The 67111-nt window shown below is 43.0% G+C and overlaps 3 protein-coding genes across 5 annotated transcripts; 1 reads left to right on the top strand and 2 right to left on the bottom strand.

Moving 5' to 3' along the window:
* The first annotated feature begins 13067 nt into the window (after window positions 1-13067).
* Window positions 13068-43252, top strand: Traf3ip3 (TRAF3 interacting protein 3). 2 transcript variants are annotated; one of them, XM_090341271.1, is made up of 16 exons: window positions 13068-13285; window positions 17561-17975; window positions 20545-20692; window positions 20807-20870; window positions 21453-21477; window positions 21749-21778; window positions 21876-21971; window positions 30476-30547; window positions 34856-34996; window positions 35105-35242; window positions 36525-36660; window positions 37213-37275; window positions 40258-40314; window positions 41303-41439; window positions 42158-42271; window positions 43160-43252. In XM_090341271.1, the coding sequence occupies exons 2-16, from the start codon at window positions 17616-17618 to the stop codon at window positions 43250-43252; spliced, it is 1674 nt and encodes a 557-aa protein (XP_090197397.1). In that variant the 5' UTR covers window positions 13068-13285; window positions 17561-17615. The 2 variants fall into 2 exon arrangements, with proteins under 2 accessions (XP_090197397.1, XP_090197398.1); XM_090341272.1 differs by lacking the exon at window positions 13068-13285 and having other exon boundaries at window positions 17822-17975; window positions 20523-20692.
* A 249-nt stretch (window positions 43253-43501) lies between these two features.
* C10H1orf74 (chromosome 10 C1orf74 homolog) lies at window positions 43502-45727 on the bottom strand. 2 transcript variants are annotated; one of them, XM_090341274.1, is made up of 2 exons: window positions 45418-45727; window positions 43502-44936 (listed from the first exon to the last, which is right to left on the bottom strand). In XM_090341274.1, the coding sequence occupies exon 2, from the start codon at window positions 44870-44872 to the stop codon at window positions 44063-44065; it is 810 nt and encodes a 269-aa protein (XP_090197400.1). In that variant the 5' UTR covers window positions 44873-44936; window positions 45418-45727; the 3' UTR covers window positions 43502-44062. The 2 variants fall into 2 exon arrangements, with proteins under 2 accessions (XP_090197400.1, XP_090197401.1); XM_090341275.1 differs by lacking the exon at window positions 45418-45727 and adding an exon at window positions 45081-45262.
* A 3102-nt stretch (window positions 45728-48829) lies between these two features.
* Irf6 (interferon regulatory factor 6) lies at window positions 48830-66811 on the bottom strand. Its single transcript, XM_090341270.1, has 8 exons — window positions 66743-66811; window positions 62468-62652; window positions 57576-57780; window positions 56423-56551; window positions 53334-53507; window positions 51502-51894; window positions 50511-50629; window positions 48830-49424 (listed from the first exon to the last, which is right to left on the bottom strand). The coding sequence occupies exons 2-8, from the start codon at window positions 62639-62641 to the stop codon at window positions 49200-49202; spliced, it is 1419 nt and encodes a 472-aa protein (XP_090197396.1). The 5' UTR covers window positions 62642-62652; window positions 66743-66811; the 3' UTR covers window positions 48830-49199.
* Between the last annotated feature and the right edge of the window lie 300 nt (window positions 66812-67111).

Genomic DNA, 67111 nt, shown 5'->3' with positions numbered 1-67111 from the left:
TGCCCTATGCTCTTGGCCAGTGTTTCCTATTCGCTTAGAAGGAGGATACAAAAGAGCAGACCATATAGGTCAGTGTCTCCCAAGACTAAGCATGATAGCAAAGGGTAGAAAGTATACTGGAAGGATCCATGGAGCATGTGTATATTTACATATCCAGCATGAACTCAACACTCCCAAACATAAGGCATGAATGATGCTAGAAAGTGGAAGCCTGGGGAAATCTTTTACTACCTCGAATGCTTGGGCAGCAGATTACATCAGAGATGGTTGAGCTGCTGGAGAAATGTACAAGGAACTCAATCTCAGAATATGACTATGGATGGAATTTTCTTAGAAAGAAGTTCCTCAGCCAAGTGTGGTGGTACCAGCATTTAGGAGACTGAGGTTTGCCACCAGCTTTGGCTATATAACCAGACCTAGTCTCAAAGCAAACAAAGAAATAAGAAGGAACGAAAGAAAGCGAGTATGGGAAGGGGGCTCCTAGCTCATGGTTCATAGGTATATATGCAAGTAAAACTTGGTCTGACAGGTGCCTCCATTTCTAATCAGTGAGATTAGCATTTGCAATCTTTAGAAGAAAGGAAGTTCCCCCTTCACCTGGGGAGAGGAAACACAGGGACTGATTTTCTAAAGGGAGGAGACAAGATTAAAGTGAACTTAAAATTTGTTTGGAAACAGGTGAAACTTCTAACTGAAGCCTGTCCCCAGGATCTGAAGAGATGAAGATTTCCAAAAGTAGGTCTGAGAATTGAAACCATCTACACCCACACAGCTTATTATCTTCATTAACATCACATTGAAATTCCATTGTCTTTCATCTGTCTGGCTTTACTATTCCAAGAAAGTCTGGCCCAGGAAGATAAATGCTGCAAGTCTGGTTTAAAATGCTCCAAATTTTGCCGGGCACGGTGGCTTACGCCTATAATCCTAGCTACTCAGGAGGCTGAGATCTGAGGATCAAAGGTTGAAAACCAGCCTGAGCACAAAAGGAACTGAGACTGTTTTTTCCAATTAATTTCTAGAAATTGGGAAGTGGAGCTTGGCTCAAGGGTAGGGCAGTAGCCTTGCGCTGAAGAGCTCAGGGACAGCGTCCAGGCCCAGAATTCAAGTCCCATGATCCACCAAAAACTAAATGCTCCAAGTTTTCAAAAGATAGCATCTAATGACTGCTACTCAGAAGGCTCTTCGGAACCCTCACTTCCTGTCTGCATTGTCCTGGCCAATCCCAATCTGCTGTATCACAATCCTTCCCCTGTCCTCATGGAACACATCACTGGAGCCCATCTTAGTCTAGACTCCCTGCTCTGAGAGGCTAAGGGGCTCTGTCAAGGTCCCCTCAGCTGAGCATGTGATACACTCAGCGTGAACTTATCAACAATTTTATTGGAATATGCACTTACTTAAAAATTGATTTGATCTGGCAAATATCATGTAACCCTTCTATTAATTACAATAAAAAATATATTTTAAAAAAATTGATTTGAGCCGGGAGCTGGTGGCTCAGGCCTGTTATCCTATCTCAGGAGGCTGAGATCTGAGGATTGCAGTTTGAAGCCAGCCAGGACATGAAAGTCCCCCGCAAGACTCTTCTCTCTAATTAACTACTCAGAAAAAAGCTGGTAGTACTACTGTGGCTCAAGTGGTAGAGAACTAGCAATGAGCACAGAGGAACAGCACCCAGGCCCTGAGTTCAAGCCCCAGGATCAGCAAAATAAACAAGTAAACAAATAAATAAACAACTGATTTGTTGCACGGTATCTCCTTTGTACAACTACTTAAAGATTTTTTTTATAAACTTTTTTTTTTTTGCTAGTCCTGGGTTGAGGCTTAGGGATTGAGCACTGTCCTTGGGTTTTCTCAAGGCTAGAGCTCTACCACTTGAGCCACAGCACCACTTCTATGCATGTGGTACTGAGGAATCGAACCTAGGTCTTCATGCATGCTAAGCAAGCACTCTACCACGAGGCCAAACTCTCAGCCCTGACTTAAAGATTTTTTTTAAAAGTTCTTTGACAGTTTTTTTAGGGAGGTACTCTTCAGGGCCCTCATTCAGTTCCTAACCTGCTCCCCAGCCCCTTTGGTATCTGCTGCCTTCCCTCCCCAAGTGTCAGTGGTTACCACACCTGGAACTGTTAAGTCTGCCCTTTCCTCCTTCCTCTTCACTGGCCTGGAACCAGTCATCACCTGACTGTTAATCACCTGTGAGTCAGCAAAGGCTCCCAGGCTTTGAGGTCACTTCCTCATCCTCGAAGGTCATTCCCTGAACTGCCCTGGTCCCCAAGCTCTGAGATCACTTCCTCATCTGTTGTGATCCTGCCTCCCGCCCTTCTCTATATAATGCATCCCCCTCTTTTCTTTTCTTTTTTCTCTTTCTCCTTCCCCTCTGTCTCCGCATGTCTCCATCTTGTCCGGATCCACAGTCTGCTCTTCCCCAGCAAACTTTCCTAACCTTACATGAACCAAATTCTAATGTCAGCATTCTTACTATTGGGCCAGAACCACTGAAAAGCAACCATCTTAGAAGTGGTGCTATGGCTCAAACGGTAGAATGCTAGCCTTGAGAAAGCCCAAGGACAGTGCCCAGGCCCTGAGTTCAAACCCCAGGACTGGTAAAAAAAAAAAAAAAAAAAAAAGCAACCATCTTTCCTAAGTCACTTTATCAAGAGTTCAAAGATATGTGCCCACACCACATGTGGAATCTCGAGAATAAATTACTTAGCACTCTGGATCCCTGAACAGCACCTTGGCCTACAAGCCAAAAACAGATGCAAAAAAAAGACAACTATTTCAAGACATCTTGCCTCAGCCCCTCCTCAGGCCCTTCTAGTTTCTATAACCTTCTTGTGACCTTTGGGAGATAGTAACCAAGAGGAATCTGATTAGGAATTAACAACCAATCAGAATGATGTGGGGCCCAATTATTAAAGTGTACTTTTCAAAATATCTAATTACTATAGGGGCTGCCACTCAGTATAGGAGTCTAAATAGGCCTGAGTAGGCCAGGTACTGATGGCTCAGGCCTGTAATCCTAGCTATTCAGAAGGCTGGGATCTGAGGATTGAGGTTCAAAGCCAACCTGGGCACGAAAGTCTGTGAGACTCTATCTCTAATTAACCACCAGAAAACTGGAAGTGGTGCTGCGGCTCAAGTGACAGAATAATAGCTTTGAGCCGAAGAGCTCAGGGACAGTGCCCAGAGTTAGAGCCCCATGACAGACAAAAAAAAAAAAAAAAAACCTCAGCCAACTGGAGAAGATGAGAGGATACGTGATGGAGGAGACAGCAGCCAATATTTCATCGAATTCCTGAGACAAGAACCTAAGAACACTACAGTGCCCCACAGTGAAGCTGCACCTCTGGCAGGCACTGTCTGCCACTAGACTGCGGCAATAAACAGGTTTTTCCTGCAACACTAGTGGTCTGTACTGGCCGCTGAGCCAGGAGGGCTATGTGGGCCATGCCCCACAAGCAAACAGCAATAAGTAAATAAATAAATAAATAATCTGTGTCATCCTAAACTTCTGCTGTAATTGGAAGTATTTGTGACCAGTGAAGCATTTCCCCAGTATATCAGAGGGAAGTTAGAGTCAGATAAGAGGAATAGCTGGGAGGAAGCATTTTGAGAAAAATTTGGCCCCTGAGAAATTTCAGGTGATGTGAACACACTGACTTAAATGCAAACCACTCCCCCTCCTCCTCCTCCTCCTCCTCCTCCTTCTCTTCCTCTTCTTCCTCCTCCTCCTTCTCTTCCCCCCTTCCCCCTCCCACTTTTTTTCCCCTGGTTATTTGGAGTCTAGCAAACTTGTTATTTAGACTAGCTGAAATCCTCCAGATCTCAGCATCCTGAGTAGATAGTATTACAGGGAAGATCCAGCAATGCCCTCCTTTACTGGTTATTTTTGAAATAGGGTCATACTTTATAATAATTATGACCTGAACTGAGATCCTGCGCCTTCCCTGCCTTGCATCTCTGGGATGAGAAGTGCACGCATCCCCACCCAGTCACTGTGTTTCCACGGTAGCTGGGATGCTATGCCATTGATTGAGATGAAGTCTGCCCAAAGCTTTTGGCCCAGACTGCCTCAAACCACAATCTCCTGATCTCTGCCTCACAAGAGCTCAACAACCTATGCCAGCTACAACTATTCTTACATATAGTTTTCTGGTAAAAGCTAAAATTGTTTGACAAAGATGATGATTTAACTTTGACTAACTTTGCTAAAACTTGATACTAACTACCAAGAAAAAAAATAAGCCTAATCCAGGATATTATTAAGTCTAAGTAAGACTATTATACAAACTGGGTTCATTTTGCTCTTACTGGTTTTGTTTTTATATTTGCCTTTTTAACCTTTGTACCTGTTGACTGACAAAACTCTGTAGCTGACGTACTCAAAACAAAATAAAGCTTGCCTGACTTTGAGGACAACTACAGAACAGAGAGAACCAAAGTAACAAGGGACTTCAGGTGTGGTAAGCTTGGGAGCCAGGTGTAGTGGTTTCCATCTATAATCCCAGAAGCCAGGAGGCTGAAGCAGGACATACACATACATGTGTACATCCATCTGCTTGCATGAAAGTTACCACAGCCTTATTGAAAAAAAGGGTCACTCTCCCTAGCAACTGTCTCTTCAAACTTCCACTGAGACTTGCTGTTCATCTTTGTAGCTAAGGAGTAATGTCTGAAAATATCTGATGTAATCCTTATTCGTTTTTACCTTAAGTAAGTTGCCATTGCTTTAATCTTATTGAATTCAGCCACAGTTTACTACAATGTGCCGTCATCCCATTGCAGTGCCCTACACTTCCCAAATAGAGGTTACATTATTCTTTGGAGAAACACTGTATTCCATTTTGCTAGTTTGCTTTTCAAGACTGACATGTTTTATCTCAGCAATCCTCATACCAGGTCTATTATGTCAGATAAATAAGTCTAGAGATCTAACACCCTCTTAGTTAGCATCCCTACTAGGGCCAAGAATTAAACTGACATAGAGAGATGGAAGGAGAAAAGCATGTTTAATATAAATTTTGGAACTAGTTTTAAGCTTCAGACCTCAAATCCAGGCTTCTCCATGTGAGCTCCAGCCACTTGCCCCAACACATTAAGAATCAATTAGTAAAGAGCAGAGAAGATTTATTAAGCATTGTGAACACATCTAGAAGACAGGATTTCAACTCCTTTTCAACCATTACAGGGTAAAGACATCAGCTTTAGGGGTTTTTGTTTGATTTTTTTTTTTTGCTTTGTTGTCAACCATGGGGTTTGAACTCAGGGCCTGGGCACTGTCCCAAAGCTCTCTTGCCCAAGGCTAGTGTAGAGCACTGGCCACTTTGAGCTATAGTTCCATATCTTCTTTTCTCATGATTAATTGGAGATAAGAATCTCACTGACTGTATTGCCTAGGCTGGCTTTGAGCCACCATCCTCAGATCTTAGCTTCCTGAATAGCTAGGATTACAGGCATGAACCACCGGTGCCCTAGCAAGGTTTGGGTTGAGATAGAGGATGAGGACAGGGAGGGAGAGGTATGTATAGCTTGATGAGTCCCAAGTCGCTGGTAAGGTTGAGTGGAGCATCATCTCAGTCCTGGTTCTAGAAAGGGTTCTGGAGAACTCCTCTCTGCTCTTACCCGAGAGGAGCACTCCGGTCAAGAATAACCAGTCTTGATTGCTCGGTAGGTAGACTGTGCGGAGGACACTCTGCCGCTCCTTTCCTTGGGGGTAGCTTTCTCCATCCTTCCTGGTAGAGATGTTGTCAGTTCCACCCTTTCCTTGATTCCAAGGTGGCTTAGAACATGTAACACACGTATGAAAATACAGGCAGGATTCTAGGTGTTTCTCTTGCTTTGAAGTTAATCCACGGGCCCAAGTAAGCAGTCAGTACTTTTCAACCAAAAAAAGTTTAAGTACCTGATATCATTTTACATGGCACGAGAGCCCTCATAAGAAAATGATGCTTGGAAAAGCAGCTAGAGTAAGTTACTTAAATGCTGAATTAAGACAAAGAAGAATAAAATGAAAGAAGTGATGAAAGGAGGGATTGGGCCTAGGTATTTAACTGAACAGAGAAGTGACTAGAAGAAGGAGGGTTAGTAAGGTTGTTTTGTGCAGCTTTCTCTTGTCATCAATTTTCTGTTCCTAAAGAAAAGAATGTTGGTTTAAATGTTAGTGCAGGAAGGATGGCTTTCAAATGGAAAGTGAAGCTTTTGCTTTTAAAAAAAAGCTCTGGGATCAGAGTGATGTCTCTGCTATTTGTGAAGTGCCTTGAACTATTAGTCATTATGCCAAAATAGCATTACTTTAATGCCTTCAACAACAGGAAGACATTAGTTAATAATTGTATACTGGAAGTTTTGCTAAGGGAGATTTCAGGTCCTTTAAACACACACACACACACACACACACACACACACACACACACACACACACGCACGTACACACCAAAACTATGTGGAATAATGGATGTGTTACTTTGCTTAACTGTAGTAATCCTATATATAAACATTATAGCTTATACTATAATTGAACTATATTATGTGTATTTTACAATATGCATCATATTGTAAAGTATACATAATAGTTATATAGTACACTACACATTATAAAGTACAACCCATTATGGCTTACAAATGGTGAAATAATAGTATTTGTACCATTCATTATACATGGTCTGTAACACTCATATATCAATATCAAATATGAATAAATTCTAAAAAAAATATGCTGATCATGTAGGAGAACCGACATAACCTGGAAGCAGAAGATAGAAACCAGGGACAGGTCCAAAAGCCCCACAACCATCAGAGCTGAAGCCCCAAAGCCAATAGAAATAACAGTGCTCATGTGTCTTTTGTGCCAAGTCACTGATTGGCTAATGAGTGACCTTTGGAGTGGTGTGTTTCAGGGCTCCTGTACTATGTCTTTGGTCTGTTCTGATGTATCCTGAACTCCAGGTAACAGAATGAACCCATGACCAAAGAGCAAGAACACTTAGCCAGGCTTCCTTTCACCACCTCCTTATTTACTCTCAGGGATGGCAGCACCTGACACTGGCTGAATGGTGGGGGAGGAGCATTGCATTACACAATTTCTTTCCCAATTTCTGCCAATTCAATTCCAAAGTTACCAGCACCCCAACACCTGTGAGCCTTCAAGTCAGTCATTCATACTGTTGTCCTAGAACCAGACGAGGAAGCATGGCATCTGGAACTCGGTCCTGACCCATTAGTCTATCATTGGCCTTAAACTGGGGCAAGCTAGACATGTCACTCTCAAAAACAAGGGAAAGAAATGTCAAGACAGCAGGAAGTCGGGGCAGATTCTTGGCTCTGAACAGAGGTTAACTTACATCCAAAGCTTTTCTTGACTGAAGATAGTTCACAGAGACCCAAAACTCTTTCATGTAAAAGAACCTTGGCTGGGAAGTGGGGCTGTGGTTCCAGGGGTAGGGTGGTAGCCTTGAGCTGAAGAGCTCAGAGACAACGTCCAGGCCCTGAGTTCAAGCCTCATGACCAACAAAAAGAAAGAAAGAGAGAGAGAGAAAGGAAGAAAAGAAGAAAGAAAGAAAGAAAGAAAGAAAGAAAGAGAGAGAGAGAGAGAGAAAGAAAGAAAGAAAGAAAGAAAGAAAGAAAGAAAGAAAGAAAGAAAGAAAGAAAGAAAAAGAGAGAGAAAGAATGAAAGAAAGAACGAAAGAACCCTGGCCACCTCTCCAGGGTTAGGCCACCTAACCGGAGAACACCAAACTGCTGGCCCTTGGCTCCTGCCATCTCCAGTACCCAGAAAGCTCTTCCCTTGCTTGCTGCCTACTCAGTATTTACTTCCCTACTCATGCACTCCTTTTTTGAGACAGTCTCCCTATATAGTCCAGGATAGCCTTCAACTTGCAATCCTCCTATCTCAGGCTTTCAAGTACTAGAATGACAGGCATGTGCCACCATTCCCCAGCTCCTACAAGACTTTGAAACAGCCCAACTATTACCTCCTGCAAGAAAATATTATTCTCTTTCCCCTATCCAGAGCTCTTAAGGTTAGGATTGATGATACATGTGTACCCTTCTATCTCTTGCATCTATAACTTTATATCTGGCTATTACTAGAATTTATCATATTTTAAGTTTGGCTTTAATATCACCACTTGTGTCTATATATAATTAGGTGAAGATCCTACTGTCTATTACTTAAGATTGCATCCTTGTACTAAATGTAGTTCTTGGCATGTATGAAACGTATGAAGTATTTAACATTTGTGAAATTAAAGATTTATAGGTCCTCTTACAGAGAATCTCTCTCTCTCTCTCTCCCTCTCTCTCTCTGCATCTACATAAAAGTTGTCCTTTGCTTAACACCAAAACCACAAGAATTGATCCAAAGATTATTGGATAATAGTAATATAATACTCTTATAGAGAGGATACTTTTGATTAAAATATGACATATACAAATCAAAATTTTAAAAATTGTGCCTTTCAAGTATCAGTGAGACTTAAGAATAGCACTATACTGGGAGAAAGGGAAGGGATGACATAGTTAAATATACCTGACCTAGTTAATTCCAATCACCTTCTCATATCATCTTTATAGTAACACTAAAAAAATTTACAAAAGAATAGCACTACAATAGGACTAGTAAAATGGGAGCATATTAAAGGAGGTAGAGGCAAGGAAAAAAATTATTTTTTTATGAGGACTTACTTTTTTTTGCCATCATGGGCTTGAGCTCAGGGCCTGAACACTGTCCTTGGCCTTTCTCAAGGCTAGAGCTCTACCACTTGAGCCTCAGCACCACTTCTATGTATGTGGTAAGGAAGAATGGAACCCAGGTCTTCATACAGGCTAGGCAAACACTCTACTACTCCCTGCTCAAGGTTAGTGCTCTACCACTTTGAGCCACAATGCCATTTCTGGTTTTCTGGTGGTTAATTAGAGATAAGAGACTCATGGACTTTTGTGCCTGGGCTGGCTTTGAACCACCATCCTCGAATCTCAGCCTCCTAAGTAACTAAGATTACAGGCGTGAGCCACCAGCACGTGGCAATATAACATTTTTTTTAAACAGTAATGTTTAGCTCCCGAGATCAGTAACAAGGGTGATATCTGTCTAAGAGCAAATAAATTTCTATCTTTGCAGAAATGTGTGTGTATGTGTGTGAAAGTTTCCCTGGGTTTTATGCAAGACTATGGTTCTGCTGGGGTCTTTGTGAATAGTTCTTCTTAGGCACATCTTTACTGTCACTATTTTTATTATTGGATCCTGACAAAAGTAAGATTTTAATTAAGACAAATTTAACGGTATCTATGTAAAGTTCTTGCTAATATTGAACATCTCTTACAGTACAACTTTGAAGTTGCAAAATACTAAAATGACCTCTACCAACAATAACAATACAACATGAAGACATGGAGCAGACTGACTGCACCAGCCTGCCATGTAAACAAAGGAGTTATGAAAATGGTCATCTTCCTTCTGATAACTTTGGACTATATCAGGTCTGAGAATAAGTATTTGTTCCTAAATTGTTTGTGTGGACATTTGATTAAACGGTTCTTCTGATGATTTTGGACTACAGCATTGGTTATTTGTCCTTGAATTGTTTGTGTGGACCTTTGATTAAACAGTTACCAGCTGGCTGCTTATAAGACAGAGTTCATAAGAACTCAAATGGGAACAGATTTAGGTATGCCTATACTGGGCCATTTTGTAAAATTTAAGTTGTAGCTGTGCTAGTCAGATTTCTTTCCCTATAATAACTACCTGAGATAATCAACTTAGAAAAGTTTTATTTTTTTCCCTCACAGCTTTATCCTTTGGCCACCTTGCTTTTGAACCTGTGGCAAAGCACAGAATAGCAGAGCAAAACCACTCCCTTCATAATCAGGAAGTGAAAACAAGAAAACAAGGAAGAGGATGGGTACACACTGGGGATATACCTTTCAAGTGCACATCTCCACTGACCTAACTTCCTCCCACTAGGCTCCATCTCTCAAAGGTTCCATTACTTCCCAATAGCATCAATCTGGGGAACAAGGCTAGAGGATATTCCAGACCCAAACAATAGCAGGGTTCCAAGGCCACCACAATATTAAGTGTGTCTGTGATATTATTCTAGAAAATACAGCTTAGAGTTGAAGATTGTTGGGAGTGTTGAGCAGGAAGAAGCCCTTTACTAGGATTGACATTTTCTAAAAGAGAAGCAGAGAGTCACCCAATAGAGTAAAAAAGAAGCAAGGTTATAAGTCCCAAGGTATAAAGGCCCCCACAACAGAGGACTTTTATTAGTGTTGTATCTTGGAAAAAGTCAAGTCCCATGCAGTTTAAATGTTTTCCTGTCATACTTGAGATTCCTTTTAGTTACTCCATTATATGGGTTACTGTAAAGAAACAAAGCTATAAACAAAAGTATTGCTTATTTTGTATTAATACTTTCATAGGAGCCATACAAGGGCTAGCATCCATCCAAGTGACTATTTCTTGAAGTTCTAGGATATGGTCATCAACAAGGAATGTTTCCAATGGGAAATGTTTCCCAATGGGAAGGGCAAGGCAAAACACAGATTGCTAGCCAGTTCATGCTTGGCGCTTCACTCAAAAGCAGCTTAAGACTGACACACGTAACTTACACCTATACTCTTAGCTACTCAGGAGGCTGAGATCTAATGACTATGGTTTAAACTCAACCATGGAAGTCAAATCCAAGAAACTCATGTCCAATTAACTATCACAAATACATAAGTGAGGTATTGCTTAAGGGATCAGCCTTAAGCAAAACTAAGCTAAGCAAAACCTAGAGGTCTTGCCAATGGCCAAGGACTTGTGCCTATAATCCTAGCTACTTAAAAAGCTGAGATCCGAGGCTCAAGGTTCAAAGCCAATCCATAAGACTTCTATTCCAGTTGTCTACTAAGAATCAAAACAAAACCCAGAAGTGGAGAATGCTAGTCTTGAGAATAAAAAATAGAAAATAGTTAAAAAGAAAAAAAGCTAGAGGCCTTGAGTTCAAGATCCAGCATGGGGATATAAGTAGCCTGATTAGAATCTCCCCTTGCATTCCATTTAGAGATGTAGATGCCAGGGACCTTCAGACAGAGGCCAGCTGGTGGTGAGACTGTAGAGCTCTCCTTGAGTTTAATTTGTTAAGTTAGAGTTTTCTTAATCTACTTTGCATTTTCAAGATCATTGCATAGTTATATGAATGACTCCAGTCACTTTAATTTTCATTCTACAGTGGCTACTTACCATGTAATATTTCTAAATTTTTATAGATTCTCTTTTTCATTATTTTATTGGTATTTATACTTATCTCCAAGTAAATCACAGAAAATGCCAGAAGTGGCACTGTGGCTCAAGTGGTAAAGTGCTAGCCTTGAGCAAAAGGAGCTCAGAAACAGCACCCAGACTGAGTTCAAGCCTCTTGGCTTGAGTTCAGTCTTGACAAAATAAATAAATAAATTATGTTATTAGTCCACATTAGACACACTAACCCTTCTGTTCTCTACTCATGCTTACTCTCCTGTGCCAAGTTCCACATTCAGGGTTGTGGAATACCCTGAAGGAATGTCCCATCTCAGATTCCAGTGCTTAACTGTACCTATTTTTCTTTCTTTCCTTCTTTCTTTTTTTTATTGTCCATTGTGGGACTTGAACCCTGGGCCTGGGCACTGTCCCTGAGCTCTTCAGCTCAAGGCTACCACCCTACCCCTTTAGCCACAGCACCACTTCCAGTTTTCTGGCGATTGATTGGAGATGAGTCTCACATACTTTTTAGTGTCGGGGCTAGCTTTGAACAGAAATCCTCAGATCTTAGCCTACTGAGTAGCTAGGATTATAGGCGTGAGCCTATGCGCCGGGCTCAACTGTACTTATTCCTTGCTTTTTTTTTCCCCCTTAGGGAACAGGGGAAGTAGTTGCAGTGAACAGGGCTGTGGCACTCCCCACATGCTCACAAACATTACAAAAACTACTTGAAAGTCTCATTACCTGCCTCAAATGTGTCAAACCTATCTGACCACCATGCTGAAGAATTCATTCTGACAAGGCCAAAGCTACTCTCAGGATTGGATTATTGGGACAATAATCTCTACTCTTACCTTGAATTTGGGGGGAATTTCTCAACTAGAACACTGGTAATCATTTATTTTTAAATAAATTCCCTTTAATTTCCCCCCAAATTTCCTAACTGAATGGACTAGAAAAGTTTTTGGCAAGATTCTGTCTGCTCTGTCTACCTCCCGACCAGAGCTGCTTCATAAAAGAACAACTCTAGAACTGTCCTTCATGCTGAAGTCCACAAAAGACACAAAGTACTTCAGAAGAGCAGAAACTCTTCCAAACATCAGAATCTGGAAGACGTGACTAAAGGAGAGGGGAAATCCTTACAAAGAAAACTACCTGGTACGTGCGAAAAAGCTACACTGAGGGGCCGGGAGTTTCGCCTAGTGGTTAAAGTGCTCGCCTAGCATGCACGAAGGCCTGCGTTTGATTCCTTGGTACCACATACATAGAAAAAAGCCAGAAGTGGTGCTGAGGCTCAGGTGGTAGAGCCCTAACCTTGAGAAAGTCCAAGGACAGTGCTCAGGCCCTGAGCTCAAGCCCAGGACTGGCAAAAAAAAAAAAAGCTACACTGAGAATGTCTATTGTGTTTTACTATCAAAAATGCATTTTGGGGGTGCCAGCCATGGGGCCTGAACTCAAGGCCTGAGTACTGTCCCTGAGCTTCTTTTGCTCAAGGATAGCACTCTACCACTTCTGGCTTTTTCTGTTTAGATGGTACTGAGGAACCCAGGGCTTCATGCATGTTAGACAAGCACTCTACCACTAAGCCACATTCCCAGCCCTGCATTTTTTTCCTACCCATAAAAACTGCAAGGATTGAGCCTGACCCGGAGGCCTATCCTTGTCTAAATCTAGAAATGGATCACAACTTGATCCATTTCACAGGGCCCAGACCAATTGGTAAGCAGAAAAAAGGGTGACTGTGGTGCCCTCTGATGGGAGGAGCTCCTCAGCCCAGTGCTGGGAGGCCCCACTGTTCAGGGGCCCACTCAGATCTGCAGAGAGCAAGAGAGAGGAACTGGGGTTTGTGAGCACTGTGGCTTTGTCTGCTTCCTGTTTCAGCAAGGCTGCTTTGCAAGAAGAAAGACAGAACCAGAAGGGAAATTTTAAGGGGGCCCAGAGCCTTGGATTGACTGCTTCGCACAGCCGCATCTTGTGTTCCATGTGAGATCACAGACAAGAGCTTCCCAGGAATGCTTTCCTGAGCTGCAGAGAAAAGAACCTGCAGACCTGGAGGTAATTGGCAGAAGGATGTCTTGTGTTCAGGTTTGGCGCCTTTGACTTTGGGGTGGGTCAGAAGGAGCTGCACTACCCAAGTTCTCTTGGTGTAAAGGAGGCACAGAAATAGATGTCAGAATATAGTAAAAGTGCTGATGTTTGGGTAACCAAGAAATCATCCTGCATTGGATTCCAGAGCCCTAGCCAGGCATGGAGAAATAGCTCCCATTGCTCCTCTACTCCATCCAGATCAGGTTTGGGGTGAGTCAAACGACTTTCTGTTTGAGCTATTTGGTGGCACTGATGTACATTAAATGCCCTTTCATGGTTCTCTTCAAGGTAGAAATCCCCTTCGCTTCATGTATACCTTCCTTTCCCAAGCTTAGGGGCAGATCTCTCTCCTTCAGCTAACACTGAGAGCTTGAACTAGGAAGGACAGACACCTGCAGGAAGACATCAGTCTCTGTTGCACTACCAGGAAGTGGAAGTCTAGAGACTTACACCAACAGTGAGTGACAAGCCACGTAAGGTGAGAAGCAGCAACCTGGCCTCTCCCTGTGGCAGTTAGGAAAGCCTCCGTCCCCATGTACCAACTCTTCCTCTGAGCTCCCATTGGCCCTAGCATCTTGCCCAGGAGTACCACATAGATGCCCCAAAGCCTGGCTAGTATCTACATGACCGTTCTCTGAACCCCACAAGGATCAGTTCCTTTTTTCAATAGCCTATTCCTGTCCATCAGACATCTCACAGGGCTTCTTGATTCCAAACAAGTAAGTATGGTCAAGACAACTCAGAAGGCTGGTACGGTTCTGTTCAGTGGAGCCACGTCACATTAAATCCCACCTGGTATAGGAAGCAGAAGATCTGGGGCATGCCCTTCTCCCAGGGGCCACATCTACAGAAACTCCTCCTCTGAGTAATAAGATTTGATGTCTGGCCCTAGAGCAGCCACATTTAGTGGCTGTGTAGGTGGAGAGCTTAAAGATACATCATCTCAGGCCTGTCTTCCTCTCCACAGCCCTTTCCTCTTCACTGCCAGAAGGTTGGCAGACTCAACATTGGGGAAGGGGATTTATCTCCACTATGAAACGCTAGACAACCACGCTGAACAGAGAGGGACATCATACCACCCATTTCAGTAGTGTGATGTTAACACTCTGAATGCTAATTGTTCACTCTCACCTCTTCCCTGCCTTTCTGCTTGGCCACTTTAACATGACTGTGTCAAGACTACAGAGAAGTCTTTTCTACTTGCAGCCCAAACTCAGAGGTCAGAGAAACAAGAGCAGTAAAAGTGATTTCAAACTGGAGCTACATTGCCTCCAGCTGGAAAACAAGGTTCCACTTCAATGAGGAAGAGGTTAGGGGAATCAAAAGAAGAAATCAGGGCTGGGAATTTAGCCTAGTGGCAGAGTGCTTGCCTAGCATGCACAAAAACCTGGAGTCGATTAATTGGTACTACATACATAGAAAAAGCCAGAAACAGTGCTGGGGCTCAAGTGGTAGAGTTCTAGCCCTGAGAAAGCCCAAGGACAGTGCTCAGGCCCAAAGTCCAGGAAGAAAAGGAAGAAGAAAGAGGAGCAGGAGGAGGAGGAGGCGGAGGAGGAAGAGGAGGAGGAAGAGAAGTCATGCATTCTTGTTCCTAGGAGTACCCATTTAGCTTGGAGATTTTATTTTATAATACCATCTTAGGCATCTAATACCACCATAATGCTAGTCATGATAATACCTTATATTTATTATAAAATGCACATGTGTGCCATGTACTAGATATATGGTATATATTTTCAAGGTAGGTTTAGCCCCATTTTATAAATGAGAATACTGAGGCTTAAAGGTGTTCAATAACTTGTCCAAATAATATCCACTTATAGGCAGTTACAGAGCCAGAATGTGATTCCATACAGTCTGTCCCCAGAGCCAGGTTTTCCTCCTTTATCATTAGAAGACTAGCCAAGTGTTATGGCCTAGAAATGCCATAAGTGTCGGTTCTAGAACTCCTTGTCCAGAGGAAGTAGGGCACAGGTATGCACCATAATCCTGAATCATCTATAACTCCATAGGGTCTCTCTGATCCTTTTCTAAGTTTTGTTTGTTTGCTTGTTTGTTTTGTCAATTGTGGGGCTGGGACTCTGGGCCTGGGCACTGTCCCGAGCTCTTCAGCTCAAGGCTACTGCCCTAATCCTTGAGCTACAGCGCCACTTCTAGTTTTCTAGTGATTAATTGGAGATAAGAGTCTCAAGGTCTTTAGTGCTGGGGCTGACTTTGAACAGCTATCCTCAGATCTCAGCCCTCTGAGTAGCTAGGATTATAGGCATGAGCCACCGTGCCCAGCTCTTTCCTAAGTTTTTAAATAAAGTGACAGGTGGGAAGTCTAGGCATGTCCCAGGGAGTGGAAGTGAGGTGAAAAGTCTACAAAAAGGCAAGAGCCATTCAGAGATGGGATGCAGAGGACAACACTGACAATCTCACCATTCTTCTGAGATCAGCACTAACCAATACACAGTGAGCCTCACCAAGCTTCAACTGTCAGACATCAGAGTGTTCACACAAGGCTCCTCCAGAGTGTGAGATTGCCACACCCACATCCCCTACAATTATATCCCTTACAGAATTATACTGAGCCTCGAAGGGCAGAAAGGTCATTACCTGTGGAATCTGTTTAACCTATGAATATACCTGAGGGGCCAGAGAAACCAAATGCCTGCTGATTGATAAGATTGAAATGTCCTCCTTTGACCTAGCCAGGAACCAAGTTGTGTGGATAGTGAGGTCATGGGTCAGAGAGAAGAGGCAGCAGCTGTGAGGGGGAGTACCTCTTCCTTCATCAGTCCCTGGTCTGACTCCAGTGTGCAGAGGAGGCAGGGCACAGAATTTCCGATGCCTAGAATCCTGTTCATCCAACTCCACACCCAACTCAGTAAAACTAGCAGTCACTTGTGGGAGAAAGTAGGTGTAAAGAGTAGGAAATAGAAAGGCACAGAAGGTGGGGGGAAGAGAATTAGGATTGGAGTGCAATGTGGACATCTGGTAAGGCAATATAGTGGGGCTTGGAGGATGGCCTCATCATGGAGCCTTGTTTCCTGGGGACTTTAGGTTACTGTCCTTGCTTGTTGGGTATGTTTCTTTGTGATTGCAGGGGCCTTACTGAATACAAACCAAGCACTCACTGGTCTAGGTGACACAATCTGTGTCTGGACTAAGAAAAGCAGATATGGCACCAGACTTAGTCCTGATAGGGAGATGATTTAAAAAAAAATAGAATCCTCTTCTCTGAAAGCTATTGATTTAGATACTCTGCATGTGGCAGATAGTCAGTACAGGTTTGTCTCCATCAGTAGCTAAGAGAGTCTAGTCAGAGTATGAAGTAAGAATGTGCCATTGCAGGTACCAATGTCCTGACATTATGGCAGGTTTTTCTCCAAATCATGTCACTCTAGACCCATAAACTGGTTGCTATGGAAGGAGCAAGAAGGTAGCACTGGGTGTTGGCCACAAGACCAGTCATTTTGTGAAAGGGGTACAGTCTTCCTGAATGACCCTCTCCAGGCCTTAAAGAAATGTCACACAATTACTGCATTAACAACCTGGGCTAAAAGAGAAGTAGAGATGTAACTTTCCCTCTTCTGTTGGGGCAGGAGAGGGTTGGCCATAAAGATGTGATGGCAATTTAATTATTTCTCTATAAATCTTGAAATGGAACAAATACATGTCATTCAAAGAGCTACATGCTCATTATGAGTCATGTGTGTGGACATGCATGCACAAGATGCACACAAATACCAGAGACTGAACTCAGGGCCTCAAGCTCTTGCTCACAACTGATGCTTTTCTACTTGAGCCATACCTCTAGCCCAGGAATTTCCTGATTAGTGTCCTAATCTTTTCTTCCTGGGCTGGATTCAAATGGTGAGTCTCAAATCTCAGTCTCCTGAGTAGCTAGAATTACAGGGTAAGCCACCAGCACTCAACTTCATTATAGGTTTTATCAATCATTTCTCATGTCTCCCTTACTTAGAAACATGGTTGGTTGTGAAGACATGGAACAAATGGCAGCCAGAGAGACCCTGCTTCTTTAGACAGGAGGGACAGAGACGAAAGCAGAAATTTGTTTTTATTGGGTTTTGTTAGTGAAATAAGGATTGAGCTCAGGAGTCCTGGCTCCTAGTCTGATGCCGTGGCATCATGGGTTTTCAACCCATCTCAATGGATCATGTTATTTCTGCCCCGTGCTCTGGGGAGATGGTCATTTTTCTGCTCCTCTTACGACTCCTCCCTCTTGACATCTGGCAGATCCGGGCAGCTATTCGAGGAACTGGAAGCAAGCACAACAGGTGCTAGGGAGGTCATGATGATCAGCCCAGACTCCAGGCCGTGCCCTGGCTTGGCCCGGTGGGTTGAGAGCTATGAAGCTAAGTGTGAGCGCCGTCAAGAGACCCGAGAGAGTCGGCGCTGCCGCCCCAACGTGACCACTTGCCGCCAGCTGGGGAAGGCGCTGCGGACTCAGCACAGAGAGCAGCTCCAGAGAGCCCGACAACAGCAGTTCTTCAGGAGAAGGAACTTGGAAGTGGAGGAGAAAAGTCAGGCCCGGCATCCCCAGGCTAAGGAGCAAGGTCCCTCCAGGAGGCCAGGCAGAGGGACAAGCCAGACAAATGCCCTCAAGGAGCTACTCTTCTGTGTCAACAGAATCCCATCTTCTGTACAGCAGGTGGGTCATACCCAGACACATACTATGTTGTGGGGGTAGAGGGAACACCATGGGAATGGATGGGTTCAAGGCCACTATCAAGGGATTAAAAGTCCCCTCTTGTACAGCCATATAATAATATACTATTAGTACATTTGCATGCATTAACACGCAAATGTTATGCACATTAGCTTATATGACATATCAGCATATAATACGTACATGTGGACGTATACATATATAACATATTAGCATATGCTACTATATTAGCATACCTATATCATAGCATGTATTACTATGCTATGGTAATCTGCCATAGTGCCCAGAAGTTAATAACAAGCCACAGAAATATACCTTTAAAGCCATCTGTGAAGCTGGGCATGGTGGCTCACACCTATAGTCCTAGCTACTCAGGAGGCTGAAATCTGAGGATTAAGATTCAAAGCCAGCCAGGGCACAAAAGGACCTGAGACTCTTTTTTTTTTTTTTTAAATTGTAATTAATAGAAGGATTACATTACATTCACCAGATAGAAGGTGCATTACTTCACAAACATTGATAACCCTTCTCATATTTTTTGTCCTGATTTCCCTCCCCCCACCTCCTCCCCTCATCTTGTTTTCTCCCCTACCCTATCCTATTTCAAATAAACATATATATAATATACCAGATAACAAGGTAAGATACTGTAACAAGATGAGATAACCAAGGGACAGCAAAAGAGATGAGAAATAACATAGTACATTAACAACAACAATCACACATTATATGGCTCTTGTTTCCATATAAGGACCTAAGACTCTTATCTCCAGTTAACCTCTGGAGAACGGGAAGTGGGGCTTGGCTCAAGGGTAGGGTGGTAGCCTTGAGCTGAAGAGCTCAGGGACAGTGCCAAGGATGTGATCAAGCCCCATGACCCCCCCAAAAAAAAGAGAAAAAAAGAAAAAATTTTAAAAAGCCATCTGTGAAATATGAATCATAATGATTCTAGCCACTTGCACATTCAGAGGAAGATGTTGGGATGGTTTTATTTGCTTAGCACTTTTTTGTTTTGTCTTTACCTTCTAGGAGAGAAAAAATAATTACAAAAATAACCTCATTGGAATGTTCTTCTCTATTGCCTGCATACAGGCCTATATACCACATTGAGTGGTATGCAAGTGCACACAAATGTATCAACTGAACTGTGATAGATTCAAGGGGGAATTCCACTAGCATGCTTCCTTAGAAAGGCAAAGTCAATGAAATAAATACCAGGCAGGGGGTAGTTGAAGGGAGTGGAGTGGGGCCAAGGGGAAAGAGGTACAGGAAGGAAGAAGAAACTAAAAGAGAATTTAATCAAAAAATTGGTGTAAATTCTGCAAAATTAAATAGTGAGGGAAGGAGTAGATAGGTCAATGATGGGTGAGAATGTTGACAGGGATGACATTGATCAAGGTGTCTTGTGCTCATAAACTTGTCTGTCTTGTCCTTTGTACAACTACTTAAAGATAATAAAAAAAAGAAAAACTAAAAGAAAAAAATAACATCATTGCTATATCTAGTATCGGTCAAATTTCAGCCATCTATGCATACCTTCTACCTGTCTTATAATTTTCATTCAGCTCTCATCCATCAAATATTTTGAAGGCTTGTTATATTTCAGGAACACAGGCCAGTCATCTTGATGCCTCTACACAGACAGACAGATAGACAGACAGACAGACAGACAGACAGACACACACACACACACACACACACACACACACACACACACACACACACACATTTTCTTCTGTAAGGCTACAGTTCCTACTTATCTTTTTTCCTTGCACCATTCTGACTCCATTACATTGCCTGATCCAGGAAGCCTTCCCTGGCTTCTCTAGGCTACCTCTGCTTTCTGTGGGCCTGTGAGATAATGAAGCTAAGTCTATGTAACTCACAGAGAATACTAGTATGATCCAGAAAGGAACAGTAGACTTTTTGAATTTGTTTCAACATGAATATAAAAAGAGCACTCTAAATTGTGACAACCCCACACTACAGCATTCTCACGATAACTACCTACTTTGCCTTCTCTTCACACAAAACCTCAGTGATTCTGCAGCTTTAGACAAGGGTGAAGGAAGCAGCTTTCAATCTTCATTGCACTGGCAGGGAACTGAGACCAAAAAGGCAAGATCTGAACCCAGATTATTTATTCCCAACTCAGATTATTTATTCCCAACTCAGACCGTTTGGATTACTATAACAAACTCCCATACAGGGTAGCTTAAAGAATATACACAAAGTTAGTTCTCACAATTCTGGAGTCTGGAAGATTCCAGCAGATCTGAAGTCGGGCGGGACACTTCCATATATACACATTGTATTCACCCAGGATGGAAAGCAGGCAAGGATGCAAGCAAGGTCTATCATGTATCTTCTGACAAGGGCACAAATCTTATTCATGAGGGCTTCACTATCTAACATATTTATTTCTCAAAGGCTCTGCCATTAAATTGGGAGTTGGAATTAACCAACCCAATCACCAGTTCCCCTTCAAAATATCATCTGGAAATTTCTTCTAATTGATTCTTTTTTCAGTATCTCTCACTTGCTTTCTAAGGTGACAGGAACCAGCTCTCAGGTGTCACCAATTCAGCATCATCCTTCCACAAGTATCCAGGGAGATCTGTCGACTCATCACTCCTCACAGACTGGGGCCTTTCTACTACAAGCCTCTCCCACCAAGAAGCCACACAGACACCACCGGGGTAAGAGCAGAGCTCCCTCATCTGTGGAAAATCCTGCCTATTAGCCCAGCTCATTAGCAATGGAAAGTCTCTGCCCCTTCCCATTTCTGAATCACTTTATCCTCTGTCTCTCAGGCACGCAGACAAAGGCAGAAAAGGCACAGTCAACAATTAAGAATGATGCCAGTCAGCAAACCGAGTGAGTTCCTGACATGTTTATGCCTCTAGCCTTCATACATCTCATCCATTTCTCGTGTGTGTGTGTGTGTGTGTGTGTGTGTGTGTGTGTGTGTGTGTGTGTGCGCGCGCGCGCGTGTGTACTCTAGTGTGCCAGTACTGGGGCTTGAACTCAGGGCCTGGGTACTGTCCCTTAGCTTCTTTTGCTCAAGGCTAGCACTCTACTACTTGAGCCACAGTACCACTTCCAGCTTTCTCAAAGCTAGAGCTCTAGCACATGAGTCTGAGCACCATTTCTGGCTTTTTCTATGTATATGTGGTACCGAGGAATCAAACCTGGGTCTTCGTGCATGCTAGGCAAGCACTCTACCACTAGGCCAAACTCCCAGCCAGACTTCCAGTCCTCAGGTCTCTCTCTCCAGAGTTGTTAGGATTACTGGTGTAAGCTACCAACACCCAGCCATTTATCTTTTTTCATCTTTAATTGACAAAGAGAAGTCCCTTCACCATCCTACTTGCTTTCCAGAAAGGATCCCAGAAGCAACTGCTTCCTAACTTGCTTGATCTTTTGGCTCACTGTCATGTTTTGTTTTTCTCTTCCCAGTTATGGAGTTGCTATTCTGGATAAGGTAAGAAAATCATCACTTTGAAGAAGCTAGGTCAAATGGCTTCTAAGCCCTGACATTCTGGTATTCCCTGATATACTCACACTGGGATGGAGGGATATCTTCATGGATTACCAGAGGGTGTTGAGCATGTATGCAGGCTTAAGGGTAGGTACCATGTCAGACTTAACACTCAGAGAGCTGTCACCCAGGAGCCAGCTAAGACCCTAGTTCTACATTCTAGTATTTCAAGAGACTGAGTCTTTCTGAATGTCCCTTTTCTCTTTCTTTCTAGGAAATCATCCAGCTTTCAGAGTACCTCAAAGTAAGTGGCCTGGCAACCTCTACAGTCACTGTATCCCTTCACATACTCCAGCTTTCTCATCCAGGTTAATATTATCCTCTTGCATTTTGCACTTCAGGAGGCTCTACAAAGGGAACTGCTCCTAAAACAGAAAATGGTGGTTCTCCAAGACTTGCTGTCTACCCTGATTCAGGCTTCTGACAGCTCTTGGAAGGTAAGTGATAAAAAATCTTTGGATAAAGCTAATGTATTTCTGTATGTACCCATTGCATTTTTCTTGGCATACCATCTAGCAAGAACAGAGACTGTCTTACAACTGAACAGTATGTTGGGAGCTAGTTGCCAATGCCTCACACCTGCAATCCTAGCTACTCAGGAGGCTGAGATCTGAGGATTGTGGTTTAAAGCCAGCTCAGGCAGGAAAGTCCATGAGACTCCTATCTCCACTAAAGTACCCAAGAAAGCTAGAAGTAGAGCTGTGGTTCATATGGTAAAACACTAGCCTTGAGCAAAATATCTCAGGGACAGAGCCTACGCCATGAGATCAACCGCAGAACTAGCCAAAAACAAAGAAACAAAAAATGTATACTAGGATGTAACAAGAGGTATGGGAAGGGAGAGCATGGTTAATGTCTGTGATTTTTTTTTTCATACCAATATTCATCCACGCCAGCCTGCCCCCAGACATGAGTGTCAGAGTGGGAAAGGACCTTAGATATCATCTAGTCTCATCTCATTTTTCCCCTGAAGAAATAAAGTCTTAAAGAGGCCAAGTAACTTGCCCAAAGTTTCATAGCTAGTTAGTGAAAGAACTGGAACCTCAAAAGATCAGGACTCTAATTTTAATCTATTATTTCTATACACATTCACAAATCATGTTCTTCCTACAGAGCTCTGAGACAGCATCAGAAATAATGAGATTGTTTAGGCAGCACTCCTGCATTTACAGAATTCATGATTTTGTACAGGAGACAGATGCCTAAGCAATACAAAGATAAGGGGGGAAACATGTGTTCAGGATATACTACACTAAAATCTGGAATGAATGATTCCCAAGAAGAGAACCAAGGGAATGTCTATAGTTATGGAAATATTTGCCAGGCAAATGTAGAAGCAGAAATAGTAACTTAGGCAGGAGATAAAAAGCAGGCAACATATAGTGGTTAGATATTATAGAAAAAAATGGTTCTTCATCTTCATTTATAATCCTAGGACCTTTTGTACTATTTTCTTAATTACTGAAATTCCAAAGTGCTTTTTATATTTATCATATTAGAACATGCCTCTTAATAATTACAGAAACTTAGAAATATTTATTAATTTTGAACTAACAAGGCAAGGGCAGGGCATGGGTGGCTCATACCTATAATCCTAGCTACTCAGGAGGCTGAGATTGAGGATCGCAATTTGAAGACAACTTGAACAGTAAAGTCCGTGAGACTCTTTTTTTTTTTTTTTTTTTTTTTTTACCAGTCCTGGGCTTGAGCTCAGGGCCTGAGCACTGTCCTTGGACTTTCTCAAGGCTAGAGCTCTACCACTTGAGCCTCAGCACCACTTCCGACTTTTTTCTATGTATGTGGTACCGAGGAATCAAACCCTGGTCTTCATGCATGCTAGGCAAGCACTTTAACCACTAGGCCAAATTCCCGGCCCCAGTCCGTGAGACTCTTATTGCCAATTAAGCACCAAACACTGGAAGTGGAACTGTGGCTAAAGTGGTAAAGCAAAAAGTGGTCTTGAGCAAAAAAGCTCAGAGACAGTGCACAAGCTCCTTCAAGCCTCAGGACCGTCACAAAAAATAAACTAGTACTAGTAGTAGTAGAAGTAAATTATGATATACAAATATAAAATATTTTGCTCCCAATACTGGGGATTGAAACTAGGGCTTAACATTCTACTACTTGAGCTACACCCCATTTCTTGTGAAGGGAGTAGCATTGTTTTACATTTTTTCACTTAATATCTACCTGAACAAAAGACTGCTAAATTCTCCTGTTTTCAGGTGGGTTCAATTTCTTGCAATACATTCATTTGATGTCTGTGAAGCAAAGTTGATTACAAATACAATTAGTCAAAGAAAAGAAAGGCTGAAGATCATGTAAAAGGGTCTCAAGGACTCTCACGGATTTTTCAGACTCCGTAGTAAAACTGGTATGTTCATATTTTCAAGCAGGATGATGCTACTACTGATAGGATACAGTAAGACGCAGCATGAAACCCAGTAGCCTCCATAAACATTGTGCCCTACCAAGAGGACGTCTTGTGCTTAGACAAAGGAACAAGGAGAAGGTAGGAGACAGAGCCAAGAAATGTGCAGTGATATTTAAAGGACTTCTCAAGCTCAGCATTTCCTCCTCACGGCAGTCACTGAACCTGGAGTTGAGAGGAAGTCATTTACATTGGCAGAGCGCGAGCCTGGAGCAGACAGCAGTGTGTGCCAGGTGGTTTCCGGTGCTGCACCAAACTAAGATCATCGCACTCACAATTGTCCAACAGACATTTGATAGGTTCCAACTTGCTGCTGGACCCTGTGCTTCAAAAGTAGAGTCTTGGCTCTTAAGGAGGAAGACAGAGTGATATAATGTACTCTACAACAGTATGATACAATGATAGTGGTAGTTAGGCATTGGTGACTTACGTCTATACTCCTAGCTACTCAGGTGGCTGAGCTCTAAGGATCAAAGTTCAAAGCCAGGCCAGGCAGGAAAATACATGAGACTCTGATTGCCAATTAACCACCAGAAAATGAGAAGTGGAATGTGGCTCAAAGTGGTAGAAAACTAGCTTTGAGCAAAAGAACTCAGGGACAGCACCTAGGCCCCGAGTTCAAGCCCCACAACTGACCAAAAAAAATTATGACAATTATATAATGTGATACAGGGAAGAGGGAAGGTTCCACTAGCAAGAGGTCAAAGTAGCTGAGTCCTGAGGGATGTGCAGCTTTCAGTCAGCACAGAAGTAGAGTAATGGACAAAAGGAGTAAAAAGGAAAAGAACGTTTAAAGGAACCAGATTGTTTCCTAGCCTAAATATCAAAAAGCATGGAATGTGACTGGAATATCATAGTACTAAAGAAAGAACCTCAGACAGCTTTCAAATTATGAGACTGGAACCTTTTTCTGTTGAACAGTTCAACAGAGGGGGGTGGTCATGGGGTTTGAACTTGGCCTAGGGGCTGTCCTTGAGCTCTTCGGCTTAAAGCTACTGCTCTACCCTTGAGCTAAGCCCCACTTCCTGTTTTCTAGAGGTTAATTGGAGATAAGATTCTCTCTCAGGTTCTTTTGTGCCTGGGCTGGCTTTGAACCTTGATCCTCAGATCTCAGCCTCCTGAGTAGCTAGCGTTATAGGCCTGAGCCATTACACCTGGCTTATTTTTATCTTTTAATTATCTTTAAGTAATGTATACAGTATCAAATTTAAAATAGTGTATGAAACCCCTTTTTAAAGGGAAGACACATTTATACACATGTGCACACTCTTGTGTGACTGCAAACTTTTTGAACGCACATGAATACATGCTGTCTCTAGTTTGAGAAATGCTGCTCTAGGCAAGAAGCAGCTGATTTGGGTCAAAAGTCCCACATTTAGCACCTTACAGTGTGCTTAACCCTTATCGTGAAACTAAATTGAAAGTTAATTATCAGTAGTGGGGTTTGTTGTTTTTATTCTTTTGTTTTGGTGCTAATCCTGGGTTTGAACCCAGGGCCAAGGTGCTGTCCCTAAGCTAGCTAGCTTGTTTGCTTGCTTTTCTTTCTTCCTTCCTTTTTTTTTTTTACTTTTTTGCTCCAGTTGTGGAGTTTGAATTCAGGGCCTGGGCCGTGAGCCTCTTTGTGCTCAGGTCTAGTGCTCTACCACTTTGAGCCACAGCACTGCTTCTGGTTTTTTTTGAATACTTTATTGGAGATAAGAGATTCACCAGAATTTTTCTGCCCAGACTGGCTTTGAACCATTCCTCAGATCTCAACTCCTTCTTAAATAGCTAGGATTACAGGTATGAGTAGCAGTAGTGTTTGAAAGTTTCTCCAACAATAAGGACCCTGGCTCTGAGTGGGGATGGGAGCAGTAGAGACTCAACCTAAATAAGCTGCACTCAGAACTTGAATTATAACAAGCTTGGTGGAGATGAGGAAGATATTTTAAGATCCATGTCTAGCATAAACTTCAAGGAGAGTTTCACCCATTCTCCAGCCATAGAGCAGAAGTTCTCTGGTTTTGTTTTTTTCCCCTCCCTATTCCAACCCCTCCCAATCCTCACTCTTCTCCATCCCCACCCTCTCCCATTTTTTTAAACAAAATAGTCTCCAGCTCTTCCATTAAGAGCTCCTACTTTTCAAATATGATAAAGGAACTCTATCACTCCATGAAAGCTTCAACTTCACTGGAAGGACAACTCTTGTCAGATACCTTTGTGGTGTCTGGAAAGATAATTAGAATAATAATAAAATATTATTGAATAGAGTAATAATTCAAACCAGGACTTGGACATCCAGCCTGGTTCACAGCTCACTTTTTTCATTAGGCCACCCTGAGTTGAACCTGCACGTGTAGTAATGCTCCGACTGAGCTATTAGAACCCCAAGGATAAACACACCATTGCTTCCATTTCTAAATGGAATCCTCATGTAGCCCAGGCTGCTGCTGAGAATGCTGTATTGGTCACAACCTTCAGAGTAGAAAGTATTTAACCAGTTGATAAAAATTCAATAGGCATTGGGCAATACAAAAACAAGAACAGGATACCATTGGGTTTTCAGATCTGCAGAGTAGAGTCACGATCTTGAGATGACAGAATAGCAGGGGATTGGTTACAAGTCCTACGCAACCTCTGCTACAACAGACGAGCTGGGGCTGGGTTTCTGTGGTGAGTTGGCAGTGTTTCAGAGAACAGAGAGGCGGGAGGGGGAAACTAAGCAGAAGCGGGAGCTGAAGCCCTCAGACTGGCACCATGTGTATATGATTTCGATTTTACTTACAATTAACTGTGTCCTCTGGACTCTAGGCTCTTCTGCCTAGAAGGTCAGAAGCAGCCCTGTAAGAAATGATTCTTCCCACATACTGTAACTCTGGGCTCCAGTGCAGAGACAACTGGGGCTCAGATCAAGAAACTACATGGCCCATTTGCAACAACTTGGCTATAGCTTTCATGCCTGCCCTGGGAAGTCTGGGAAGGCAGAGCTGTGCACAAGATTTTGTTCAAGCCCCAAAACTTGGGTGGCCCTTTATCTCCACTGAAGGGACCAAGTGAATTGTCTAGTATTGCAACATGAACGGAAAAGTAATCTAGGGTTGAACTAAAATACAAAAGTAGCCAGACAAGGCAAAATGTTGAACAAAAGCCATACTACAGGACAGAGGAGGGAGGAAACTATTCAAAAAATTATAGGAGGCTGCAGACATTTGTCAGTATTTGGGTCCTGTTTTCTTTTCGAGTTCCAACAAGACAGGCAATCCTTAAACATGGTGGGTTTGATCACATTCTTCAGAAGAATCCAGGCAAAGGAAAATGCATGGAATCGGTAGATACAAACCAGGGCAGATGGGTGGCACCAGCTGATTTCAGGACTTGAGGATGAATAGGCCACTTGGGGAAGGCAGCAGATTTACCACTTACCCCAAGGCTCAAACAGTAGAAGTCTTTGTCCATCTCTTTCATCTGTCCCCAAGCCCTGTAGTTATTATAGATGCCATATCCCTGGCTTTCCAGCTCTCTTTCTCTCCCATGAGACATTGGGGAAAAACATTAATAGCAGGAGTCACTTAAAAAACTTGGTTTTGGCAAAGTTTTTTGCTTTTGCAAGGCCAAGCTGAGTAACACAGGAAGCTGAAAGGGTGGGGGCACCCCTCCCCCCAACCCCCATGGTTAGAAGAATTAGTCAAACTAGATCAAAACAGGAGTTGTGCTGTGCAATACCACTTCCTGCCTCCCCAAGGCACCCCAACACTCATCTAAGGACGTAGACCTGAAAAAAGAGGCCCTTCCTCTGTCCCTACTCTGTTACAGACCTCAACTTCCATGAGGATTGAAAACATCCAGGCCTCTGACTGAGAGGATCCACAATATCCCAGTCAGAAGATAAGTGGAATTTCTAGAAACCACAAGCATCCCACATGGCTTGGATGAAAAAGTCAGAGAAAGAATATGAAAACCAGTTACTGGTAACAAGGCCCATGGCTATTTCTCTGGGGAACTTGCTATCCTTGTGGCACCTCAAACCCTATTTCTCCCCACCCTCGCCTCTGCCCCACTGCCAAGACCCTCCTGAGAATAACATCCCTACCTTGCAAAAAGAAGGAAGTATATATGTAGGGAGGAAAAAAGGCAGGAGGTGGCTGGGAGTTTGACCTAGTGGTAGAGTGCTTGCCTAGCATGCACGAAGACCAGGGTTTGATTCCTCAGTACCACACAGATAGAAAAAACCTGGAAGTGGTATGTGACTCAAGTGGTAAAGCTCTATCCTTGAGAAAAGTCCAAGGACAGTGCTCAGGCCCTGACTTCAAGCCCCACAACTGGCACAAAAAAAAAAAAAAGCAAGAGGTAAGTTGTTAGCAACTCAGCTGAAATGTTGAAAAATTTAAAAACAGAAGGTCTTATCCTGCCCACTTTTTTCTTTTCTTAGACAGTTCAAAATGCTGTTACCTAGATGCACAAGGCTCCAAGTTCTACACTCAGCAACACACAAAAATTAAAAAGGCATTGTATTCCAGAGCATTGGTAGCTCAAACCTGTAACCCTAGCTACTGTTGAGCCTAAGATCTGAAGACCAGTGTTCAAAGCCAGCCCAGGTAGATAAATCCAAGAGACTTATCTCCAACCAACCATCAAAAAAGCTGAAAGTAGGGAAGTGGCTCAAGTGGTAGAACATGAGGCTTGAGCTCTTAGCATCCAGGCCCTGGGTTCAAGCCCCATAAAAAAAGAAAAAGAAAAAGATTGGTTTCTCCTCGGGTTAATGGTGTCTATCTTTCCTCTTTGTTTCCATGTGGTCCCTTCTTATTCCATCCTGGTGTCCTGATCTCCTCTCTTTATGAACATATCTCCATGCTGAATTACTGCCCAGCCTAATGGCCTCATAGTAACTTAATTAGTTCTTTAAAGACACAATACCTAATTCATAACCAGTTATTTTGATATTGTTTGCAAGAATTCTATGAAAATGGTCTTATTAACTTCCAAAGACATAGGAAAAAATGATAAATATTTAGCTGATTGAAAATTAGCAAATAATTCTAACCTAACAGAGCTTTAGCATAATCAACCTTCATGATACAATAGCCATGTAAATAATATATTTAAATAATAATTTTAAAAGGAGAAAAAAATTCTGAATAATGAGATTATGGGAGTCAGAATTGCCCACGAGAAAAGAGATGCTTTCATTACTGTATTCATTTACTTATTTAAATTTTTGGTATAAATGCTGATGCTTGTTCAGGGTAACTTTTTTATTCAACTAGTTTTCACCACTTGAGAAACACCTAATTGGAAATAAGAGTCTCACAGATTTTCTTGCCTGGGCTGGCTTCAAACCATGATCCTCAGATCTTAGTCTCCTGGGCAGATAGAATTACAGGCATCTGGCTAATGTATTTTGTAAATGTATTTTACTGGAAAGGACAAAAATATGTATTTAGTTATATATAATTCAAGTATAACTTAAAATTAAATCCACTCCATTTATAGATATAAAGTCACATAATAGAAAAAAAAGACAATACCAAATATGGACATATTCTAAGGTACTGAGGATTACAGCTTTCCACATATAAATGGATGAGGGCATATAAATGGATAAACAAAGGTGCACAATTTTGCCATAAGCAAGACAGAATCCCTATTTTCCCAGGAAAGGGGGACCCCCATTATCTTTACTGGCCTTACTAGCCTGTTCTTTTTTTTATTTTGGGCTTAGCATCAGTACTTGGGCTTAACCTCAGGACTTCATACCCTAGCTTGGCTTTTTCCCCTCAAAGCTGGTGTCCTACCAGCTCTACTTGAGCCACACTTCCACTTCTGACTTTTTAGGGGTTAAACTGGACATAAGAGCTTGGATTTGTCTACTGGGGCTGGCTTCAAACCATTATCCTCAGATCTCATCATCCTGAGTAGTTAGAATTACAGGGTGAGTCACTGGCAACTGACTTTACTGGCCTATTTGTTCTATATAATACAGGGGTTCTATACAGATGTGGGGTGCAGAAGTGCCTATAGGGGAAGAAAAAAGGACATCTTAGAGGTGTTCCTTCCAGTGACTCTCTCCTATGGTCCCTGAGCCATTTGCTAAAGAACCTCAAGGTAAAAAGAAGACTTGGGGGCCAGGAGTTTGGCCAAGTGGTTAAAGTGCTTGCCTAGCATGCATGAAGACCCAGGTTCAATTCCTCGGCACCACATACATAGAAAAAAGCCAGAAATGGTGCTGAGGCTCAAGTGGTAGAGCTCTAGCCTTGAGAAAGTCCAAGGACAGTGCTCAGGCCCTGAGCTCAAGCCCAGGACTGGCAAAAAAAAAAAAAGAAGAAGACTTAGGAGGCCAATCTGAATCGTCCTTGTCTAGTCCAGAGTCCCATTCAAACATCCTGCTGTCACTTCTGCTCCCCCTACTTCCTGAAATAAATTAGTAACATGAGCATTTTTGAGCCATGTGTCAGGCATGGGCTGGGAATAGAGTACATTTCTTTGCAGATCGTATTTTGTCACAGGCTTATTATCTCCTCCTATTTTCTCTAGGGACAACTTAATGAGGACAAACTGAAAGGCAAACTGAGGTCCTTAGAAAACCAGCTCTATGCTTGTACCCAGGTAAGCATTCTGGAGGATGTTTCCAGCCCATGAATCTAAAAGTAAAGCGTGTACTTGAATCTTAATCTTACTTTCTAGGAAAGTGCTACCAGGTATGAATTAACATACCTATTCTGTTTGCAAATTTTTCATTTTAGTCTCTATTATATGAGTTCTGCATCCTCCCCTCTCTTTCTCCTAGTATCCACCCCTTTGCACCCTGGGAAAGAATCCAGCACTAAAAATGTTATGGCCTACTGGAAAACCTAGAAAACTCCCGCAACTATAGAAAATTACTTTTGATAAATATGTGTAGTACCCTGCTAACTCCATAGGTCCCAATATTCAAACAGATTAGATGTTACAAGAAAGTTCTGAAAAACTGAGTTTTGTTTCTTAGTTTGTGCACCCTTTAGAAGAAAGGTACAGTATTGCTCTTATTTTTTGTTCTGGGACCTTATATAGTGTTGGGGGCCGAGCAATGCCATTCTAATAACTTTCTGCTGAGACCTGTAGTAGGGGTAAACAAGTGGACCTCTTTATCCTGCCCACCTGTTGTGCTGATAGGCTCCCGCACCCAATATAAGGAGGGGAGTTTTAGAGATTCCTGCCTTGATGAAGCTGCGTGGCGTTTCTGTTCGTGCTCCGGAGAAGCAAGGCTGAGTGCGGGAGGACAGTGGGCCCTCTCCTCTCACAGCTTGGACTGGTTGGGGTGTGCTTTTCCCCATCCCTCCTCAGGAGGGACTGGGGATGAAGGACCCCGACAATATAGCGTCAGTAATCTCTTCATCTGACCTAATCTCGGCTTACAAAAAAAAATCAAGAAATCTGATTCCATGCTTAAGAAATGGTAGATGCCCAACAAGTGAGAATATGCAAAGTATGAAGCTAGGAGGAGAGGAACAGCTGGTGGACTTTACTTATGCGGAGTGAGAGAAAGTAGCATTGGACTTGCCATCAAGAATCGTTTATAATATGACCTGCTTTGTTAAGCTCTTATGAACTTAAATATGCCAACCAGGCTTTTTACGTTTAATATACTTTTTACTAGATTATATATTTACAAACATCATAACAGGAAAAATAGAAATAGAGGCAAGATATTTTTGAAAAGTCTAACATAAGAATGCAATTAAAAAAACAGTGCAATGAGAGGAACATGTTTTCCACTTACCATAAATTAGACTCAAGGTGTTAAAAATCTGATATATACCAGGAGTTTGGCCTAGTAGTGGAGCGCATGCATGAAGCCCTGGGTTTGATTCCTGGGTACCACATACACAGAAAAAGCCAGAAGTAGCACTGTAGCTCAAGTGGCAGTGCTAGCCTTGAACAAGAAGTGTCCAAGGACAGTGCCCAGGCCCTGAGTTCAAGCCCCAGGGCTGGCAAAAAAAAAAATCTAGATATATGTGTGTTCATATTAATAATGGGATATTTAAAGGTGTGTTTGTCTCCCAAGTATTGTCATCCTGTAGACAGTTCAAGGCATGATGGTATACCATATGGAGCACTTCAGAAATTCCAATAGCATAATAAGCCAGAACTTTGATACTCCTTGTGTGTTCTTCAGACCATCGGCAATGAATGACCTTTCTGGAAACCATTAAAAAGCTAAAAGGAAACTTACTGATAGAGAGTGCTGAGGCCTTGAAAAATAATAGTAATAATCAGAATTATGGAAAGGAGGAAATCATTTAAATCACTGTTAGAAATAGATACTTGGAGGGGCCGGGAGTTTGGCCTAGTGGTAAAGTGCTTGCGTAGCATGCACGAAGACCCAGGTTCGATGCCTTGGTACCACATACATAGAAAAAAAAGCCGGAAATGGTGCTGAGGCCCAAGTGGTAGAGCTCTAGCCTTGAGAAAGTCCAAGGACAGTGCTCAGGCCCTGAGCTCAAGCCCAGGATTAGCAAAAAAAAAAAAAAAAAAAAAGATACCGAATTAGAATCTGCATTTCAACAAGGCCCCTAGGTGATATGACTGCACATTAAAATCTGAAAGCTATAATCTTTATGGTAGAATTTATGCTGCACAACATGAAGTATAAGTAATATTGCCATAGGTCAGATTACTTAGAAGGAAAGAAAATTAAATAGGAGTTTTCATTTTGAGCTTAATTAAAAAAAATTAGGGACTTCGTAGTTCCTAGCTAAGAAAATTTTGAACTAATCATGATTATGAAATTAAGCCAGGAATAGGGCATAAAATAGAAAGGTCCTACTAATTTCATAGGATTTTCTTCCCACTTGGTATTTTAAAATATCTTTCTCATAATGCCACATTTTAGTCAAAACAGCAAATATATATTGCCCAGTTTGGATAGTCAGACTTGGTAACATAGCAAGTCCAGTACTTAGAAAAGTAAAAGTGACAAGTCTAAAGTGTTAGGCTTACCTGCACTTAATACTGTCTTAACTTTAAGGGTGGCAAATACCAACCAAGGATTTAAGAGACTAAAATATAATGCAGAGTGCCAGTCCACTCATTTTCAACTGGGGATGAAGGATGAAGCTTGGCCAGTAACCAGCATGGTTAAGTCCATGTATGTCTTCAACAATCACTCCTGGATTTGTTTTGTTGTTGTTTTAACAAAGGTTTCAATAAGCCAGCTATCAGTGGCTCACACTTTAATTCTAACTACACAAGAGGCTAAGATCGGAGGATCTAAGTTCAAAGCCAGGCCAGGCAGGAAAGTTCATGAGACTCTTATCTCCACTAAAACCACCAAAAATAGGCTGGAAGTGGAGCTGTGGTTCAAGTGGTAAGCACTAGCCCTGAGCAAAAGAAGTTTAGGGACAATGACCAGACCAAGAGTTTCAAGCCCCAGAACTGGCACCCTCCCCCACAAAAAAAATCCAAATACATAAGACCCAATCACATATAAATAGAAAAATTTCCGAAGACCTCAAAACTAAATGGAAAGTGTTCCTATTGATTCCTAAATTTCCATTATCTGGATTACTGCTTACTCTCCAGGATATCTAGAATTGATGGTAATAGCTGCTTGCCTTCTCCACAATTATAGGACAAAAAGATGAAGGGCATAGGTAGAGCCAGGCTCTTGGTGAATTTGCAAATCTGTTTTTGTGTTTTCCCTGTTACTGAAGCTAAGAGGAGTATTTTTTAAATGCATTCATTTTAAAACATTTATTGAGTTTACCAAAAAAATTCAGTTCTCTGGGGCTATTTTTGTTGTCGGTTTTCTTTTTTTGGTCAGTCATGGGGCTTGAACCCTGGGCCTGGGCACTGTTCCTGAGCTCTTCAGCTCCAGGCTACCACCCTAACCCTGAAGCCACGGCAACACTTTGGGTTTTCTAGTGGTTAACTGAAGATAAGAGTCTCTTGGACTTTTGTGCCCAGGCTGGCTTTGAATCTCGATCCTCAGGTCTCAGCCTCCTGAGTAGCTCGGGTTGTAGGCGTGAGCCACTGCACCCAGCAAAGATCTTTTCTTTTTTTTTTCAGCAGAAACAGCATTTTTCCCTACTATAAAGCTTCAGTATCAGTAAGGGAGAAATACTTTATTATTTTCAGTAGAGCAGAACAATGGAGGCTGGTAAGTGTACTATGCAACTGAATACTTAGAAGGATCACTTCATCCACAAGAAGTTAGGAGGATGGAGGTAGTTAAGATTTATCTGAACTGATGCTTGAATCTTGAACATGAATAAACAAGGTGAAAAGAGTGAGAGGCCCTAGGCAGAAACGGTGATTTGAGCAATGGAAGAGGCCAAAAGGCATGGTGCTTGGGGAACTCTACCTGCAAGCAGTTCAGCTTGGGTAAAGTAGGACAAAATAGCAGCCTGGGTTGTAAGCTGCCAAGTCAAGGAATTTGGACCTGATCCTTAGCAAATAGGAAGTAGCATGATCAGATCTGTACAAATGCAGATAAGAAGAGTATTCCATTAACCTATATATTAGTGTTAGAGTCTGAATTAAGGAATTATCCAAAAGGATGGAGAGGAGACGGATGTCAACTGTTTAGGAAGCTGACTTGATAAAGCTCAAGACAAACTGATTTCTGAGTTAGGAAGAGAAAAATTGATGACCCCCTTGGCTTAAGGATTAAAAGACTGGGTAGGTGATAATGCTAGGCATGAAAACAATGGATTTCAAAAGCCTTTGGAAAGCCTAGGGTGCAAGCCCCAGGGTGCAGTTTCAAAACCTATGACACTCACCTCTCATGGCCTAGGGGATCCCTGGAAAGAAGATGCCTATCAGATAATGGTATCTCACTGGAGGCAAGGACCAAATTCTTTTCATGTCTGTATCACAGGTCTTTTGGTACATGTAGGTTCAATGTGTATTTGTTGAATTGCATCACATTTTTAGAAATATTCCCCTTGGGGAATGAAAAAAGTACTATTAGAAATGGAAGACCAGAAACACAGCTATGAGCAGAAAGCCAAGGAGTCACTGCAGAAAGTGCTGGAGGAGAAAATGAGTGTGGAGCAGCAACTGGAGAGCACACAGGTAGGGATGCAGTGGTCCTTGAGCTGACAACCTCAGGGATAGCTCTGGGAACAACCCTTCTTCAGTGGAGAAGGCTTCCACCAGAACCAGCTCTCTGCTCTTCCTCAGCGGTCCCTAGCCCTGGCAGAGCTGAACTGTGAAGAGTGGAGAAGCCAGTATAAAGCTCTGAAGGAGGCCTGGAAGACCCTAGGGATCCAGCACAGTGAGCTAGAGAATCAACTCCACATCCTCCAGTCCAAACTGCAGGTACCAGGGGAGGCGGGCTAGGGTGAGAAAAACTGCAGAAAGCACTGAGCTTTTAGTTCCTCACTCAACTGCCCACTTTGTACCAGACTCACTGTTTTAACTCTGAAATATAAATCTGAGTTTAGTAAAGATACCTGACCTGCTCATGCAAATGAACTGTTCACTGAAATGACACTATCCCAATGCAAAAAGCAGCCCAACCCTTTGCATTTCTCATGAACTTACTCATGTCTTACCCCAACCTACTATATGAACGCCTTCTCAGTAGAATAGCAGTTTAGAATTGCACATAACTATGTGTGTACAACAAATACCACTAATTTGCTTGTGGGGTACTAACTCAGCCTGAGAATGCATTTTTTTAAGTGATTAGAGTGGACTGTTGGCATGAGTAAATGTTCCAAGAGTTCCAATCTGCTAGCTCGGAAAGGTAACCACCTCCTAATTCTTGGTTGTCTCATCTTTCAAAACGAAGGTAGTAAGCCAGGCTCATGCCTATAATCCTAGCTACTCAGGAGGCTGAAATCGAGGTTCAAAGCCAGCCTGGCCACTAAAGACCATGAGACTCTTTATCTCCAATTAACCACTAGAAAATGGGAAGCCTTACGACCGGGAGGAAAAAAATGAAGGCTACAGTACTTATATGATAGGATTGTTGTATGGATAAAACAGTAATCCATGCAAAAAAAACTTGATATAATGCCTGGCACATGTAAGCATGCAGTACATATTAGGCATTGCTTTGTGGAGATTTCACTTACATGGTTTGGAACTTTGAGGGTCTACCCTCAAAGTTGATCTTTACAATTTTTCTGAAATGGGTCTCTCATAGCATTTCGATAAGAAAACATGTATGAAACTTGTTAAAGGAGAGGACCTCCCTTGGCCATTATGCATAGCATGAACAACTCAACCTTTGTCCTTCTTCCCACCACCTGTAAGGCAATTTGTAAGCAGGTGTGGGGGACTGTTAAGTCTTAATTATGTGTGGAAATGGCCCTATTCCCCAGAGAAAATGAAAACATACAAAAGTTATACTCGGTATGTCTTAATCTAGAAATTTATCAAGGTGGCCAGACATGTCCCTTGTGGATGAATATTAAAAATGGAATGTACTGTTATAAATGTTAAAAGAAAGCAAAACGAAGAATCTCATGTTTTCATTCCCCTAACATGGTTTGTCCAAATTCAGCCATTTTCTGTGACTTTCCTCTTCCATTGGACTTCTCCCCATCTCTACCACGCACTAACCTGCTGTTGTGCTGGCCCTTCCTCCTTGCAGGGAGCTGACAGCAGAGATGCACAGCTCAATCAGGCCCTGAGACTTCTGGAGATGGAGCACCAGGAACTGCAGGCCAAGATTGAATGCCTACAAGGGGACAGAGACTTGTGCAACTCCAATACCCAGGACCTGCAAGGTATCCTCCTCCTCAAAAGCCTCAGGAGCATAAGGAACCATAGCAAGTGAGCTCAGAGAAAGAGGCTAAGGGGGGAAAAAAAGCTTCAGCCTTCGTTTGTTTGGCCTTATGATTTCATTTTTCCTTGAGGGAAGGGCAAAGCTATTTTAATCAGCCAAGACAAAAATTAATCTTGCTGCACTTGCATGAGCTCTCTTCTCCAGCCCATCCCCCTGGCTAAACCACAGCTGCTCCCATATTAGTCATGTGTCAAGGCCACATTCCTAATTTGAAAGGGAAAGGTCAGGGGAGACACTTGGCAGAATGAAAGCCTGTGCCGGCTGGGAAAAAGAACCAGAGTATAAATACAACTCTTAGTTCAAACCCTGTGGTGCAGACCCTTAGTTGTTGGTAAGATTCTTGGTTCCCGTTTCCCTCTTCAGAATGAGACAAGCAAATTATCCCACTTGACTATCAAAGACCACAGACAAGGCAGCACTTATTACTGATTTCCAGGTGTTGAGTTCATTAAGATGGCTTCTTCGAGTTCAGTTTGCACTGTTTCATTTTCAGATCAACTGAAGAGGTCAGAGGAGGAAAAACATGTCCTGATGACCAGAGTACAACAACTGCAGAGTAAGTTTCCTTTACAGAACCTCAAGTTGGCTCAAATAGCTTTTGGTGCATCTGGGGTTCCAGGTCCTCAAAAGGGTATTTGGAAAAGGGAATAGAGACCCTTACTTTTAAAGTCACTACTTTAAAGTAGGGTCATTTTCATAGCTCTTCACACATCACATCTTAGCCTGTTGTTTTTTATTTGTTCCCTTCCTATTCTTAACCTTACATGCTAATGTAACCACTTGCATTTCTGTCGGAACTGGACAACTAAAAAAATATTAGGAAGACTGGGCATAGTGGCTCGCGCCTGTAATCCTAGCTACCCAGGAGGCTGAGATCTGAAGATCTCAGTTCAAAGCCAGGCACTAAAATCTGTGAGACTCTTATCTCCAAGAGTAGGGCGCTATGGCTCAAGGGGTAGCGTGGTAGCCTTGAGCTGAAGAACCCAGGGACAAAGCCCAGGCCCAGAGTTCAAGTCCTACAATAGACAAATATTAGCAGCCAGGAGTATGGCCTAGTGGTAGAGTGCTTGCCTAGCATGCACGAAGATCTGGGTTCAATTCCACAGGACCACATATATAGAAAAAGTAGGAAATGGTGCTGTGGCTCAAGTAGTAGAGCTCTAGCCTTGAGGAAGCCCACAGACAGTGCTTAGGCCCTGAGTTTCAAGCGCCAGAACTGGCAAAAAATCGTGTGTGTGTGTGTGTGTGTGTGTGTGTGTGTGTGTGTGTGTGTGTGTGTGTGTGTGTGTACATAATCCTGTCTACTCAGGAGGTTGAGATCTGAGAATTGAGGTTCAAAACCAGCCAGGCCAAAAAAGTCCCGAGACTCATTTCCAATTAACCATTCAAAAACTAGAAGTGTCAGATCATACACTATCCTAGAAGTGCCAGATCATACTCTAAAAGTTATCCAGCCACTGAGCTGGTGGCTCACATCTGTAATCCTAGCTACTCAGACAGCTGAGATCTGAGGGAAAGTCTGTGTACCATGCACTCACAGGCCACGCCCTCTCAAGTGTGCTTACATACTTTGCGCATAAAGGTAGTAGCTTGTTAAAACTGACATTATAGAAGGAAAGGTTCTCCCTGCTCCCCTATGCATACCATGTCCTAATGACTGTTGGATGTCTGCTACAAACACTTTACATCTTTTATTATTTCAGTTTATTTTTGTCTGGCATGGGCTTGAGCTCAGGGCCTCCATGCCATCCCTGCGTGTTTTTGCTCAAGGCTAGCATGCTAGCACTGTGAGCCACAGCTCCACTTCTGGTTTTCTGATGGTTAATTGGAAATACGACTTTTCCTGCCCAGGCTGGCTTTGAACGGTGATCCTCAAATCTCAGCCTCTTGAGTAGCTAGGATTATAGGCATGAGCCACCAGCACTCAGCTAGTTTACATCTTTTAAAATTGATACCACTTGAGGCCAAAAGGTTGTAATACTCAAAAGCAAGTTGAGACACATTAAGAATCTTCAGGAAGTGGAACAAGAGATAAAAAGAAGACCTTTGTGCTAGTTTTCTATACCTGAGTCAGAAGATCCGAGGGAAAAACGTGTCAAAGGAAGAGGGGTTTGTTTGGGTTCAGAGGTTTCAGTCCATCATGACCTCAAGGTGAGGTCAAGGTCAACTTGTCATGCATTGGCTGAAAGGACATATAGGAAGCTGCATTAATTTAAAGGAGCAGGCAGCATGTTCATTTCTACAACACAAAGACCTTGAGGAGCAGCATTAGGGAATTGCCTGGTTACTGCTAAATGAAGGAATTGTGGGCAGACGGAACAAATGAAATTGTTTCAACAGCGTGATCATGAGAGAATCCCATGATTGTGTCTGTGAAAAGGAAGTTCTAGAACATGTATAATGTGAAGCTATTTACATCAAAACCAAAATGTCAGGAAGCGTGGATGGAGCATCAGTATCTGAGAAGAGAATGGGGAGAAGGATTTTTACTTTTTTACTTTATGAGTTGTTTTTTTTGTTTTGTTTTGTTTGCCAGTACTGGGCTTGAGCTCAGGGCCTGAGCACTGTCCTTGGACTTTCTCAAGGTTAGAGCTCTACCACTTGAGCCTCTGCACCACTTCCAGCTTTTTTCTATGCATGTGGTACCGAGGAATGGAACCCAGGTCTTCCTGCATGCTAGGCAAGCAGTCTACTACTAGGCCAAACTCCCGGCCCCACTTTATGTTTTTAATATAGTATTTAAGTTGCTTTTCTACCATACATGTGATTCAAATTGTAAAGAAAACGTTCAGCTGGCAAAGCACAACATATGTACAAAAGATGTAACTAGGAAAAGAATGTATTTGCTTCCTATCATGCTGTTTTTAACTGTATTGTGGCTAGTTTTACATCAAGATTTTATTGCATATACTTTTTAAATAAATCATTTTTTTCCAGAAAAAACTAGAAGTGTCACTGTGGCTCAAGTGATAGCGAGTACTAGCCTTGAGCACAAAGAGGATTTAGGGACCTAGGCCCTGAGTTCAAGCCTCACAACACAATTTTAAGTCATCTATATTGAAGATGTATAGGTCCTTTCCTAGCCAGATATCATAGTGCACACCTTCACTTAAAGATATCAGGAGGCTGAAGCAGGAGAATCACAAGTCCAAATCAAGGTGTCAGTAAGGTTGGTTTCCCCTGAAAGCTTTGGGGGTTGGTCCTATTCCAAGCCTCTGACAGATAGCCATCTTCTCCTTCTGTCTCTTTACATTATCTTCCTGGATGCATTCAAATTTCACTTCTTATGAAAACCCCAGTATCTGGATTTGAACCCACTTTCCTGACTTTTTTAATGAAGGCAGACTCTTATCTCCTAGAAGGTCACATTCTGAGGTATTTGGAGTTAAAATTTCAACATATTGAATTTAAGGGATAAAATTCAATTTTTAACAGATGGGAACATCTTTAACAATTATGGTTCTATGCAAAGATCTGGCAAGAGACTCTTGGAAATTAAGTCTGATAGCACAGGCAAATTATTTGTGTTTTCCAACAGGTCTGCTTCAGAATCAATCCTTACATCCTCAAGAACAGGAGAAACTAGTACAGAAAGGTCAGCAAATTTACTATCATGAATTCTAAGATAATACCTCTTTCCTATCTGGAAGTCCCATCCAGTCCTGAGAGTCTTGTCATGGCAAGGATATAAAGGAGTCTTAAGGAATGGTTTGATCATTGGCCCTGAGAACACTTTAATTAATTGCCCTTCCATGCTGGGAGATACATAAACTGTGAAAAAGTATCTTATACTTTCTCTGGAAAATCTTTGTTTATGTTAAACATTGCAATAAATTAATTTTGAAGTCAGGGTTTCATGTCAATTTTTACACACTCGACTATACAAATCACAATTGATTTCTCAGCCCCAACCCATTAAGTATTCAAGTGTCATCTAAGTTAAGCTCTCAATAGTATGTTGCCCACACTTCCTGAAAAGAATTCCTCACTCATTTGGAAGGGGCAATTGCTCCTCATTTACCACAACATGTTTTCGCCTCGCCATTTCTGGTGTGACATAAAAGTTACCATGTCCACACAGAGGGGATAAAACAATAAAGGTATCTGGCCATATATACGGGATTAAAACAATAAAGATAAAACTAACAATAATCCAGAACTTCTAATTCCTGGTCTAATGCTCTTTTCATGGAGATTAAAACTAAAGAAAATCCTAAAATTTGAATGCCATCTTCAGAAACTTGAAATAAGGACACAAGGGAAACTGAGTAATACAGATACATATAGCAAAATCACTTGAAAACTAGAAACTACATAGCATACAACCAAAGAAAATCAGTAAGTATTCAACATTAGACAACACTGGAGATAAGAAGAAAAGTAAGACTCCAGTTATCAAGTGAGCAGGGAAGATTCCAAAGGGGTTTTTTCAAGTCAGAGAATTTTATTCTATTCCATCTAGTCAAGGGCAAGCCCTTCCCAATTCCTTTCTACCCTGACTTCCAGAAATTCTCACTTGGTAATGAGGCCCTTTGACACAGGTGTGGGCCTTACTGTCACTGAGAATCTGGCTGCTTTTTTAGATGAGGTTTTACCAGAGTGGAATTCAAAGCCTTCACCCAATGAAGTGAAGCCTGAGGGCGCAGGGAAGGAAAATGACTACGATCTTAGAGACCAGCTGCAAAAGAAGACTTTGCAGCTCCAGGCCCAGGAAAAGGAGGTAAGACCATGTCCTTGGCCTGTGATGGTTCTGGGAAAACTGATGGGAGCCAGGTAGAGGGCAGGACTTCAGAATTTAAATTGTGAATCAATGGCCAGTGACTTGTCCATATTTCTCACTTCCTTATTTATGCCAACCCCTATTCAAGGTCTTATTAAGTAGTTTCCTTAAAAATTCTACTTAAACTCAAGCACATTTGAAAAGCACATTAGTTTCTCAAACTCTGTCCCAAATTGAATAAGCTTTCTATAGTATCTTAAGCTCTATATAGTGTCTTTTAACTAGTAAAAAATTTTCCTATGTACATACTCACAAACATCACATGCACATCTCTGGAAGTATAAGCAATTGATTTTGGGAAAGAAATTTGTACTAAAATCACTTCTAGATATTTTGTATTATAAGAACTCCATTTTGGGGAGAAGGGGAGGGGTAAACCACCGGCACACACACAAAAAAACCCCACTTGTACAGACAGTTAATGAGAACGTATATACATGTATTAAATGTAATATATATAATCAGTCATTCAACTGAACACATTCCATACAAAACTAGGTGAGATAGCAAAAAGACAGATGGAAATCTGTGATAGGCTGGGAAAGAAGAATGTTCATTCAAAAGAAGTGAAAGGAGCATCTTACTCAGAGCAGCCTCCCCTGCCTGGGTCTATCCCAGACACAACTGGTGGTAATGACTTTGTTGATATTCTCCCCAGTGCAGAGAACTGCATTCAGAGCTAGACAGCCTCAGTGATGAGTACATCTCCTGCCTGCGCAAGCTGCAACACTGTCGAGAAGAGCTGAGCCACAGCCAGCAGCCGCCTCCGAGAGTAAGAAGGTCCATCCTGCACAGTCCTAGACAATGGTGGAGTGGGCCTTCTTTTAGCCAAATCCTACAGATCAAAGTTATCAGCCCACAAGATCATCAGGTTATCCTGTCCTACTCCACTTGGGTTTATACTATGCTGACAGGATAGCAAGAAACCCTGGCTCATACACCCAAGCCCAATTTTCATGAAATTCTTAGCCTGAAAGGAAAAACTTACTACACAAGTCCAACAACCTCAGATAAAAATCCAAAATGTAAAATGTGATGAATCGAAAACTTTTTATGCACTGACATGATGCTCAGAAAGTTTCAGAGTGGGATAGGTTCAAGTGGAAAATACTTGTGTTGGCATGTCCCTGAAGCCCTGAATTCAATCCCCAGTTCTGAAAATAAATGAACCATGGGGTTAATGAACAAAGGAACAAAATCTTGGATGTTGTAGCATTTGGGATTTTGTATTAGGTATGTTGAACTGGTAAAGCTGATGCAAAGGTTACAAAATGTGAAAAAAAAAAAATTCCTAAATCTGAAGTACTCTTTGTACAAGCAATTCAGATAAGGCATACTGAACCTGTATTAGCTCAAGGAAAAAAGGATGTTCTTTTAGGCTTCAATGAAGGCAAGAGGACAGAGAGAGAAGAGCAAAAGTATTGAGGGACATGAACAGTTATCTTCACTCTTGATTGTTCATATCAGTATTCAAATGTCTGGCCCCTCTATATAATTCCATGCAAGACAGATCACTAGTGAAGTGATTTTATCAAAGAGGAAGTGACACAAAAATGTTTCCTTCCTGCCACCGATCCAAGATTTTTCACTGGGATACAAAAAGGTTATTTTTGCCCTTTTCTCCTACTCATATCTGCCTTCTCCTGTCTTCTCCCTCCAGAGGCAATGTGACCGATGGCTCCCAGTGCTAATAGTGGTGATTGCTACAATGCTAGCAGTGTTCCTGGCCAACAAAAACAACCCGGTGGTCTGAATAGCCTGCGATTGCTGCCTGGGATTGTAAGAAACTCAAGAGGTTTGGATAACTTCATAGCCTGGGTTTTCCCTCCAAATGAAGTGGGACTTTGACTTTTTGTTTATTTTAATGTGTACCAGTCCTGAGGCCTGAACTCAGGACATAGGCACTGTCCCTGAGCTTTACCACTTGAGCCACACACAGCTCCACTTCTGCCCTTTTGGTGATTAAGTGGAGATAAGTTTCACAGACTTGCCTGCCCAAGCTAACTTTAAACAACAGTCCTCAGCTCTCAGCATCCTGAGTGGCTAGGATTATAGGAGATACCCAGCTATTTTTTTTAATCTACTATAAATAAATGTCACCTTAACAAAATGTTCTCAGAACCTTCAGTTTACTCCTGAATATTACAAATATGACACTTAGGTATTCAGGTCTACTCTCCTTAATCCAATTCAGTTGGAAATATATAAATAGGCAGAAACACTCATAATACTTCTCTAAGGCACTACCCAGATTGGACAGGCTACTATACAAGACTATGTTATCTACAACCCTTCCTTTTCCTATGATTTCTTTCCTTCTACCTCTTATCAATGAAAGATGAATAGACATGGCTGCTAAGATGTCCTAGTAAAGAAATTACAAATGTGTACTACCAATACTTATCACCACTGCTCATTCCTGTATGTGACCAACTGATCCCAGCATTCTCCTCTTGTATTCTCCAAACACTAAAAACTGGCACTTTTTAGGATTCCACTTGGACACCGATAAGCCAGAGGTGATTGTTGACTAAATACCTTGTACATGGGAGGAGAATTAAAATCAGAGGGCCACAGCTGGCAGTGTGACTATCTCAGAAGAGATTCTAAGCTCAGCAAAGTCATTCTGAGTACTAAATCGGGTTCTGAGATCCTTCTCCCAGGCATTTAGAATATCCCTTAAGGCTGGAAACAAGCTCTCTGGGACACTAAAGGAATAGAGCAGGATTGGGGGCTGACCTTGCAGCCATGACATCTGGGCAGTGAATACACGTAATGGGGTCATGGCTAAACAGTTGTCATCAACTTGGTTCACAGGAAAGGCATAAGAGACAGGGTAGCCCAAGAGGATGCCAAATACAGTACAGAGATTCCAGTGTGAGGAATGGAGCCTGCTGTGGGAGGCTGCTAAGGATGAGGTTCTCTGCAGCCCCTGCAGATGTGTGATGATCTCAGTCACAAGAACCTTCAAATTCTGAAGCTGCTCCAAAGAACAGATAGAAGGGTGAGGCTGGGAACTGGAAACATCCACAAAGGCTATGGTCCCAAGAAGCACCTGCTCCAAATGCTGACATGCTTGCTCAGGATCGACAATTAGGCTGTTCTCTCCAATGTCAAGAATGTGAAGTCCTGAGGCCAGGAACCCCAGTTCTTGCAGCTTTTCCAAATACCCCTGAAGCATCAATACTCCAGCAGAGTTGCAATCATACAGTATGGCGGGCTTCAACCCCTGGACCACAGCCAGTAATTCTCCAGCTAGGTGGAGGCAGGCAGCTCGAGGTAGACCCTTTCTCTTTCCCATGCCCAAAGTCTGCTGAGCAGCTGCCACCAGCAACTGAGGGTTCAGTGTTGACATGGTGTCTGGAAGCAACATCGACCATGACCTCCTTAGCTAGACACAGTTTATTTCCCTGGGTCCAGGACCTTTGAGGAAGAGCCTAGAGAAAAACGAAGTGGTAGCAGGGAAAATGATTAACATACCAACAGGTTGTTTTGTTGTTGTTGTTTGGCAACTATTTTCTTCTTTCCTCTGATTTAGAAGGTTCATCTAGGTCAATGAGGAGGGGGATTACAAAGGCTACCTGGTTTCTCTGGCTGATTTAGTCCTCGTCCCCTAGAATTCGTCTGTCTGGCCTAAGAGCCAGATAGAAACCTCTGACGTCTGGCTTCTCTTCTGAAATGCTGTCGGATTAAAACCTTCAGAAGTTGAGACAGAGGACACAGCTCCACCTGCCTTCCAGCCACGCCTGCTCCCCATTCTGCTCCCTCCGCTGTACGAATCTCACCCTGAGACACGAAAAATAAACGACAACGGCCAAACCCGCAGGAGGATTTTATTTTAGCCTCTGCTGACTGCGCGTTCCCGTTCGGGGAAGAAGCCCCCCCCCCCCCGCCCCACCGCACCCCCAACACACGTACCGCGCCTGCGATCACCGACTGGGTAAGGAGGCCGAGGTCTCCCCCACAGACGCTCGGCCTGCACTTCCGCCGCAGGGTCACGGGCCCAGGAACTCCTTCCGGTGTCCTGCCAGCCGCCCGGAAAGGCAAGCCAGTGCCTGGCACGCCATCCACCACGACACTGGAAATCCCTCCCGGAAGAGGGCCCGGGCAGCCAGCTGGGTTCCGAGACAACCACCTCATATCCGGAACAACCAGCTCGGCTCCAGGTTGAAAACCTGAGGCGAATGAACAACCATCCCGCTCTCCCCGCCCCCCGCCGCCCGGCCGGCGGGAGCTTCTCCCATGACGTCATCGCGCTCCCGCGATAGGCCTGACGGGACAGCCGCCCCGCGGGCCGGAAGTGTGCACCTCCCGGATCCCGCCTCTTCCGGCAGCGCCGACCACCGCCCCGCCCACCCGTCTGCCTAGGGAAGAGGCGGGGCGGCGGTGGAGGAAGGCGGGGGAGCCGATGCTCGTGGCTCTGGGACCCCGTTCCCCTTCTTGTGTTGCGGAGTCTGATGTCCCCTCGACTGGGGGGAAGCATTTAGTAAGGGTGGGGGGGAAGGAGGGAGGGGCGGGCTCCCGAGTACAAGCCAACGCTGGAGGCTGTGAGGTCTGAGGTTCTGGGTTCAAAACCAGCCCGGCAGGATTCAGTCCGAAAGTCGACAATTAACCAGCAAGAATCCAGAATTGGAACGGTGGCTCAAGCAGTCGAATGCTACCAGTCCTCAACGAGGAGAGCCAGGAAAGAATGCAAGGCCCTGGGGGGGGGGGGGGGGGATCTGGGATGCTTTGGCTTCTATCTGGGAAAATGATCTTTTCCTTCAAGACAACTGACATTTTGCAGGATATCCTAACCCGTGGGTGCTGTAAAAACCTGCCTTTTTTTTTTTTTAAACTTCGATGTGTTTGAATCCTAAAGTTGCTAGGTCGAGTTCCAGGCGGGGGAAGATGTTCAGTTACTAAATGCTAGATATGTTCCTGGGCTCTGGAGGTATATTATTGTACAAAACAGTAAACCTACCTTCATGGTTAAGAGTCATTTTGCAGATTTCCAATGATAAATGATGATCATGGTTTTAGACCAGATCATTACGAAGGAAAAGTTTTATTTGACCTAGTGTTTAACACGTTTTTATCTACCAGCAATTTGGCCCCATACTATGAAGGGAAAGAGTTTGAGAAAACCTAGTTTGTTGAGAAATGTGACTACTTAATTTTAGAAAGTTTCCTTCTCCTTGGAAATTAACAACAAATCCTCAATATGGAAGACTTTCTTCGTTCATTTATTACAGCAACCAATATTTGAGAACACATGGTTATAAGACACTGTTGCAAGGACAAGGCAGAAAATTCTAAGACAACTGTTACTTTTAGTAAGTTTGTAATCCAGCAGGATACAGATGCTAATATAGTTACAAAGAACATGATAGTTCTGAAAGTGAAAGTTTGGGGTGCTTTGAGAACATATATTAGGGATGTTAATTATATGAAGGGACCCCACCCAGATTCAACATTATCTCCCACTTTACCTATACTGTGTTCTTTTTAACTTTCAATTAATCTAGCATAATGGGTTGTACAGTGAAGAAAAGCCAGTGCTAGTGATCACTGAACTCACCAATTTCCAAGGAGTAGAAGACACCTCGTGAGTGAGTGGTATAGCCACCCAAAGGGGACAGAAAAGACTGAGTGCCCAAGAATGGAGGATTCCTGGGTATCAATACCAGAGAAACTGCTAGAGGGCATGAGGAGATACTTGCATGTACATTCCCAGCCTTCTGATAAAAGGTTTAAAACAAGAGCAGTGAGATACCTATGGTTAGGAGCACATAAAAGCCAGGCTGGGCATCAGTAGCTCATACCTATGGTCCTAGCTTAGCTACTCAGGAGGCTGAGATCTGAGGATCCCCACAAGTCCATGAGACTTTTATCTCTAGTTAACCACCAAAAAGCCAGAAGTGGATCTGTAGCTCAACTGATAATGACCTCCCACAAGCAGACACCAGTATTCAAGAGGATTGGGGCTACCGCTAGAGGTTCAATTTTCCATTTAGGTCTTGGAGTTTAAGTATGTATAATATCATCTTAAAGAGAAGGGTCAAGGGCTCAGCACTGGTAACTAGATAAAAGACAGTTTGTGGCAGTTTTAGACAGCTTCAGTGTTCTACCCCACTTTTACCTTCATGGTTCACACCCAAATACCTCCTCTAGCAAAGGAGATGAGCAGGTTTGTGCCAAATGAGCCTTCTCCAGAAGTACACTGCCCAACCCTTCTTCACCCTACATTTCCTAACACACCCAATGCTTCATTTATCTCAGCTACAGAGATCCAAGTGGCATGCAGATTCCAAGCAGCTAAGCACTGCAGTACCTAAGCTTAACACTTGGGGAGCAGAGGCAGGAGAATCACTTTTGAGGGGAGCCTGGGTTACAGAGTAAGACCCTATGTCAACAGTCCCATCCTACCCAACCCCCAAAAGAGTCTACAAACAAGAACTGTCCTTTGGGGCCAGGAGTTTGGGCTATAGCATGCATGAAGACTTGTGATGGATTCCTTGGTACCACATACATAGAAAAAGCTGTAAGTGTTGCTGTGGCTCAAATAGTAGAACTCTAGCCTTAAGAAAGCCCAAGGACTGGCAAAAAAAAAAAAAAAAAAAAAGTCCTTTTTGGTTTTTGTAGTTTTGTAGTCAGTATATTTTGATGCCCAATTCCTTCACAAGTGTTCCTCAGAAAAGGAAACAAGAAAAAGAGATCCTATTGGGCCTGGAGTTTGGCCTAGTGGTAGAGTGTTTTCCTAGCATGCAAAAAGCCCTGGGTTCGATTCCTCTATAACACATATACAGAAAAAGCTAGAAATGGCACTGTGACTCAAGTGGCAGGGCATAGTCTTAAGCAAAAAGTATCCAAGGACAGTGCCCAGGCCCTGAGTTCAAGCCCTAGGAGTGGCAAAAAAAAAAAAAAAGCCCTCTGAAGTGTACCAGTGAGTCATGTGTCTGTCATATACAAGGTGAACAATGACAAGGTATATGCCCGGCAATCCATTCTTTCACAGAAGCTCTTAAGCTTTCTATGTCACCAGCTTCCCTTTAAAGACTTGATTTATGAGTTTTTACTCCACAGGTCAGGTGACTTTCAGACTTTGGCTCCCATTTCTATTTAGATATAAAGCTTGGTTACTAAGCAACCAGTCAGTGCCTCTCTCCCCCGTCAGGGAGCCAGCATACTATACTAGCAGAACAGGTCAAACAGAGCTCAATCCTGGACAAATCAGTGCTTGAGGGAACTTTGAAGACAGCAAGAAAAAATGTGGTATAATAACAACTCAGAAAGATCCTGTTCTGGGCAGTGTTGCCTGTACAAATATAATGAAGTATTCTAGTCAGAGTTTAAAGGCTGGATGCATTTGCGGGCATCTTCTTTATTTACAAGTAAGAAGTTTGAAGCCCACAAGTTAAATGACCTGTACAAGAAGCAAAGCTGCAGCTAGAACCCTAATGTCCAAACTCCCAGATCAAATCTCCTTCTACTATGTCATACTACCATTAAAAGCTATAAAAAGAAAAAAGAAATTGACAGGTGATTTTTCATAAATTAAATCAACTCGTAAAAGCTAGGTGTGTTCGGATAGTCACAAACTTCTAACAATGTAAGAGGAAAGAGATTTAAAAGCTGGTTAAATCTGAAAAATAAAAAATATCTGTACAATATTGTAAAAAAAAAAAAAAGAGGAGGAGAGAGGAAGATGGCATTTGTGATTACTGAGCAGGCAGGGCAGGGGGGAGTTGCATGCTGGGGGTGGGTTGCATGGGTTGCCAGCTTTCCTGGGTTTGGAGAATGCGGTACAGCTGCTTGAGTTGAGTGACGATGTTATCTTTGATATCTGGAGTCGAGATCTGCAGGCGGACACTGCCACTGTCAAAGGACCGTGTGAAATCACCAGAGAACATCTCATAGATCATCCGAGCCACCACCGGAATGACCTGTTCAGGCACAGAGCACACAAGTACTGAATGAGGAACGCTTGGTTACAGCTGGAGCTATGCCTCCTGAACCAGGTCTTCCAGCAGAAAAGGTGGGGGGTTTTGGGGTTGGTTGTTTTACAAAGCAGGAGAGCAAAAACTTTAGAAAACCAAGCAGATCCTGGGAGAGTCATTCATACTAATATCTAGTTAACAATGTACATCTTGATCCCTCCAAATTATCCCATCAATGTTCATTTTAGAAGTTGACTCAAGTGAGGAGTCTAGATGTAGTGTCATACTATATGCCTAAATGATGGCTTACCTAGCAATACTTTTAAACCAAATGTCATCTATTGCCTGCCTCATTGTACAACTCTGAGGCAACCTCCAAACCTTTCCACATTAAGGTAAAAGCAGTACCACTGGTGGCTCACGCCTGTAAGCCTAACTGCTTAGGGGGCTGAGCTCTGAGAATTGAGTCAAAGCCACCATAGCAGGAACTTATTTCTAGTTAATACTAAAAAAGCCAGAAGTGGACCTGTGGTTCAGTGGTAGAGTCCTTAAGTACAAAATTTCAGGGACTGCCCCAAGGCTGTGTACACGTGCACTTGTTGGTCCTGGGACTTGAACTCAGCATATGGGAGCTTTCTCTTAGTCTTTTACCTCAAGTCCAGCACTCTACCACTTGATCCACAGCTCCATTTCCACTGTTTTAGTAGAGATAAGAGTCTCACATTCTTGCCCAGGCTGGCATCAAACCTCAGTCCTCAGATCTTAGCTTCCTTAGGAGCTAGGATTACAGATGTGAGCCACAGGAAAACTGCCACCCTCCAAAAAAAGCTTCTTAGAAAAACTCCCATTTCCAAAGGTTTCAGCAAAGCTTCAGTGTTAGTGAGAGAATGGAAGGATAAGGTCTCTAGTAAAGCTGGCACTTATTTTAAGAATCTGGTATTTTTCAGCTTGATCCTCTGTATAAGGCCTTGTCTGATACCTCTTCTGATGGGATAAGAATACATACAAGCAAATAAATGCTAAATCAGAACATTGCCCAAGATAGGAGCTGAAGCATTAGCAAAAAAACCTGATACAAGCTTAACTCCTTACCTGAACCAAGATGAGTTTCCTTTCCAGAGGCTTTCCATCTGGCCATTCTTCCCCAAAGCATAAGTAGATCTCAAATGGTGGCTGCTTCTCTATCTGTCCTTTCTGGTGGGCAATGAGCTCTGCAGAGGGTAAAACAGCAAGCTTGGTACACTGGATCAACCATATCTATATCCATTCTGCAAATACTATCTTTCATGATGCCCAATAGTGGTCACTAGCCACATGTGACTATTAATTTCAAATTAATTAAAATTAAACAGCTCCTGTGTCACAGTGGTCATACTTACATACTCAGTCGCAATGTATGGCTAGCAGTTATCATACTGGACAGCAGTAATATACAAATTTTCCATTATTTCCCAGGGTTCTACTGGATATGATTGATCTAGGCTTGGGATTCAAATTACATTGTGAAATGCACATCTCAGTTTTCTTTCTAAAATTATCTGCTTCACTTCATCATTCAAATATTTTGAGGGGAAGAAAAAAAGTATGGATTTTGCTGAGCATAATAAAACAGTTACGTTGACATTGGGTACTGGTGGCTTATGCCTATAATCCTAACTACTCAAGAGGTGGAGATCTGGAGAATTGAGGTTCAAGGGCAAAAAAAAGCTCCAAAATCACCATCAAAAAGCTGTGCTGGAGGTATGGCTCACAGGGTAGAGCTCCTGCTAAGCAAGCCAAACAAGCATCAAGCCCTCAGTATACACATACACACACACATACACACACACACACACGCACGCACATGCACACGTAATGGCAAGACTGCCTCCCTCTCCTGCTACCAAATTCTGCTAGGGCTTGACCCCTTCCAGGGCTTGACCCCTTCCAAAAGAAACTTTTTGGTTAAGATCTTTGCTGGGCCAAGAAAAGATGGAGGATGAGGGGAAACATGCAAGATATAAACACCCAGGGGATGATACCGTCATCAACATTCTGGGAAAAAAAAAAAAGGTGGAGGCGGGGGTGGGGGGGAGAAACTCACCGCTCAAAAAGGTTTCCAGGCAAAACAGCTTGACCTTCTTTTGTCTCTCAATCAGGTTGGGAGCAACAAGTGATGGGGCACATGGCCCAGACCAGTATACTTTGCACTGGCACAGCCTGATGGCATAAATGGCATGGCCACTGACCTCCAGGATCAGTCCTCTGTCCATGACATCTAGTAGCTTGCTAGTGAAGAGCTTCTGCTTTTCATTGGTAATATGCTCTGGACCTGGGAATTTGACCTGCTCAAGGCTGACAGGACCAAAAAGCTCTTCCTGGTCAGGCATAGGACCCAGGTCCCCATAGAATAGCCGGCAGCCTTGGGGGTTGCTTACGGTCATGGTCTGCCCATATTCCTTCCCACGGTACTGAAACTTGATGTCCAGGTCAGTCACTGCAAGGTGAGAGACAACAGTGAATCCTGGCTCCCATGTGTCTGCCTCCCTGTCCCTAAGGCTCATACAAGTCCATTAAGATCAAGTCATGTTTCAGTCAACATTCAGAAAAGCCATGGCTGAGCCAGGTAGCACAGGCTCATACTCTAATCCTAGCTACCTAGCAGCCTGAGATCTTAGTATCACGGCTCAAAGATGGGGAGAAAAATCCATGAGGCTTTTATCTCCAGTTAATGACCGAAAAAAGCCAGAAGTAGAGCTGTGGCTTTAGTGTAGTAGAATACTAGTTTTTAGCCAAAAAGCTTCAGGGATAGCACCCAGTTCAAATTCAATAAATAAATAAATAACTAAATAAATTTAGTTAAATAAATAAATAAAATAAATGAATGAATGGCCATAATTATTCCTGCAACAAAAAGAGACAAAACCCTCCAATAGTTACAAAAAAGGCTGCCTTGAAGCAAAGGACTTAAGATAACGAACTCTCTCCCTTCAATCACCATATGCTAAGGTCCTAGAATTTCACTAAGTAAAGTACTGTGATATCCCTTCAAAAATAGGCCATTAGAGGAAATTGAAATCTTGAAGATCCAGTGTGTCTCAATTTTGGGTCCTTTTTTTAAAAAGCTAGAAGAATAAAAAGAAATAACAGGCCATCTTTCTGAAAATCACCCCTTTAACTCAGCAAAGTAAATTTTCACCCAACAAGTCTCCATTAAACCCATTAGGTCTTTCAAAGCCATTAAGCCTCTTGGGAAAGACTCCTGTACTCAGAACCTGGCCACATATAATACAAAAAGAGAAAACAGGGCAGTGATATCAATTCTTCAAGATAAACTCACTGTTGGATGCCAATGGCTCATACTTGTAATCCTAGCTACTCCAGGGGCTGAGATCTGAGGATCATGGTTTAAAGCCAGCCAAGCAGAAAAAGTTGGTGAGTCTCTTATCTCCAATTAGCTACCAGAAAAGCCAGAGGTAGAGCTGTGTTTCAATGGATAGAATGCTAGACTTGAGCAAAATAGCTCAGGAACAGCACCTAGGCCCTGTGTTCAAGCCCCAAGAGTGGCTTAAAATAAAATGTACCACGTTCAGAAAGAGCTCCTCAAGGCCTTCAAATTCAAGAGTCTCCTTGACCAGGGTCATGAACCTCCCTATATCATAACTTGTCTTGTCACTAAATTCCCTAGTCAGACTAATGGTGAGTAATCCGGAGCTCTAATCAATCAGCATATGGACAAGTAAGTACAGACCAGTTTCTTTACTTCCTTGGTGATTCACTGAATAACTCCTAAGGAGACACAAGAGTACCTGTGGAATAAATACCTATTCTTTACATAACAAAGAGGAGACAAGAGAGGTGGAGGATATAGCTCAGAGGTACAGTGATTAACTAACAAACAAGAGGCCTTGAATTTGATTCCTAGGGCTCACTTACTTGGAAGAGAGCTAATCCACAGCTCTGGGGAGCTATGAAAGGGCTGAATAGGTGCCTGGGGTACTTCCATCTCCAGCGGCTCTGTTTTGGGCCACACTGCTTCAGGGCTACAGTTGCCTACACTGCAGTTACCCACACTGCAGTTGCCCACACTGGCTGGTGCCATGGGAGAACCTAGAATAGAAGGATGTGGATGAACAGTCAGGGAGACCACCCATGTACCTGGCTTGAGCCTTGTAGAAACTAACAAGGTCTGCAGACAAGGATCAAACACTACTAATCTGTGACTTAATTTGATCGTCCAGCCCATCAATACTTCCTATAACTCATACGAAATACGAGCCTGACTTCTAATCATTTTATTTCTAAGTTCTAAGAACTTTTCTTTGTTTGGCTAAACATTCACCTAAAGACTATTTCTTCTGGAATTAAATTAGAAAGGACATGAGATGGTCCTATCAACTTAACAGAAGGTGGCTGCCTTCCATAAAGTGAACTCAAGTGAATTGCTTAGATTTAAGTAAGTATTAATGTTTAGGAATGTTATGAAGAGAAACAAATACACTTTAATAAGCATAAAATTTCTGGAAGGATACTCAAGAACCCACAAGATTGTCTCCACCAGAGAAAAAACTAGAAGACCCAAGAGCAAGTCAGCAAGAAAACCTTTCTTCTTTTACAATTATAAGTTTTAGACCATTCAAAAGTATCCAATTAAAGTTTTTTAGAGAGTGAAAACCCAATCCTACTTCCCTGTTACTGTCAAAGTTTGTTCATTCTAAAATCCACAGCTCTCTCCTTCGAGTTTATTCTTCCAAATACTGCTTTCTCTGACTCAGTCACGTTAAAATCACAGAGGTTAACATTTGAGTTGAGGCCTTCTAATGTGGCTAAATCCGGGTATCTAGTTATATCTTATGTAATATAAAATTTTCCAATAATGATCCAAGGCAGCCACAAACATAAGAACATACAGGGCTGGGAGTTTGGCCTAGTGGTTGAGTGCTTGTCTAGCATGCACAAAGACCCAGGTTCGATTCCTCGATACCACATACATAGAAAAAAGCCAGAAGTGGTGCTATGGCTCAAGTGGTAGAGCATTAGCCTTGAGAATGCCCAAGGATAGTGCTCAGACCCTGAGATCAAGGCCCAGGACTGGCAAAAAAAAAAAAAGTACAGTATTAGTTTTCATAAAATATAAACAAAACTAGGAAATCAAGATTCTCAATTTGTTTTCCTTTTGGTATGGTGGTACTGAGGGTTGAAATCAGAGACTTAAATTTGTTAGGCAGGCACTTTACAACTTAACCTATAACCCAGCCCAAGGTTGTAACCTTTTAAGAAGTGAGAATAGCAGAATGAGTCAGGGGAAAAGATTTCCATATATCTAATTCCTAAAACTTCACTAAGTGTTGGCCAGGAGGGTGGCCTAATGGTAGAGTGCCTGCCTAGTATGCACAAAGCCCTGGGTTCGATTGCTCTGTAATACATACACAAAAAAGGCTGGAAATGGTGCTATGGTTCTAGTGGCAGAGCACTAGCCTTGAGAAATCCCAATAACAATGCTCAGGCCCTGAGTTCAAGCTCCAGGACTGCCAAAAACAAAAATCTTCACTACGTGGGAATGTGGCATGTGGCCAGATTTGCCTAGGGAAAAAAAATTCACAAAATTTTCCTTTACCTAGACTAAATGGGCCAGGAGCAGTGTCTCATCCCTGTAATCCTAGCTACTCAGGATGCTGAGATCTGAGGATCAAAGTTCAAAGCCAGCTCTGGCACAAAAGGACCTGAGACTCTTATCTCCAACTAGCCTCTAGAAAACGGGAAGTGGGGCTTGGCTCAAAGGTAGGGTGGCAGTCTTGAGCTGAAAAGCTCAGGGATAGCACCCAGGCTGAGTTCAAGCCCCATGACCCACCAAAAAAAAAAAAAAAAATGGACAGACAGTAAGTATCATTATTTCACCTTCAGGAAGTAGGTTACCCCAAACTTCTAAAGAGAGTATCTTGATAATACCAAGTTTCAAGGTAGAAAAAGTTCTTCCATTTGACCCACAGAATCCAGACAGTACTAAAAATACCTCAAAAATCTACAGAACTAAATGCAAATTATTTGACAAGGAGCACTTCAGTGAAAAGATGGAGTGAAGATGCAGTACAAGGACAATTCTACAGTTGTGTTTTGTGTCCTCAGAAAGTACCCTAGGAGACTCCATGCCTACAGTCACATAGTAACTCCCAATCCCTCAAGCTATCTTCCTTGATTTATTTGCAAGTCCATAAAAGGAAGTTTCTGGCAAATAAATCCTAGCATAACCTAGAATAAATAGCCAGAGAAATTCAAATGTTCCATATTATAGCTTAAGTGGAATGATCGTCATTAAGAAAGTAATACAGCCAGGCACTGGGTAGCTCAAACCTGTAATCCTCATTACTCAGGAGGCTGAGATCTGAGGATCAAGGTTCAAAGCTAAGTCAGCAGAAAAGTCTGAGACTTTTATTTCCATTTAATCACCAAAAAGCTGGAAGTGGAGCTGTGGCTCAAGTGGTAGAGCACTCATCTGGAGCAAAAAGTGCTCAGGGACACTGCCCAGACCCTGAGTTCAAGTTCCAAGACTGGCACCAAAAGAAAAGGAAGAGGAAAAAGAGGAGGAGGAGAAAGATAAGGAGGAGGAGGAGAAGGAGGAAGAGGAGGAGGAGGAAGGGGAAAAAGGCAGAATACAGAATTTATTCCAACAGAAATACTAGAAGAATTTGCCTACAACATGAAACTTACATCTGTGCTTGTTCTAAAAGAAACTTGAGAAAATTTATAACCATTAGTATGTTGATGTGTAAAACTAAGAATTAAACTTTCATTTTTCCTTCTTTGGATTAAATAGTCCCTGGAACCTTAAAGCTCCCCACAGTGGAATCAATGAGCCAGCACAGTTCTCTTGCTTGTCAGTCCTGCTTACTAACAAACAGCCCAGCACTCTGAACCCAGGGCCCAATCACTGCTCTGAAGGCAGTTATGGACAATGGATCAACATTCAGAGAATAAAACTCCTAACACCCTCCTTATCCTTCTGTCCCACCTACAACCCCACTTACCATTGATGTTCAGAAAGGGAAAGGTGTCCTGGATGGGAACATGGTGCTGTGACTGATCGAGCTCATCTTCCTCATCTTCATCATCCACATCATTATCTTTCTCGTCCCAAGGAGCAGACCCTGTGGATCCTACCCAAGACACACAAGCCCACAATCAAGCAATTCAAGTCAATCAAGCAGTTCAAGTCACACTGCAGCTGACTCACCACAAGCTAAAGATTGCTAGCACACAGCATCCTCAAGATCAGTATTGCACCCGCAGGTCCTAGCTAGAAAGAGTGAGAACCAAAGGTGTATTAAACTCCTAGTTCCAACTCCTCCTACACAGTCCTAATGCAGCTGTCTTTGCTTCCTCTACTCAGAAACTACAGGTCGCAACTCCTTTCTCTTAGAAATGTCTGCAGATTGACACAGCTACACATTAGCTTCCTGAACCTTAGTACCTCTTGTAAGGACTCAGGTATATCAACTTCTCACCTTAATGAATTTAATGTAAGGTAAAGATCCCATTTCTCATGGTTAGGCCTCACTGGACTTACTTGAACTACATATCTAAATTATCTGGCTCCTATTACTTATTACACCTTGAGTAAATAGGAGGATAAGGTGGTATTCTCCCTACAAATTAAACAATCACTCATAAAAATAAAAATAAAAAAAACTAGCAGCTTTTACCTGTCATACCAACTGATTCGTACAGAAGAGACAGAATGGAGTTGAAGAAACTCAGGTTCAAGAAACCCAACAACTTTAATCAAGTCTCACAAAAGTCAAGTTATAATATCCAGATTTAAAACTCAAAACATACTAAGTTCTAAAACCTGCTACAACCATCTTCCCCACCCCACCCCCACCTTTCCACTCCTCTCCCTCCCTGGCTGGCTTCTCAAGTTCCACGAGAGGTTATTTTTACAGTAGAATTCTAGATTCTCTTTACTTTCTCCATCTGTAAGAATCCTTGGTAGTAATCATTCCTCTCAATGAACATGAAGATTTTTGCTGAGTTTATAACAACTTCTCCTCTGAGTTCTTAAGGAATGGCTTTCTACTTTTACCACCTAAACTTTTAAAACTAAACTGCTTTTCAATCCATTTGAAGAGTCCAGCCTAGAATCTGGCATGATACCACTTCTCCCAGGTATCTAGGCCTCACCTGGGTTAATGATCGAACTCTGGGGCTGAGGGATGTCACACACTTGGTATATCTTCACCGGGTTCATCGGCACCTCCTTGGTGCCATCATACATCAAGTTGAATTCCCTGCTCTTGTTGAGAGCACAGCGGAGCTGGGCCTTCCATTTCGCTGGGTCAGGATCATCCACCCCTTCCTGGTACTTTCCTGTCTCCACAGCCCAGGCCTGAGAAACCAGAAATGGAAGTGAGTGCTTACCATTGTCCAGAATTACAGCAAGGTGTATGTTTACAGCAAAATGTGTGCTTACCATTCTCATACACACACACACACACACACACACACATCTATAAATATAACTCATATTCTTGACCTTTTCACTTACAGACTTTGCAGCAGGCAATATTGCCCCTAGAACCAGACAAAGCAAGGCCAAAGGGAAATGAAGCTCTGTGCAAATACAGTCTCTTGAATGAGTCCTTTCTCAAAACCTGTCCAGATAACAATGAAGAGTTGAAAATAAAGAAAGGTCTGGCAAAATATGTGCTGAAATGTTCATAATTCTAGATACCAGGACTTCGGGCAACCTGTGTACATGCAAGTGTGCATATATGAGTATGAGTGTGAGTGTGTGTGTATGCTCACCTATACCTTTCCTGGATCTTGAACTCAGGACCTGGGTGCTGTCCCTTGAGCTTCTTTTGCTCAAAACTAGTTAGTGCTCTACCACTTGAGCCACAGCCCCTCTTCTAGCTCTGAAGGTAGATTATTAGAGATAAAAGTCTCTGGGCCTTTCTTGCCCTGGCTAGCTGGCTTTGAAAACCAACAGCCACAGATCTCAGCCTCCTGAATAGCCAGGATTAATTACAGTCCTGAGCCACTGGCACCTTGCTTCCCTTTATCTTTTTAGCAGTTTCTTAAAGAATAAATATGGAAAGAGAATGGAAGATGATGTGAAGAGCAGGGTCTATTCTTCCGTCTTTTCAGATATATACAGAATTGCAAAACCCAAGTGCCTTTAAAACAGGATGCACACCATAGTTTTGTGGCTGAAGCCCTAAGTTAAATAATTTAAAAACAAACAAAAAACCTATACCCAGAACCTTTCCTTCTTTTTTGAGCTCCTATGTTTTCTTTGTTTAGGGTTTTTTTGTTTGTTTTGTTTTTTGTCTTTTCTATTTTGGTCCTGGGGATCCAACCCAGGATGTCGCACTTGCTAGGCAAGCACTTTGCCACTGAGCTACATCCTAGCACGAACTCCTATGTTTTCTATATCACTCGGAAATTTCATGCCGTAGCCACACAAGTGGCCACTGGCATGGATTAAATCTTCTTTGGCTCCTCTTGGTTTCCAAATATGGGAATTCACAGTGTTATCCCCAGAAAAGAGGAGTAAGATAGTCTCTCCAGTAAAGAAAACGAAAACCTAAGCTGCTCATTCTATAGAGTATGTTTCTCAGGATTATAGCAAGGAGTAGAAATTCAGCCCATTTCCATGTCCAATATGCATTTATGTTTCTACTCACAAAAGGTCTATTTCCCTGGCTGCTAATATACGCTGGTCCCTAAACTTTCTTCAAAAGTATGATCTCCTCTAAAGTAGAAAAAGGAGCTGTCATTAGAGAGAACTCATGGCAGGAAGCACATACTAAACTCTTTCAAGCCAACAGGGCATTCTGCCAACATCTCCCTGCCTTTGATTCTGACCACAGACTTCTTTCTCAAGCTGCAAATGAATTCTTCTGCAGCATCCTTTGAGATCTGTGATCTCCCTCGGTCACCTACAAAGCCCCACAATTGTGAGGAAGATTTTTTCCACAGTTACTCTAAACGTCCCCCCTCTAACTCTTAACTCCTTCTCAACTTCTTTCTCCTCATCTTCAGGCCCACTTCCTCTTACAGCCTTCCCAGATTTGGGTTCTGGTATGGAATGAAGAAGAGCTTTTAACAAAGCTGCACTGGCTTGGGTGGCTTAGAAAGCACTAGAAGACCCAACTGCTGCTCCATTCCATGCAACACTAATAGGAGATTTTAACTTCACCAGTCCCTAATGTCTGGGAGGCACATCTACAGTACCTGGTGTACTTGGCTGCTGCTCCCTCATTGTCTCTTCTGTTTGTTAGGTCCTTATGTTTATGCTCACCCTGGCCCCACCCAGCCTGATTGGGAATGTGCAGATTTTGGCAGAAGTATGTTTCCACTACAGTCCTGACCCTCCATAGGGATCAGCCAGACGAAGCCAGCCACAGTCCAGCTCTGGCTTTCCACACAACACCAAGACCATTCAAATGGCATTAGGAACACAAGGCTAATGCAGCAGAGGGCCACAGCCTTTTATGAGTGTAACTTCAGAATCAAGAAAGGCTAGCCTACAAGATATCATATGGCAAACGGAATCATAAACATGACTTGTCCAAACTCATCCCGACTCCAGCTTCAGTGAGATTATGTTCACTGTGTAGGTCCTTACTTCTCTTCCTAAAATAGAGATGAGCCCTGTATTTTTATGACACTTTACAAATCCCTTTCCATACTTTATTTCATTATATTCTCCTAAAAATCCTAACAGGCAGGCAAGGTTCATTTCATCTTCAATTTTCTACAGAGGACACTGAAGCCCAGAGGAGGTATATGCCTTGCTCAAGACCACACAAGTGGATGATGGTTACAGAAGTTCAAGGTAGATATTCCAACTCCTAGTCAGAGTCAAAAGGGGCAGTATTAAAGCAGAAAGTTGAGGGGGGTGGGGGAGAGTGACATGAGTTCCAGCCTTGATTCCACTGTTTATTGGCTGTGTAACTTGAGCAAGTTACTCAGCCACACTAAGAGTCAGCTTTGCTCATACATGAAAGCAGCATGGAGAGAATGAAATGAGATCATGAACACAGCACCCATTCCATGCTAATGTCTCACTTGTATATCTTGCTAATGTTTCATTCAAGTCTGGGATGTGTAAAAGCATCCTTCCTCTGCTCCTGACTTGCCTGTTCCTCCCTTAGCATTGTGCATACAGATATACTGATACAAAGCTTTCCCCATGTCAAGCATACACGACACCTTCAGGTGTAGGGCTTTCAGGATCTAGCCTTTTCCCCACGGACAAAGGCTTCAACAGGAAACCCAGGTTCAGACCAAATCTCAGTTAAAATCTATCAATTTCAGTTTCAGGCCACAGTGAGGCAGCCTGAACCAGAGCATGTCGGTTCCCCTCACAACACCAACCACAATCACTGGTGCTGGTTTTCAGGTGTTGTCCTTAACATTTTTCATTATTTATAACTAAATTAAGAGTGCTCATTTACATCCCTTCTAAGTAACCTCAAACCAATGTTCTGTCTGCCTTGCCTCTTTAACCTGACGTAACAATCACTGGGGGACCACTGCTAGGATGGCTTTCCCCTTGAGCTCTGAAACCATCTCTTTTTCAGCCCTGTATTGATCCAATCTCAGCAAAAAGCTAGAGTATCAGTTTTGACAGACTCATAGTCAGGACAAGCTTACATTTTTGTCTTCTAGATAACTTCTCTATGTCTTGGGCTGCAGAAACTAAGCTACTCCTAGGATGAGGAGGAGGCAGCAGGGGGAAGACGGTGTGGTGTGAAAATGTGGTCCATGGAATTATATTAAGCCTTTTCCCACGACTACTACCTACCCACCTACTTCTGTCTGAAGTCAAGCTTTGGTGTCACATAAATTTTGTAAGATGCTTATGTGATCAAATATTTGCTTCAGTAAAATGATTATCATATCTGAGCTACTTTTTAACTAAGAAAACATAATTAAGATTGAAACTGCAATCTGGCAAATATAATGTAACCCTTCTATTAATTACAATAATAAAAAAAACAAAACTGAAGTTGTAGCTACGTGGTAAGTGTCCTGGGTTCAATCTTCAGTACTGAATAAGGGGAAGGGGGAAGAGAAAGAAAAAATTAAAACTAAAAATTTGTAATCAAATCATATTAAATTTTTAAGCAGAGAATATAAATAGGGAAAATATTTTCATATCAAAAGAATAACTTGGGCCCGGGAGTTTGGCCCAGTGGGAGAGTGCTTGCCTAGCACTTGGTACCACATACATAGAAAAAAGCCAAAAGTGATGCTGAGGCTCAAGTGGTAGAGCTCTAGCCTTGAGAAAGTCCACGAACAGTGCTCAGGCCCTGAGCTCAAGCCCAGGAATAACTTGCTGATAACCTCTATTAGGAGCATGTTAAACCCTGGTAATTCTGCCATGGTCTGGACAGCCATCCCTAAGCCTAAGCACTTCTCTTAGTGTCAAGAACCCGAGTGAATGAAGAGTCAACCACTGACCTTTGGTCATTTGGAACCACTAATAAACACTAATAGATTAGTTAAACTCACCTTGATTCCTGTGAGACATAAACTGAGTATCATTAACCAATGGGAAAGAATAAAGGGTTAAAAATAAGTGTGTGTGTGTGTGTGTGTGTGTGTGTGTGTGTGTGTGTGTGTGTATCCCAATGAGAAATTACTATGCCTGTTAAGAGTTTGGGCACCATCATATACATTCCGCTTCATCAGAGCTTTTGTATTTAGAGTACTCTCCATGCTAAAAACAAAAAAAGAAAAAGAAAAAAGTAGCCAGGTTTTGGGTGCTGGTACCTCATACCCATAATTCTAACTACTCCAGAAGCCAACATCTGAGGATCATGGTTTCAAGCCAGCCCATGCAGGAAAGTCCGTGAGACTTATCTCAAATTCACCACCACAAAGCCAGAAGTGAAGCTGTGGCTCAAGTGACAGAATATTAGTCTCGAGCAAAAAGTTCAGGGACAGCTCCCCAGGCCCTGAGTTCAAACCCCAGGACTGGCTCAACAACAGCAAAGCAAGAAAACAAACAAATCCAGAAAGGTCTAAGAGAACTTGGAGAAAGAACTAAGAAAGTCCTTTACCTTAAAAATGGTGTTTTCTTCCTCTTGTTGGGGGCTATGTCGGGTAGCATGTTTCCAGGGAATCTGAAAGCGTTTGGAGTCTCTGTGTAGCCAGATGAGCCCAGGGTAGAGGCCACTATCCACCTGGGCCACCAGCCAGGGCTTCAGCCGGACTCTTCGAGGATGAAGGGCCATGATCTGGAGGACTGGGAGGAGGGGGAGAAAAATAAGGGGAGGACAGGAGGTTTAGGCCAGTCACCGGGAACTTTTCCCAGCTATCATTCCCTTATGCTGGGGCTACAGTTTCATTAGATTACAGCAAAGAAACTAAATATGGGAATAAACTATGCCAAGTAGGGGGGAAAAAAAGAGGTTAAAAGGTTCTTTTGATTCTTATACCAAAGCCATTTATATACTTCCATGTTCTAGCCAAATCAGACTTATCAGGCAAGTAGATCGCATTTCTTCTACTTACAATCCAGAAGCCGAAAAAAGGTGATGTCATCCCCAGGGAACAGTCCTTCCTCTAGGGCTTTGGAAAAGAGAAGTAACTGCTCTTTTCAAGCTTACCTCAGAAGAGGGAAGAAAAAGTTATGGAAACAGGAAGATGGGCTGAAGGCTAAGCTCTTTATAAACAAGCCAGAGTATTTCAATAAGAAGTGACACCATCCTAACTAAGAGAAGGAAGTAAGGGGCTAGTGCTGGGTTCCAAAGTCCTCACTTACATGAGTGAGCAGGCAGACAGTCCACCGGGATCTAAAGAACTGGGCCAAATCAGCTTTCCTTTCTTTCTCTTACCTTCTATACCAAAAGGGGCAGAGGTAAGGTTTCCAGTATGTGAAGATTTGGGGGACTCTAAAGACCAAGGCTTTGCAAATACTTCTTTTGCAACTGAGTCTGATAAAACTAAGAAGCCCTACAATAATCAAATCTCACAGTCCCCAACCTTAGCAAACTAAAAGCAGCCATAAGACAAGCTGTACCCAGCAAGGCCAGCCTCCTCTCTTACTTCTGTTTATCTCCCCAGATGCTGGCATGAACTGATTGGTTACAGGCGCCAGCCTGGGTAAAGTCTGCAATTGATTCTCATAAAAATACATGGCATAGCAGATAACATTCGACAGCAGCTGGCACTCAGCAGAAAACAAACACCTGCCCAGATCAGTTACCTAAAGGAAAAAGGAAAGATCACTCTCAAGAAATAGTTGTCTAGGATATTGTATTTGGATTTTTGGTATTTTCTTTTTCTTTTAACATGAGAAATGGATGCTTGGAAAAATAAGTCATTCAACAAATATACTTTTCTCCAGTTACTGTGTACCAAACACTGTGATAGCTACTAAACAACAAAGCTCAGTGTTTTCATTAGATTTCCCTTCTTGAAAAAGACGACAAATATCCCTTCTGGAGAAAATGTACTTTGGAACAAGAAGCCTACAATGGCCTGAGAATAAGTTACCTTCCTATCCAGTACTGAAACCAAAACCAGTTAAGTCAGCCCAAGATGACCAGGACTTGTGAATGACTCCCAACATTTCTTCCCTCATCAACCACATTCCCAGCAGATACAAAAGACTGAAATATAAATTAGTCTCTGGCACTTTAAGAGCAAGGTAGGTCCAGCTCACACCTGAGCCTTCTGACCCAATTACTGAGTCCTGCAACCGAAACCTTCCCCCTGGGAACACAGCTCAGCTCAGTGAACAGGCTTTGCATGCTGTGTTCAAGTGCCCAGTTTCTTGGCCTTGATGTGGGGTGGTTTGTAGGACAGCACGTGAAGCTATGGTATATCTACACTTTATTAAAAAAAAAAAGTGTATATTCTCCCTGGGGCAAGTCTTCTCTTCCCTAGCCTGAGCCCTAAAAGGGAAATGGGCCACCAAAGGAAAAAGATAATGGAGAAATTGGAAGTCAATCAACCTAGTAGAATTGGGAGAATTTCTATTAGAGTACCAGCTAAATGCTATACCTCTGTCAGTCACATGGAAGCCACCTCTTGACTGATCGTGGACTGACCCATGGTGACAACCAGGCCACTTCAAGGAGCTGAATCTACTGAGGAAGAAGGAGGGGCATCCACTCAGAGAGATCAGTGACTAAAATCTAGAGTTCTCAGTGTTCTGAGTGGCCTCACACATGAACAACCCACCTCAGCCTCAGGGGATTCAGTGCCAGCCTTTCCTCCTCAGTCCCTTACCTCCCTAATTGCCAAGATCGCCCTGGAAATGCCATCTGAAAATGAGAATTCTTACAAGCAGAGGGAAAAATGAAAAAGAAAACTAAAATGAGAGAAGAATGGTTCATTCAATCATATCCACAGGCTGCAATATTCAGCAGTTATTATTGAGCATCAGAAGGATTTCTGTTAGATTAGGAGATTTACAACATGACTCCAAGGAGCAGGACTGCAGTACGATCTCATACCTCCAGTCTATGTCATAAATTGTTGTTGGTGTGCAAGCTCCCAGAGTCATGAAAAGCAAGGTACCAATGCAGTGTATTTGTAATGGTTAGCTGGGAACAGGACTATGGGCATCTTTTCTTTTCCTATACACTTGTACAAATCATTCACATTCTCCTCCAGTGATATGTTTCAACTGATTTTTTCAAATCACATTTATCAACAGTCCTCTTATCTGTATAGGCCTCTTCAGTTTCCTGTGTATTAGACATGTCTAATTTCATCCTCACGATCCTAGAATTGATATCCTCATTTCACAGACAGATTAACTAAATCACTGAAAAGTTAAGTGCAGTATCCGGGGCTCAGATCCAACAATCCCCAAACAGAATGCACTATACCAAACCCTGCCACTGGAGTCTTGACTTCCGAATCTCTCCAGGTTCTTTTATACTGAGAACAAACCAAAATCAACATAGACTCCTCCCTGCCTTTGGAAGACCTACTGAATACATGAACCCCACTCTCAAAAGCACCTCAGCTTTAGTCTAGTTGAAATCAGCTGGAATTCCAGCAGCCATCACTGGGAAGTTCAACACCTGTGTCTCTAACAGGTCTTAACCATACAAGGGACAAGGATACCACAGGTCTCTTACCCTTACTTCGAACAAAGATCAGGGACCCAATAAGCCTCCCCAGGAAACTTTCCTGTATCACACCCCAGTTCGAGGAAGCAGTCCTTCATAAAAACCCATCACCACTTACTTTCACAGCTTCTGCTTGAGCCAGTTTCCAGGGCCCACTACTACCTCAAAGCCAGGATATAGTTGTTGATGGTTTTGCTCCTAAACATAGCTGCCATTTTCTGCAGACAAGTCTTAGAGGCAGTCTCATTTCTTTTCCTTCCCACCCTCCTGAAGGGAACTGAAATGGCCATCTGTTTCCAGGCTTCCCTCCATTAGGTTTGGTCCTGTTCAGGGGTAAATTCTGAGCCTCCAGCTATAACTCCACACCCTTATTCCCTGGTGCACCTTACTTGGAAGGTGTTGGAGAGCTGTCATGCATTATTATTACATACACATTAAACTGCACCAATCCCCGTTTCAGTGCCTTTCTTCTCTCCCTTCCCTGGCTTCCACTCTTGACATCTACCAAGACAACCACAGAGGAAGGGCCTGGTGACCCTTACCACAAAGCAAAGAGTGGCACCCCAGGCCTCCTTCCCAATGGAGCCTGGGAGAGACTTTCTCCCTCTTTCCACAACGCCTCCAGCCCCTTCAGGCAAAGAGGGCCTCACCCCCGGAGCAGCCACGCCTGGCGCCACCCTCCCCAACACCTAGCTCGGCTACTTAGAAATCCATGGGTGTCTCCCAGGCCCAGAGCAGAAAGGCCTGAGTGCTAAATAAATTCCGGGGAAAGAAAACCAACCAAAGCTCCAGATCGCCCCCCCCCACACACACACACCCCGCCCCCTACTACTATTTTCTCAAAACACGCAGGACCAGGAACACGCCGGAGGAACTGGGAAGTTCCCACCCGAGCCAGGGGCAAAGTTGCTTAAGGCAGGGGGAGTGGGGGGAGAGAAGAGCGGAGCGGAGTGGGGGATGCCTCCGCTCCAATCGACGGAAGCGGGGGCGGGGGGCGCATGGGGCTTCAGTGGGAAGGAAAGCCAGTCGGCTTAGTGGGAGGTCCGGAGGGGCCCAGCACGGCGGGGCTACCTGGAAGTCGACCAGCACCCGAGCCCGGGTAGGCTATCACCAAACCGATGTCCTAAAGCCACGCTCCCATCTTCACCTAGCCGGCACCCAGCCCTTCCGCGTCCGCGGAGGTGTCGCCCTCCCTCCAGGTCGGCTTCCCGAAGTCGGCGTCCCCACCTTTCCCACAGCTAAGATCACCTGTCGTCAACGCGCCCCTCGACGGCCCGGCTCAGGGTCGCTCCGCAGTGCGCAACTGGAGACTGTGGGTCCCTCTCCCGGTCCCACCACCAGCCCTCCTTACCTGCCCAACGCAGGTGCGCCGAGCTCACGTCAGCGCCCAGCCCCGGAGCACCCCCGACGCTCCGCGCGGCATGGCCACGCCCCCTCGGGCCTGGCCACGCCCCCGGCCCGCGCGATTGGCCGGGTGGCGAGCGATAGGATACTCCGCGTTCCTGAGTTGTCCGGCCCCGCCCACCGCCTTCCCCACCCCACTCCCCCGCTTCTCACCTGGGCTAAGAAAAGTCCCAGGCTTCGGCCTCGCCCTACGCCTCGGGGTTGGTGGTCCTG

Source organism: Megascapheus bottae, chromosome 10 (genome assembly GCF_031878675.1).
Source record: "Megascapheus bottae isolate mThoBot1 chromosome 10, mThoBot2.hap1, whole genome shotgun sequence".
Classification (NCBI taxonomy): Eukaryota; Metazoa; Chordata; class Mammalia; order Rodentia; family Geomyidae; genus Megascapheus; species Megascapheus bottae.
Note: the sequence above shows the minus strand (reverse complement) of the source record. Positions and strands in the feature narration are given on the sequence as shown.

Coding starts and splice junctions, on each gene's coding strand:
- C10H1orf74 (XM_090341274.1), bottom strand. CDS start 44,872: ATGTTGCTTCCAGACACCATGTCAACACTGAACCCTCAGTTGCTGGTG.
- Irf6 (XM_090341270.1), bottom strand. CDS start 62,641: ATGGCCCTTCATCCTCGAAGAGTCCGGCTGAAGCCCTGGCTGGTGGCC. Junction 57,781..62,467: donor AAGAAAACACCATTTTTAAG/GTAAAGGACTTT, acceptor CTGGTTTCTCAG/GCCTGGGCTGTGGAGACAGG. Junction 50,630..51,501: donor CCTGGAAACCTTTTTGAGCG/GTGAGTTTCTCC, acceptor TACCCTCTGCAG/AGCTCATTGCCCACCAGAAA.
- Traf3ip3 (XM_090341271.1), top strand. CDS start 17,616: ATGATGATCAGCCCAGACTCCAGGCCGTGCCCTGGCTTGGCCCGGTGG. Junction 17,976..20,544: donor TCCCATCTTCTGTACAGCAG/GTGGGTCATACC, acceptor TTGCTTTCTAAG/GTGACAGGAACCAGCTCTCA. Junction 30,548..34,855: donor AGCTCTATGCTTGTACCCAG/GTAAGCATTCTG, acceptor TCACATTTTTAG/AAATATTCCCCTTGGGGAAT.